Genomic DNA, 72,089 nt, shown 5'->3' with positions numbered 1-72,089 from the left:
ATAGCAATTGATACTCTCCTTTGAGAGCCTTTTTGTTGAAATGTTGTATGTTTAAGGCATCAAAGGCACCACACAGATACAAGAACCCAGTAGACCTTTTTTCTCTCTTTGTAAAACTAATTCCTACAGTTAGAACACTAAGGATTTCACAGAGTGTCTTTTCATCCAATCCTATAGCCACACCATTGATTTGAGAGGTTAGGTAAAGGCCATCATCAGAAATTTTCTAAGTTATGATAAAACATTCTCACTTCTTCCTCATACATGTAAGGCATACCAAAATCGAATAAGTGTTTCTAATTTTGAAATTTCACCATGTCAAGAAACTCTCTCATTTCAGGAGTATCAGCCGCAGCAGGGTCAAATACTCTTCCACCCAGGACTTCTTGATCCTTAAGAAACTCGTGCCTTACCTCTCTAAGTAACCTTGATCCTGAGCCCGATTCTTTGTCAGCAAATTGGTTTAATCTTTTCTTTTTACCAGTAATAGTGGACATTGGTTTCATGACTGACATCCCTTTTTCCTTCTTTAGAGATGCATCCCTTTATCTTCTCACGTTCTCTCTTGCATAAGCAGAGTATTTCTCATGATCAGATTCAAATGACTTATCTTCATAGTCACTTACTCCTTTAAACATCCTCTCAATCTCACTATCCTCACTATCGTTGGACATGCTCTCAGCGTCGTCTTTTAATTTGTCAATGCATATTTCCCTCCTGGCACCTAACTCAACTCAGACTATATTAATCTTTTATAGCATTCTCTTTCTTTCAGAGTTTTCCATGCTACCTATACTGTTACCTGATAGATTACAAACAGATGGAAGTATTGTATCATCATCAGTACTTTCAAAGGGGTCATTTTGCCTTCTTGTGGACAGGGTAGGTGAGGGAGGTTCCTATCTGGGATGTTTAGTACTTGAGGTTGTCTAGCTTGGAGCTTCTACTTTTTTACTCACGGTGAAATCAAACACCAAATCCCTCTTTTAGAATTAGAATGTATGAGAATGAAAAGAGGAGCAAGTCCTTGAACGGCTAGAGAACTAATGAGATTTTGGTGTGAGAGAGTTTTCAAGGGGAGAGAGAGATTAACCTAATTTTTGAACTTTATATATAGCATAAATAAATGGTTGAGATTGAAGAATGTGAAGCGTCTGATGGGATATATCTGATCAGATGGATGCGTCTGTTGAGTTTAAAGTACGAGTGGCAGCTTTTTAAAAAGGCGGGAAAGTGATGTGGCATAGTTGTTAAATGTTTAGAACGGTCATTATTTAGGAATACCAAGTGGTACTAACCTGATTAGGAACCTTGTCCCTAAGCAATGTTGATATCCAGTGACTTGTGTTGTCTCACCACTCCATTTACATCTTTTCTTTCTTGCCATGGGTGTATATCTGTAAAGATATGAGACTGAATTAGACATGTAATACATTATCCGACTTAAATACCTGCTTACCAATTCATAGCCATAGAAGGAGAATCATGAGAGTCTCTTGCATCCACACGATTTCACCAACTCTATCATTTCTTGAGTCACTTAATCAGTTCTCTATTGTCCTTCATCAGAGAAGTACCACAGAGAATTTTTTCATAACTTTAAATCACCAATTTTTAATTGATATGTAGTAGCATCAGCATCGAGCATACTTTTATTCTACAATTCCATCACCATAGAGACATCTCCCTTAAGGATAATTCAGCAAAGGGTGATCTTCAGATTTTCAATCAAGTGCTCTGAGCAACCACAGTTATCATCCTTGTACAGGTTGCTCCCCCTTGCCTTCTCTGCATCATCAATCACTTGTTGCCTTAGAAACCCATTTCAGTTTGGGTTCCCAAAAGAGTGACAGAAAAAATGAGCTTTGTCCTTGTCTAGGTTGGCAATCTTTGTTTCCTCTTTTTTTCCTAAAGTTGTGGTTTTGAAGGCACATATATCCTTGGAGTGACCATCCTTTCCATAATGGATACATGAAACATCACCTTTTCTCCTTACATGTCTAACTGAAGAGTTGGGCCCATCTTCTTGTCTGTTGTATCCCAAGCTTCTATTGCTACTGGATTCTTGGTTGATGAAGGCAGTTCAGTGTTTGTGAAGATGTAGTCCACTTGAGAGATTTCTCAAGTTTAGTCTTTACCTGAATTATTTCATTCTCAAGCACTGTGTTTTTATTAAGTGAGGCAATCGGGTCAACCTTGATATTGATCAGTTCTTCTTCCAGCTAAAAATGCATTCTACTCCTTTCACCTTTTCCTTTAGAATCGCGGTTGATAATTTCGTCTAGACTCTTATTCAGAAAGTTGTTCTCACAAGAGAGAGTCTTGCAGGTTGTGTGATGCTCACTTGCTTGCATACTCAGCTCCATTATTTCTTTTTCACACCTTGTCAGATCTTCTTCTAACTTTGTCTTCTCATTGGTGAGTTCAGCCATTTGAAAACCCAACTCGATCACTTCTTCTTCACATTTTTCAAAGGTTTTATTCAAATTCTCTCTATCCTTGACAAGGTCATCTAGAGAATCAATCAATATAGAAGCAAGAGATCTCATCTTACTTAGGGAGTAGTGCTTTATATTTTCTTTAATTTTAAGGAGAGTGACAGGTTTTTCTTCCTTATTATCACTGTCAACCATCAGAGAAAGCAATGAGTCAAAGGCTGAAAGTTCATCTTCTATTATTATTATAAAGGCATCTTTAACTTGTTCTGACTTATCTGACTCACTAGAAGAGTCACCCCAACAGGCTGCCAACACTTGATTGGCAATCTTGTCAGCTTCATTTTTCTTGTTGAACCTTATAGGGAACTAATCCTTCCCTTTTTCTTTGCCAGTAGCTTTCCTAGCATATTCCTTGTATTCTATCTTAAGCATAGGACAATCTCTAACATAGTGACCAGGCTTGCCACATTTGTGACATGTGTCACTTTCTTTTCCTTTCTAAGAGATCTTGCAAAACTCTCCTTCTTTAGGGATCTTGCTAAACTCTCCTTCTTTAGGCAAAGTTCCAGAGTTTTTTAAAGCTTTAAGAACCCTCTTTGCAATATAGGTTGTCTTCTCATCTTCAAAACTGGTAGTTTGTTTTGTGGCATTCAGGACTAAGTGATTTTCAGCCTTGGGCTCAATCTTTAACTTTTTTATTTTCTTCAGCTTCCCATAGGTTTTGAGATTACCTATGCGCTTATCCATGGCCATGTTCTCTAGATCCCCAGCTTCAGTGATGGCATCAATTTTATTTTCCCATCTTTTAGGTAAGATGCTTAAGAATTTCCTCACCTACTTGTGAATTGGGATAACTTCTCCCAGACAGTACAACTTATTTGTTATTGTAGTGAATCTTGTAGGCATCTCCTGAATGGATTCACTTTCTTGTATAGTAAAGATTTCATATTGATTGGTCAACATTTCCACTTTTGACTGTTTAACCTGAGTGGTTCCTTCATGGGTTGTTTAGAGACAGTTCCAAATTTCTTTGGCAGTTTGACAGGCATAGATACTATTGTACTCATCGGGACAAATACCATATACAAAGATCTTCTTAGCCTTGTAATTCTTTTCTATCTTCTTTCTATCAGCATTATCATACTTTTTCTTAGTTTTAGTAACCTGGGAGGTCACATCACTAATTTTAATTGCCCTTGTAGGAATGAAAGGGTCATCTTCTATAACATCCCATAGCTCAGAATCCTCAGCCATGATAAAGTCATGCATCCTGATTTTCCACCACCAATAGTATTCACCATTAAATCTTGGGGTCTGGTGGTAGACTGGCCTTTTTCTAGATTTGGAGGTTTTGTCATTTCTCTTCTCATGATCCTTCCAAGGTATTAGCCTTTTAATGGAAGACCCGTTCTGATACCAAATGAAAGGTTGGGAGGGGTTGCTCCCCAGCTCAAGGAACTATTCCCAGATATACTCACACGACAAGAACTAGGAGATATATATAAAACAAGAAGTACAGGAATAAAGTAAATGGAAGACATAATATTTTTTATGTGAAAACTCCTTGCTCAAGGAAAAAAATCACGACCTGCCTCCAGGATTTCTAAACTCCACTATATCCAAGAAAACTTCTTGAATATAGAGTCCAAGGATTAACCTCCTAATCCTTTGTTTCTTAGCAACAACTCTATTACAAGGAAACCTCAAGCAGTAACTCTACTGCTTCACACACCAACTACCTCTAGCTGACAACCCAAGCTAACTCTAGCTTGAACAAACACCTAACTATAGATGATTACAAAATGAAGGTTTGAACCTCAAAACTTACCGACAATCATAAGCAAATATAGGTAAGTGTTTAAGTACAAAATACAAGGATTCAACTGCAGCGAGGAAGTAAAAATACAATTCGATGAACAATCAGTATCCTGTTGTAGTATGTAGCCTTTGATTCACCACTTCAGAAAGATATTTAGTTGTAAGTATATGGAAGTGTTGGTTTTCAACACTTGTTGAGGAAGATGAGCAATATATATTATGACACAAGAAAACCTAGGAGAAATCACATTGGTTGAGGCAAAAAGGTGGCAGCAGCTTTTCACCAACTTTTGTACTATGTGTTAGCCGTGGTAGTTTGACTGTGATAGCGATAGGTGCTTGTTTCCTAAGTAGTAGTAGTTAAGTCATCACAAAAAGCTCCAAGGAATAGATCCTAAATTATGAATTTGTCAATCATCAAACTAAGGACTTAACTGAACTTTACCAGTTACTCCAAGGCTTCTATTCCCAATGACGATTATCTAATGCCGATAAAAAATTTAGCATTTTATGTTATCTATTATCTAAAATCCTTCTTTTATAGTGTTTGACGATATATTTCTTTTAAAATGGACTACTTTTTAAACATTTTATTACTATGTCTATAAGGGGTCGTTTGGTAGAGTGTATTAAAATGATAATGCATGCATTAGTTTAATGTGTATTAGTAGTACCTTATTTGGTATATCTTATTACCCTATGCATAACTAACGTAAGCATTAGTTATACACTCTATTGTGTATTAAGGTGTGTATTACTAATACCTCAAAATCCATGGCATTAGTAATGCAATGGATCTAATGCATGCATTAACATGCGTAAAGACCCTATTACCCCTCAAAAAAATTTCCGCATCCTTTCCAACATATATATTGAGGGTATTTTGTAAAAGAAATAAAAAAATTTTAGAAATTATGTAATTCGTGGTTTTTTTAATACACCGAACCAAACACTGCATAAGAAAAATATAAGTATAACTAATGCAAGCATAACTAACACAAGTATTATTAATACAAGCATTACTAATACATCATATTTTACATTATTCTTATACACTCTACCAAACGACTCCTAAATAAATTAGATGAACAAGTACGAAGCTGGACGCTAACCTTGCCCACTAAACAAATCTTATTGGAAGTACAGCTGCCCCCGAAAATGAGTTATATAATGTCCGCATCCAAGTTTGATACTTAATAGACACTATTATCTATAATCTATAATATATAAAAAGTGTGTAGGCCTTTAAAAAAGTGATTTAAATTTTTTATCTTTTATTAAAAGTCTCCACTTTAGATAAAATTGTCTTTGTCCTAATTTCTTTTAATAGATAAAACTTAAAATTCATTGAAATTTGGTTATTAAATCTTTCCTTATTTAAATTATATACCTTAATTATAGACTTTTAAAATCAATTAAAAATCTTTTAAAAGAAATATTAATTGAAAGCTTGGCACGTTAGTACATAAAAAGTACTACTATAAGCGTTATATGAACTTTTTGAATTAATTTTGTATGGAAATTGCTAAGTAACATCCAATTGTATTTTTAATTGACAAATTATTTTTCAAAAAAAAATAAAAATAAAAATTCTATGTTATGTATATTTAATATTTTTAAATGAATCTTTAATTACTTTTATAATATTTAAAATTAAGAAATTCTAAATATATGGTAAGAGACAAAATATATGTAGATTTTTGTAGAAGAATTAACAATTGATGATTTTTAAAATTTGTGGTGAGAAAAAAATATAGTTTAAAAATTAAAAAGTCCTAAATTTATGATAAGATTTTTAAATTTTCTCTATAAGAAAAGACATTAATGAAGAAAATATTAATTTTTATTTAATGTCACTCATAAAAGTGATAAAACCAAACTCAATGATACCCAATTTCCAATTAGAAAGTACGTACGTGATTCATCAAAATTTAAAAACAATATACATGTAATTACTGAAGTTATGGTTATAAAATTTAGGAGTCTGTACTGTATAATGGTTTACGTGCTTATATATGTCCCAATTATTTTGGTCTCAAAGCATTCATTCAGAATCTTTCTTCCCAGCAAGTCATATATCTATAACTATTCTATGTTATATGTCGTATTTACATTTAATTTATGTGCCTAATTTTTTTTTTGGTTTAAACCACCCAATGTCTAGTACCCTCTTTTTAGAAGTCCGATTATATCCGGATTCACCCCGCGTCGGGCTCCATTTGGGGGGGGGGGGGGGGGGGGGAGAGAGCTCCCAACAGAGTGTTTGTCCATACCCAGGGTCGAACCCTCGACCTCTGAGTAGGTTGGGGCAGCCCCTTTCCGCTGCGCCACCACTGCTATTGGTATGTGCCTAGGTTTTATTCCTTTACTTTTTATTTTCTTGCTGAAATTTTAAATTTTTTTTTATATGTGATTTGGTTTTGATTTGCAATGTATTTCTTTTTTTCACTTGAGTTTGTTTGAATGACTGTTAAGTATTGTTTCATAATGCAACGTACTGTATTTTATTATATTGTATCATACTGTATTGTTTTAGTAAATACAATGTTTGAATAGATTGTATCCTTTTTTTTTCATTACTAATATCATACATCAACAATTTTTTATAGCAATCGTAAACAGTTCAAGCTTCCAATGCAAAGATGAAAGCAGGACTAAGAAAGTTAGTCAATCCGATCAATGAGAAGCAAGATTAGCTCATCAAATTTTAAGGATATGGGTGATGGTCTAATGAAGATCCAGATATGCTTAAAATAGTGGCAAGACTACAAACTATGGTTATATATCAAAAGGAGAGAGATATCTTAACAAATAGTTTTGGGTTGAAGTAGAACTAATCAAATATGTATCTGTTGAGTGTCTTGAAATCATATAAAAATTGACTTTATCTTCTTTTTTTCCTTTGTTTAATGATGACTTCGATTTGATTATGTAATTTAAGTATATCCACTAGGTTTTCTCTTTTATAATTTCTTGTGTTTTCTTTCAGTTGAAAATCTTTTAATTGAAAAATTGAATGAAATAGGCAATGTTGTCATCGAATGAAGTAACTAAAAAAACCCAAAGGTTTCATCTCTTTCTTTCTTTTTCTTTATTTTAATTGTGATTTAATTTTAATTATGTTATTTAGCTATGTATATTTTAGTATATCATTCATTAATATTGTAGTTGAATTTTTAATTCAATTTATTTGTTAAATTTGAAATATAAGATTTTAATTAAGTGTTGAATCTTGATATGTAGAGTTTTTATTTGGATGATAAAGTTTAAGGTTATTATCGACTCTTTTAATTTAGAGCTTACTAATTTATCAAGTATATTATTTGTGTAATATGCTTAGCAATTGTTAAATTTATTTATTTTATAACTCAATTATATTACTTAGTAATATTTATGTAATTTTTTTAAAGTTATATACTCAATAATATAAGTCGCACATAATAATTTGCTCACTTTATATACATAATTTAATTATTAATATGGTACACAGGTGCAACACGTATCCTAAGCTAGCGAATATCAAATGCCCCCAGTAAAAAACAAAAGAAAATGATCTCAGAAGACCATTTGACATTCTCTGAAATATCCAAATGTTTCTAGCTTAATTAATTATTTCTCTAGTAATATATTTTCATTATGATCACATATTCACATCAAATGTACTTTCTCATATATATATATATATATATATATATATATATATATATATATATATATTGTTGAAACATTCTCCAAAATTTGCATAGTTAGTTGGGGGAATATTTTCTCAACTAAACAAAACAGTAGTATTACTGTATATCTATAATCTATATTTATATTTATAATATATTAAAGGTATGAAGATCATTAGAAAAATGATTTGAACTTTTTACTCTTTATTAAAAGATTTTTTTTAGTTAAAATTATTTTTTTACTATTTTTTTTAATTTATTATTTAATTATTTTTTATTACATTAAATAGATATCCCAAAATATGTAGGACTCCTAAAATATATAATAGAAGAAGTTAAACCAGCTATGGTACGAAGTTCAACAAAACAGTACAAAAATTTGAAACCTTAATAGTTTGGGACAATTCTCCCTTACAAAATTATATATTCCCTCCGTTTAAAAAAGAATGACCTACTTTAATTTGACATAAAGTTTTAAAAAAATAAAGAATATATTTGAATTTGTGGCCTTAAATTAAAGTTGTGTCAAATGTATCAAAATGTTCTTTAATCTTGTGGTCCTAAACATGCTATGTGAAAAGTTGAAATTAAAATATTGCCGAAAAAGGTAAGAAATCATTCTTTTTAAAACGGATTAAAAAGAAAAGTAAATCATTTTTTTTAAAACGGAGGAAATATATAATACCCAATCCTCTGCGTACGTATCATATGATATATGATAGATGCAGTCCGTCGAATTTTACAATCAAGCTTTTGAAGAAGCTTTATTGCTTGAATATGGCAGAATGAGAAGGAAGGAAGAGGAAAGAAGAAGGAAGGAAGAATGAAGAAAAAGACATAAACGGCGGAGTGCGGACCGACAAAGGCGAACTCAGGATTTAAGTTTGATGGATGCATTTCTATATTTAAATATAGTAATTAATAGTGTCAAAGTTTAATATACATTTCTTTGATAAAACTTATTAATCATAGTATTTTATAAGCAAAATTTTAATATCATTGAATATCATTAATTAGATTTAATATGACAAAAGTGTGTTATTCACTGTACTTAAATTCAACGTACTTTTATATTTTGAACAATAATAGAAAGTTTTTGAAAAATATGAAATTCGTGAGATTTGTTTGCTAGATAGTTGCAACGGGTAACGTTCGATTTAAGTCTATCTCAAATTTTAAATTGCTAATTTTTTAAATAAAAAATAACTCAATGATCAAAAAATTAAAAGAAAATAAATATTATACAGTATAAGTTAGGAAGAATATCTACCTTTTGAAGTTGGAGAGAAGCTTATATTTTGAAATAAAATAAAAAATAGTTCAATAATATTCACAGTACATAAAAGAAAAAAGAAAAAGTATGAAATAAATGACTACTAAGTAGAAGTCTTTTTTAATCAAAAGATAAATATATACATTTGCACAATAAGTGTAAAGAAACTTGAAAAATGAAAAAAGGAGCAGTAAAAAAACATTGTTGTTGGGGTTCGAATCAGAGCAATCACGCAATAGAAAATTGAAAATGATAAAAGGAGCAATAAAACATTGTTGCTAGGGCTCGAACCTGAGCAATCACACATTAAGAACAACTTTCAAGTGATATACCGAACTATTTCACCAGCCAATCTAATTGTTATTGTGAGTGCACAGCATATATTTAACACAATACTCTAATATATATATACAAACCATGCACCAGCTGGCCTCAATGTAAGTCCGCGTCTGCGGACCGACGAAGAAGAAGAAGAAGACCAAAATGGCCGAATGGCCAAAGTAAGAGTAGTAATTATTTCGGCGAACTGGCTATCTTGGGTAAACTTTTTGTCAGAATGACTATTTTAAGTAGTAAATGATTAAGTGAATTTTTTTTGTGTAAAAAATTAACTCAATGGCTATTTTGTATTATTTTTCCTATTTTAAAATGCCTTTAGGTGTATGGTTCAACCCAACCCTAAAAGGATTGAGGGCTGGGGTGGGCTAGCTCGGGTCTTCATTTTTATCATTTTTTGTTTTTGTTAATTTTTTTCTTTTCAATCTATATTTAAACGTATAGGTACGATAATTTGTTAACATTTCTAACATACGATTATATGAAAGTGCACAATTCAATGATAACTTATAATAAATTTAACATGAATACATCGTGAAGTATATTCAAATTTATTGATCGAGTCATCTTAATAAACACCATCCTCATCCAAATTCAACAAAATTTAATTACTTAAATATTATCAAGAAACAATATATCAAAAATTAATACCTGAGTAAAGTCGTGCAATTCGACTTTGGGTAGCTACAAGTGTTTGGGCATTTCATAATCAATGAACTTTTTATATTGGTGGTTAGATCCAACGCTAAATGAGTAATATTGTGTAAGATACTAGCTAGTTTATTTAGTAATCACTATTATAGTTTTTAATTCTTTTTGTTCACAATCTCTATTAAATTTTAAGTTTAAATTGAATAGCAATCATGAATGAAACACCTATATTTCGTAATTAGAATTTAATGCTAAATAATAAAGGGATTATTACGGGTAGGATATTAAGACTAATTCAGTATACTATTCTTAGTTTCTACACCTTTTTCCCTAATCTTCATTTAAAATTTTAATTTACATGAAAAATACTTTGATCCACGAGACAACCCAACCCCACCTTGGTCAAGCCTTAAGGGCCAGTGGGTTAAATTTGGATTGAGCTTGTAAGCCTCGATTTTAAATGAGCTTAAAAATTATAACCTAACTCAATCTTAATAGCAAGTTAGATTGGCTGGGCCCAAAGGCCCAACCAATTTTGATGGCTCTAACACTACTAAAAATGTATCGAAAATCAAGAAAGCCAAATCAATGTGTAATGTCAATCACCTTTTTTGGTACAATAATTAATGAACTGTGTCTAAACACATGATAAAATGTATTGCTATTAGACATTTTTTACTCAAAATTTTTAAAAAGTTTTTGGCATATTTTCAATCTCCCTTAACATAGATAAGTTAACCATTTAAAATATGTCACATATTTTTTAATTATATACATCGAACTCAATAAGTCAAAACCTCATACATATTCTAATTAACACCGATGTATATCTTATATGATTCACTTATTATGATTCATGCAATCAGCGTTCGTAAATCCACGTAGAAATGTTATCTTACTATGTGTCAAAAATATTTAATAATAATATTTTATTATTTATTCAAGTGCTTGATTGAAATAAACTAGTTTAATTTATGGGGTCGTGTTAAATGGCCAAAAAAATTTGATCATAATTATAAAAAGACTGCAATGACATTTTTCTTTCAAAATAAACTAATTTTTTTTTCTTTTAATTAAAAAAAATTAAAGTCTTTGTTATTCCCTAAACTTAAAAGTCCATTCCCACATTGGAAAATGATAATAAATAAATGACCATTCATTAAAATAATAGAATGTATTTATTTATTTTAAATAATTTATATTTTAATAGGATATGATACAACTTATAGGATATTACAACTCATTTTGAAATATTGGAGGGGGGCCGGGGGGGGGGGGGGGGGGAAATTAATGCAAGTAGTTAGATCGAGTAGGACAATTGGAATTTGAAACATTACAAAATGCAATTTCAAAAATGAGAAATTATATATATAATTCATGATATTTAATTTCAAATTTTCAATATATAAATAATTAGTATTCAACACTTTATAATATGAATATACTTTCTAAATTTTAAAATGAAATGCTTACACATGTACTTTGATAGTTTTACACTCACACCTCCTATGAAGTGTCTCTATAATTAAATATATAATATAATGTTGATAGTAAAGCAAGTAGTTAGATCGAGTAGGACAATTGGAATTTGAAACATTACAAAATGCAATTTCAAAAATGAGAAATTATATATATAATTCATGATATTTAATTTCAAATTTTCAATATATAAATAATTAGTATTCAACACTTTATAATATGAATATACTTTCTAAATTTTAAAATGAAATGCTTACACATGTACTTTGATAGTTTTACACTCACACCTCCTATGAAGTGTCTCTATAATTAAATATATAATATAATTTTTAAAAAATAAATTATAACCATAAATATAAAGAAAATATTTTTGCAAAGTTGTTCTAACGAATATTTAAAATAAGGGTATAAAAATTATTCATACATTTGATTAAAAAATAAATAAATATTTTTAAAATAGGATATGATACAACTTATTTAAAAGATATACCCACTATAAATTATAACTTTCTATGGCTTTAAGTACGTAAATTTTTTATAATTTTATTAACAATAATATTTATTATACATAATCTCTTTTTTATTGTAGTTTTTATTTATTTTTCCCTTGAAAACTATTTATATATAACTAGTTAAATAAAGTTTCAATTACATAGGATCTTCATTATATGAAAAGTTTAAATGTTTTTAGCAAAAATAGGATCAACGTTTTTGGGGATGTAACTGTAAGATCTTTATAGCATACAAGATGTAAGTGTTTAGTGTAATTAATTAGTGTCGATAATTATAAAGTGTTTTGAGCTTTGACTATCTTTATTGATATATTTTAAAATTATATATTTAAAAAATATTTAAATATGTAGTTTCTAAATTTATTTAAATATAAGAAATAATAGAATTACTTAATTAGAGGTTTTATTAATTATAAAATTAACTAATGATTCACAAGTTATCAAATCGGCTTAATATAGAGGAGCAAGAACATAACATTAGTGCGTGAGTATTCTCTTAGGTCAATGTTAACTAAGGTCATCATTAATTATTTGAATTTTTATTGTACTTTTTAAAAGATGATAACTAATAAATATGTAAAACATCAAAAAAAAAAAATTGGTAAATAAACGATTTTATTTAACCCAGTGAGCGTTTACAACACCAGGAAGCTATAAAACTTCAACATTAATACGTGACTCTCTTGAGTTGTTATAAAATAGGATTGACACTTATGGATCAATGATTTTATGATTTATATAGAGTGGCGATTTCTACCATGTCTAAAATGTTTTTAGTTTAATTTCTACTGTCGTTATTGTATTATTTTCAAATTATGTTTAAATATGTGTTATAAATTTATTTAAACATAATAATTCATAAAATTATTTAATTAGAAGTCATAATAATAACAAATATAAGTAATGATTCTCAAATTATCAAATCAATGTAATATGGGCGTAAGACTATTATATTAACGTGTGACTCTCTTGGGTTGTTGTTAACTAGAGTCGACGATAATGAATACTTTGATTTTTATAACTTGTCAATATCCACCAAATCTAAAGTGTTTAAGTCTTGACTGTCGTTATTACAATATTTTCAAATTATATTTAAAATATTGTTCAAATATGAAAAATTTTAGATTTAAAATTTAACAAATAAAATATGCTCAAATATAAGTAATGATTCACAAATTATCAAACCAGCATAACATAACGGTGCAAGACTACAATATTAATACACGACTTTCTTAGGTTGATATTAACTAAGATCGATACTTATGAACTATATATAATGTTTACGATTTTTATGATACATTAATGTCTATCATGTTTAAAGGTTTAGAGTTTTAACTTTCGTTATTAAAATATTTTCAAATTACATTTAAAAATTATTTAAATTATGTATTTTAATTTTTTTAAAACATAATAATTTTTTACATAATTTTTAAATAATATATGTTATACCCTTTTTAAATAATATATGTTATACCCTTTGTCTCAATTTATGTGGTATTGATACAATTTTGAGGGTGTACTAAATTTTTTTTATATATATTTTTAAATATTTTAATTTATTAATTATTGTAATTTATAGTACTTATTCTTTTGTCTCAATTTATGTAGCAGTAATAAATTTAGAGAGTCAATTAATTTTTTTACGTCTTTTTAATTATTTTAAGTTGGTAATTATTATGATTTATTATACTTTTACGTAATTCTCAAATATATAATAGATTAAAAAGAAAATTTAAATAAACAAATATAAAAGAAAATATCTAAGGAGGCAACACAAGCAAACATGTCGATCTGTTGTCTGTTTATCATCCTTTATAAGTGATATAAATAAATCACAAATACCCATTTAAGTGGCACAATGATTACTTATTTTTAATTATTATGTTAAAATAAAATTAAACTATATATTTGAATAATTTATAAAAATAATTTTTGAAATATTTTAATAACGACAACTCATCACAATTTAAAACTGATAAATGTCGACACATTATAAAAATCGTTCACATAGTCATATGTGTCGAACCAAAGAGAGTGATACATAAGTGTTTATGGTACAAGTCTTTCTCCCCTATGTTACACCGATTTGATAAATTGTGAATCATTACTTATATTTGTTACTAAAATGACTTCTAATTCTTTATTTTTTAAGTATATGGTTAAATAAAATTAAAATATATATTTAAACAATTCTCAGGCATAATTTATAAGATATCGCAATAACGAGAATTCAACATACCTTAAACCTGATTATCTAGGAAAATAATTCTAGAAAAAGTATAAATACCTAAGTATGAGAATTTCTTCTTAATAAATTAATATATATTTGTAAAAAGATAAAACTATTATTTTGGTTAAATGAGTTTGAGGAGTTAATATGTTTATTATTTTTTTTTAAAATGATGGTTTACTAACATGACATGCTAATTAGAAGAGGAGGAAACTTTCGAGGTACTTAGTGATTTTTTGAGAAAAATATTAATAACTGAGTGATATTATTGTCTAAGCAAAAATAAACTATGATTCTTATAAGCGACTCCAAAAATATTTATAACAATCCAAGAAAATAACTTTAGAAAAAAATTGAAAGTTTAAGTAATGATAAAAGATTTCTAAGCATGAAAATTTCTTCTTAATAAATTAATTTTTTTTAAATAAAAGAATAAGAATATAATTTTGACTAAATAAGTTTGATGATTTAAATAAGTCTATTATTAAAAAAATAATTTAATAACATGACCCGTCAATTAGAAGAGAAAGAGATATATAAGATACCTGTTTTTTTTGTTTCTTTTTTTGAGAATAATAGTGATAGTTGAGTCATATTATTATCTTTAAAAATAATTTTTGTAGGAAATTTAAAAAATATGAGTGGCCATTGAGAAACTAAAAATTTATGTCAAGCTTTAGTACCGATAAAGTTTTTCTAAGTATAATCTTTTTAAATAAACTAATGCATTTTTTCAAAGGAAAAAAGAATTATAGTCTGATTAAATGAGTTTGATGAGTTAAATAGGTCTAGTCCTTTTTTAAAAAAAAAAATTAGTGACATTCATGTCAATTAAGAGAGAAGAAGACTTTTGAGGTGTTTACTATTTGTTGAGAAAAAAAGTGATAGTTGAGTGATATTGTGATCCTAAATAAAATATAAGTGATATTTGAAGAAAAATTATAAAACTTAGCTCACTATTTAGGAAATTCACCCTTAAAACTCTATTTTCATAAAATTGAACTAGATAAAAAATAAATAAAATAATTTAATCAAATTTCTCAAAATATGTACAAAGTATAAACTATACTACATAATTAAAAGTCGAACAAAAATTAAACAACTACAAACGTAAAAAAGAAAAATATAACTAAAAATTAATAAATAAATTTGTACTAATTAATTTTTATTTTCGTAATTACACATTACTACATTTGGCAATTATTTAATTATGTAATTTTCAATTAAGAAAATAATTATAAATAGAATACATAAATTATTTTTTCCTATGTATTGGGATAGTTTTCATTGTATTGAAAAATGGTATAATAAATAAAGTAATGTTAGAAATTCAAATTTAGAATGAAAAGGGTAAAAATGTCATAAAACTAACTACTCCCTCCGTCCCATTTTACTTGTCCCAAATTGGGATGGCACAAAAATTAAGAAAAATAATAAATAACATGGCTAGTTTACCAAAGTACCCCTATTAAATGATGTTTATATTTTAATTTAAAGATAAGATAAATAATGCAAAGGGTAAAATATGGAAAGAAAAATTTGTCTTATCTTGATAAGTAAAATGGTACATCAACTTAGCCAATTTGGGATGGGTAAAATGAGACGGAAGGAGTAGTTTATAGTGTGGATATGATTTATTACTATTATGGTCAAATTTTATGGCCAAAAAGATTTTTCCTAATTTATGTATCTAAATAAAATTTGACAAGTTCAAAAGAATCATCAATATATTCACTACAATTAGAATTATAACTTTGTGGAGGTCAATTACCCTAGCAGTTCGAACATATAACTATACAATTCTTTTATTTTACTAACCAGATTTTAATTTTATTAAAGTAAAATATATATTTAAATCCGATTTCAACTATTAATATTATTTTTCTAATTTACAATTTTTATTTTTTAAAAATAAAATTCAACTAAATCTATGTCCAAAGAATTCCTTTGAATTGCAAAAAAATAATGCCTTTATATCGTGTGAAGAAGGCAAAGATAACATTCTAAATTTAGGATAAGAATAAGTATGCATTTTTCTTGTTTATTTTTCTGATAATATAATAGTGATAAAGTGATAAGCCAAATTTGTTTTCATTTTATTTTGTCGTTTATTGAAGCAGACAAGTGGGGCTGACACATACAGACAGAACTTCCTAGGATTTGTTCTGCCAATAATTATGTAAACATATGTCATTACAGCACGTGTTAATCCTTGTCAGTTTGAACTACACTTACTATAAACGTGACACCTGACAAACAACCAATATTTTCGGGAATTAAATGTATGTAGATTTTTGAGAAGTTATTTTCAATAGATTTTTATCTCAAAAAAAGTATTTTTGAAATAGAATTGAAAAACAACGTGACATCTGACAAACAACAGCTATTTTCAAGAATTGTAAGATGTAAGCAGATTTTTGAGGCATTGTTTTTAATAGATTTTCACATTAAAAAAATATGTTTGAAATAGAATTGCAAAATAATGTGACCTGACAAACAACAGCTATTTTCAAGGATTGTAAGATATACGTAAATTTTTGAGGAATTATTTTTGATAAATTTTCACATTAAAAGAAATATTTTTGATATAGAATTGCAAAACAATGGGACACCTGATAAACAACAACTATTTCGAGGATTGTAAGATGTATACAAATTTTTGAGGAACTGTTTTCAATAAATTCTCACCTCAAAAAAAGTGTTTTTGAAATAGAATTGCAAACTAGCGTGACACCTGACCAATTATGACAACAATTTCACAAATAAAGTATGAGAAGTGTAGGATATATGTAGACTTTATTCTTATAAAAATATTTTTGAAATAAAATAGCAAGAAAAATGTGATACAAGATACAAAGCAAATAAAACAACAGACAATGATGTTATACATGACAAATAATTTTAAAACAGAATTGCAATAAAAATGTGACAGCAAAACAGTAAAATAATAAATAAATAAATAAATAAATAGTAACAACTAGTAAAATAACATCGACAAACTACTTTTATTATTATTTGCTATTTGTTTTTGAGACCCTATTAAAAATTAACTTGTGTTGAAAAATCGTACCATTAAAGATGATTTACTATTAAAAAATTTTAGTTTGAAAATTTTAATCTATAATAAATCAAAATCAGCCAATTTCGCTCAATGACGGATCCAAGACTTTAGTTATGAGTTTTTAAAAATTCAATAATTCTTATTCATCTTTTATGTTCAAAAAATTAGTAAACATCTATAAACATTTAATTATGTAGAATTATATGATCTAAACGAAAGAATCTCATCAAGAGTACAAAGAATAACAATACTTCTCTTAGGAAGCAATAGAATCAGAAAGAAAGAAATGAAGAAAGAGAGAAAAATGAGAGAATTGATAGGAAGAAGAGTGTTATCAGATAGTTTGTAAACATGGATGAGATGAATCAATCTCTATCTTGATCATATGACTACATACACATGGGTGATCACTATATATAGACAAGTATAGAACCTTCTAGAGTTAACTAATTCTAACTACCTCTTAACTGTCATAACTGACTTTTCACAAAGTTAGTTATGAGTAGTGTTTCTTTTAACTTCAGCTACTTAGTTCCTACTTGAGCTGGAAACCTCAAGCCTTTCTTCTTATTCATCTCAACATTCCCCCTTAAGCTAGGTGGTGAGAATATGTTGAGCATACCTAGCTTGGAAGTCAGATGAACATGTTGGTCTCTAGATAGCCTTTTGGTTAATAGGTCTGCAGGTTGTTCCTTGGTGTTGATGTACTTTGTCTGCACAATCCTCTGTTGCAGCTTCTCTCTTATGAAGTGAAGATCTATCTTTATATGTTTGGTTCTTTCATGAAAAACAGGATTGGCTGCAATTTGTAATGCAGACTTAATTTCATAGTAAACTATGGCAGGATGTTTGAGTTCCACACCAATCTCTTTAAGCATTCCAATTAGCCAAATTAGTTCTGCAATAGTTGATGCTAGGCTTCTGTATTCTGACTATGCAGAGCTTCTTGAGATAGTGGTTTATTTCTTAGATTTCCAGGCTACCAGTGATTCTCCAATCTTTACTAAGAAACTAGTAACTAATCTTCTTATTTGTGGACATGTTGCCCAGTCAGCATCACAAAATGCAGTAATATGGTCTTGAGGCTTACTTGATAGGAGTAACCCTTTTCCAGGTTGTTCTTTGATGTATTTGACCATTCTTTAGGGTGTTTCCATGTGATATCTCTTTGGCTGCTGCAAGAACTGACTTAAAGTTTGCACACCATAAGCTATATCAGGTCTGGTGACAGTGAGATACATCATCTTTCCAATCAATCTCTGGTATTGACCTTGATCAGGTAGAACCTCATCTTTTTGTAGTGCTTCTCCTCCTATGTATTCATCATACTCCCTTGTTGTGAGTTTTTGACTAGTGTCTATAAGTGTCTTTGCAGGTTTGGTACCTGATAGTCCTAGTTCAGATATTAACTCAAGAGCATATTTTCTCTGATACATGAGTATGCCTTGTTCTGACCTTGGAAACTCAATTCCCAAGAAGTATTTCAGCTCACCGAGGTCCTTCATTTTGAATGCCTGTTGTAGATGTCTTTTGGTTTCTTTATCAGCATGTCATCCACATATATGAGTACAATAACCCTACCTTGACTTGTCTTCTTAGTGAAAAGGAGTGATCATATTGACTTTGTTGAAACTGGGACTTGATGAGAGCCTGAGTAAGCTTAGCATTCCACTGTCTTGGGGCTTATTTTAAGTCCATATAATGACTTTGTGAGTCTACACACCACGTTCTCCCCCTGGCTCACAAAACCTTGAGGCATGTCCATGTATATCTCATCAGTTAAGTCGCCTTGCAAGAAGGCATTGTATACATCCATTTGATATATATGCCAATGCTTAGATGGAGCCATAGATAACACAGATCTCACTGTGATCATCTTAACCATAGGTGAGAATGTCTCTTGATAATCAATCCCCTCCCTCTGGTTGTAACCCTTGGCAACTAATCTTGCTTTCAGCCTCTCCACTTCACCATTTGACTTGTATTTTATCTTGTAAATCCACTTGCAACCAATAGTGCTTCTTCCTGTTGGAAGTTGCACTATTTCCTATGTTTTATTGTCTTGAAGAGCTTCAATTTCAGCCTTCATTGCTTCTACCCATTGTGGATTTCTTGCAGCTTCAACATAAGTTTTTGGCTCTGTCATTGAAGAGAAAGCTGAAAGAAAAATATTATAGTTAGGTGAAATGTTACTATAAGAAACATAATCTGATAGAGAATATAGAGATTTGTCTTGCAGGCTTAAAGAGACAAAGTCCTTGAGCTATATAGGTGGTTGAGTGCCTCTTGTGGATTTTCTTGTTAGTACTGGATGTGGCCTCAATCTTGAGGTTGTAGGAGCTATAGATGATGTATTGTCAGTAGTTGGATGTGGGATGTGGACCAGGTCATTATCAGTAGTTTGATAAGAACTGGTGATTCTTCTTGACACAGTGTGATCTTCATCATGACCTTCTGCCAGATTTTTCACAAATAGAGGTGGTTCTAAGGTTATTTTTTAGAAGGGAAACTCAAATTTTTGAAAAGATGTATCTCTGCTAACAAAGAAAGATTTATTAGTAAAATCATATAGTATGTATCTTTTTTGAGTTTCTGAGTACCCCATTAATGCTGCAGTCCGAACTCTAGATTCTAACTTATCATTTTGAGTTAGAACTTTTGCATAGCACAGACATGCTAGTACTCTCAAGTGGTTTATGAAGGGTGGTCTATTGTATAGTTTTTGATATGGAGACATGGCTAGAGTTGTAGAATGCATTCTATTAATTAAATATACAACAGCTTGCACACAATGACCCCAAAATCTAAGAGAGATGTGAGATTGAATCCTGATGACCTCAAGTATATGTCTATGTTTCCTTTCAGCTAGTCTATTTTGTTGAGGAGTGTAACGACGTGATCTTTGGTGTATGATTCCTAGTCTATTGAATAAGGAGGTGCAAGAGTCATTAAAAAACTCAGATCCATTGTCAGATCTAATTATCTTTACTGTTTTATTAAATTGTGTTTGAACAAACTGTAGGAATAAAGGAATAACAATACAAATATCAGACTTTATTTTAAGCAAGGGAATCCAAGTCATTCTAGTGTAGTCATCAACTATAGTCAAAAAGTATTTATTTTCATCATATGTTGGTACTTTGTAGGGACCCCATACATCCATATGAATAAGATTGAAACTATCAGTAGAAAGGTTAGTATTAGAATGAAAAGGTTGTCTGCATTGTTTAGCACATGGGCATATATCACACTTTCTAATAATATCTTCTACACTATTCTGCTTTAGTTGAAGCATGGTGGTTAAGGTTTTACTAAAAGTGTGGACTAGTCTCTTATGCCACAAGCTTATATCAGCAGCACTAAAAGATGATGTCCTTTGAGCAGACAAGTTAACAATATTAGTTCTCAGGTATTCCTTAGTAGAGTTGAGCAACAAGTATAATCCATTGCATTTTTTACCAATCACTTTCACCTTCCCATTTGAGAGGTCTTGAAAAATACAAAAGTTAGGATAAAAAGAAGCAACGCAGTTTAAGTCTTTTGTTGCTTGTGACACAGACATCAGATTATACTTGAACTGTGGTAGCAAAAATACATTGTTAAGTGTGTCTTTCTTAGAAATGGAACTGGAGCCAATGTGAGTTACCAATGCTTTGTCCCCATTAGGTAACTGAACATGTTTTGACTTTGTTGGTTGTATTATTGATATACTATCATGCATATCAATGTTAGACACTATATGATTGGTGGCACCAGTGTAAATAATCCAATTTTGGAGGATCTTTGACACTGAGAAGGCTTTGTTGTTAGATATACCTGACCTGCTGGCAACATATACTGAGGGTCATTGTATATCATCATTGTTAGAATTCAGTTGTGTTTGGTTTAGCAACTGAACAATTTGATCAAGCTGATTCTGAGTGAATGCACAAGGTTCAGTTTGCACCATATTCTTGACTTGAGAGTTAGCACTTTGTGCTTCTGTATCTTGGTTTTCATTGTGTCTTTCTGAGTACATATTGTGGGCAGAGGGTAGGGTTCACCAGTGCTTGACCCTGACTTATAGATATTTGAAGATGCTCCCCCTCTCTTCTTGAACCTTGAATCATTAGGATAGCCAACTAGTTTGTAGCAGATATCTCTAGTATGTCCCTTTATCTTGCAAAACTCACAGAATATGTATTGATGCTTTCTGAACTTTAAGCCTGTAGTTCTTGAATACATTGCAGTAGGATCATGACCATGTACTGCAGGCATATCACCAAGAAGTTTTGCAGAGGAAGTCATTAATTTTTGGGATTCATTACTGATGATCATGGCATATGCCTAATTTACTGAAGGTAAAGGTGTCATCATGAGGATTTGGCTTCTTGCTTGAGCCCCATCAAGAACTGATAAAGTTTTTTCCTTTGCAAATATACCAAGAATTCCCTTGATTTTTCACAATTGCAACTAGGTGGAGGTACTAATGCCTCAAATTCTACCCACAGCTCTTTTATCTTTGTAAAGTATACAGCAACGCTCATAGTACCCTGCACTAATGTAACAATATCTTTGTGCAGGTTGAATGTTCTTGACCCATCAAACTTGTCAAATATTTCTTTGAAATCTTCCCATACTTCATATGTTGTAGTCGTATACACCATGCCTCCTAACAGGGAACTTGAGAGAGTGTTTATCAACCAAGACTGCACTATAGCATTACACCTTTCCCACTGATAACCTAACTTTGCACTAAAGCTTTCTTTCTTTCAAGACCCATCAACAAACCCTAATTTGTTTCTCCCTAACAATGCAATTCTCATGGATTTTCTCCAGATAGAGTAGTTTTCAGAACCAGTAAGTTGTAGGGAAATCAAAGAAATGCCACTCACATCTACAAAATGTAGGTAAAGTGGATGATTGTGATCCAGGGACTGAGTAGTGCTTGTGGTTGCAGGTGCAACAGCTTTAGTTTCCATTTTTCTTTTTCAGAAGCAATTGCTAACCACTTCCACTTCTTGAATTACTTTTCAGTTCTTGAAACTCAAGAACATATACTCTTCAACCTTGAGTAAGTTGTACTAGAACCAACAAGATAACTGCAGAAATCAAAGCAGTTTCCAACACCAGAAATAAGAACAGATTGCAGATAGCAAATTTCAACTTGCAGATTTAAAGAACTATGAGATTGCAGGATGACTTTGAAGTTAGCCAGATCGCATGGCGTTAAAATTGGTCTTGGTCCTAACTCACACCCCAAAAGCTAGCTCATGAGGAGAAGGATTGCCCAAGCCTTATAAAGAGACTACCCATCTTATTAACCACCAATGTGGGACTTTCTTTTCAATCTTTTAACACCCCACCTCACGCCCAGACTTCAACTGGGGCCCAGACCTCAACTGGGCGTGGACAGTCTCCCCGACATATTAATTTGGGGGCCCAACATTGGGTGAGAATGGGCCCTGCTCTGATACCATGTAGAATTATATGATCTAAACGAAAGAATCTCATCAAGAGTACAAAGAATAACAATGCTTCTCTCAGGAAGCTATAGAATCAGAAAGAAAGAAATGAAGAAAGAGAGAAAAATGAGAGAATTGATGGGAAGAAGAGAGTGTTATCAGATAGTTTGTAAACATGGATGAGATGAATCAATCTCTATCTTGATCATATGGCTACATACACATGAGTGATCACTATATATAGACAAGTATAGAACCTTCTAGAGTTAACTAATCCTAACTACCTCTTAACTGTCATAACTGACTTTTCACAAAGTTAGTTATGAGTAGTGTTTCTTTTAACTTCAACTACTTAGTTCCTACTTGAGCTGGAAATCTCAAGCCTTTCTTTTTGTTCATCTCAACAAATTATGAACTCACTTACCATTAAAATTAATTTAAAATTATGATAAGTATCCGTAAACTTCAAATTTAATTTAAAATTATGATAAGTATCCGTAAACTTCAAATTTTAAATTGTCTTGCTAACATAGGGACCAAAAAAGAAAAGAAGAAGAATATTGTACATATCAGATTCTCTATGTCGTACACAGCCAACAACCCTTGTGAACAACTCACGTCACACCTAAATATTATCTACTCTTTTTTATTTTTTTTTTGGTCAAAAATTAATTATGAGGTCATTTTATCTTTCATTTTTTGTATAGGAATTATAGCTACTAAATTATGATGTTTGAAAAAAGAAGATAAAAAGACTACAAACACTTGAATTAAATATTGCAATGTTATATAATTACAAGACTTAATTATAGTATTGTGATTTCAATTTTAGTGTTTTTACACGATAAAAATTGGAATGGAACAATAATTACTTTTTAGTAATAACTTTTTTTGGTTATTAATTATAGAATTGTGATTTCAAATTTAGTGTTTTTACACGATAAAAATTGGAATGGAACAATAATTAATTTTAGTAATAACTTCTTTTTTGTTACTAAGTTTAGTAATAACTTTTTTTGTTATTAATTATAGTGAGGGTTTCTACATGATAAAAATTGGAATGGAACAATAATTACTTTTTATCAATAACTTTTTTTTTGTTATTAATTCTAGTTTCCAAGCGAATTTCTGTATGATTTAAAAATTTCAAAAAAAAATATAGCATATTCGAGTTAGCATTATTATATTCTGGAGAATATATATGTATTTTTTATTAGATTCTCTTAGAAGTTGAGGAAAATGCATGTGATTCAGGTAATTCAAAGTCATGTTTCTAATGTGAGCTAATATCTCCGTTCAATGTGTGTCTTTTGGTGTGATTATATTCTCTCCTTCCCATGAATTATGTAGAATATTATTGAAATAGTCGTGATTAGGTGAGTACGAGTTAATTATAAAAATAATCCTAATAAAATGATGTGTCGATCATAAGAATAATATCGTAATTAGGTGAGTATATTAATTATAGAAATAATTCTAATAAAATGATGAGTTAACCATAAGAATAATCGTAATTAAATAAGACAGTCGATCGTAATAACAATTGTTATAAACTATGAAACATTCGATCATAAGAATGAGTGTGATTAAGTGAGACAGTCGTTTATAAAATAACCGTCACTAAATAATAAGACAGTCGATCATAAGAATAACCATAAGTAAATGTGATAGTCGATTATAAGAATCCGTTATAAATGATGAGATATCTGATCACAAGAATAACTGTAGTTAAACAAAAAAGAGACAATCGATCGCAATAATAACTGTTATAAATGATGAGGTAGTTGATCATAAGAATAATTATAGTTAAATGAAAAAAAGATAATCGATCGCAATAATAAACCAATAAATGATGAGACAGTTGATCATGAGAATAATTATAGTTAAACGAGACAATCAATTATTACATAACTGTAATTAAATGATGAGACAGTCGATCATAAGAACAGAGATAACTAAGAGAGATAATCAATCACAAATATAGCCATTATAAATGATGAAATAATTAATCATAAGCACAATTGTAATTAAATGAGACATTCGATTATAAAATAATCGTAATTAAATGAAGAGATGGTCGAATATTTATAAGAATAACTGCAACTAATGAGATCGTAGAAGAATAGTCATAATCAAATGATGAGACAATCAATTCTAAATATATCAGTAATTAAATGAAACGATAAATAATAAGAATAGTTGCAGTTAAATGATGAAACGATCGTTCTAAGCATAATTGCAACAAAATGAGATAGTGCTTTATAAGAATAACTGAAATTGAACAATGAGATGGTTGTTAATAAGATTAATCGTAATTAAAATATGACTGTCAGAGTGTCAATTGTAAATTTAATCTTAATTAAATGATATATGAATATACAAATAACTATAACTAAATGAGATAGTCGATTGTAGAATAATTGTAGTTAAACGAGACGGTTGATTATAAAAATAACCTTAATTAAATGAGAAAATTGATTATAAGTATAATTATAATTCAAATGAGATCGCCAATTATAAAAATAACCGTAATTAAATAAGGTCGCCAATTATAAAAATAACCCTAATTAAATGAAGCGGCAATTGATAATAAGTATAAGTGCAATTACATGAGATGGTTGATCATAAATATAACTATAATTAAATAATGTAATAGTCGATTATAAGTATAGCCGTGTCAAAATGTATAAAAAGCAGTTGTAATTAAATTAATTAGCCGATTAATAAATAAATAATCATAACTAAATGAAACATTGTATATATGTTTTCGCTTTTGCCGACGTGATTTTCTTTGATAACATGTTCAAAAAATCTTCTAGTGTTGAATTTTTCTAAACTATAAATAATTAGTAATTGAATGAAACATTTGATAACATTATGTTTTGCTTATGTCGACTTTTAGTTTCAATATATATTTAATTGGGGAAGAGAGAGGCATACATAATTTAATTTAGATCTTGCACATGACGATTTTTAATCTTTTGGTTGAACTACTTGAAAACCAAATTAGATAATTTCCTATTTTTATCTCATTGCATTATCACGATAATAATAATATATTTAGTATATTTTATATGTAAAATTTTAAAATGATAGTACATATATAGATTTTATCCTTATTTTGAGAGATAAAAATTAGGGCCATCAAGCTGTTTCCAGTAAAGCCTCAATTTAGCGCAAAGCAATTCCAAGGAGTTCGAAAAAAACACTAAAGTAAAGAAGAATGACAAAATACTAAAGAAAGCATGATAAATAAATTTGGTGACTTTGGTAGGAATTTTTGTTCTAATTTTAAGTTTTGATAAGAGTAATTAGTATTGTTAAAAAAGGCAAAATCTATATCTATATCTATATCTATAATCTATATCTATATATATATATTATGTATTAAAAGTGTGAATACCCTTAGAAAAGTGATTTGAACTTTTTACCCTTCATTAAAAGTTTCTGCAATAGATAAAATCATTTTTTTACTAATTTTTTAAATCTATAATTATACATAAACACTAATAATAAATATTTTTTGAAAAATAAAAAATACTTGTTATTTTAGGCAAACTAAATTGTAATAGGAATCTAAACAAAACTATTTGCATTTTAGACTCGTGAGAGTTCTAACAAAACTATCTATTGTTCTGGCAAAATAAAAAGCAGACATATTTTTAGAAAAACAAGAGGTTTCAATTAATATTTTTGATAAACAAAACATTCTTCTATGACTCAAATTTTTGGCTAACTTTTACAAAACAAAAACCATAGAAGGACTAAAAAGTTTCTTGGAAAAACAAAAAAAAAAACATCGTGAGTTTTCTTTCTAAACATCGTAATTTAAGGGGTTGTTAATTTATTCCACCTATATTATTTGTATCTTAGCTATCTATTAGTACTAATTAAATCTGTTCTCCATCTTTACATGTTCAAAAAATGTTGAATTTAATTATTGTATTTATATTTATTATTTAAACAAATAAAATATTTGTCTTAACGTTTGAACTTATTAAAATAAGGTACACACACGTACACCTCAACTAGTTAAGATAAGAAATATTCTTGAAATTAATCTAGGTGTTAAACAAGGTATTTAAGTGCAAAATTAAAACTCCTTACTAATGATTTGATCGTTAATGAATTTCATGCAACAAACAACTCCTGCATAAAATCTAATGGATTAGCCATGTAACCACTCCGCTCGATTATAAGAGCATAGAGTTATAGTAAGTCACAATCGCATTATTAAATGTAACATATTAATAGGTTGTCGTTAATTAATTTCGCATCATTAACAAATTAACCTTCCCACTTGATTATCAGATCACTGAGTTATAGTAATTAAATTACCATCACATTATCAAATATAACGTACTAATTCTTTTGTCGCTAACAAATTTCACGACATGAACCTTCTCGCGTAAAATCTAGGTGGTGAATCACGTAACTTTCGGTTTCATAATGAGAGTATTGAATAAGAATAAATTACCTCCTTCATCATTTTACGCAAGGAAAACTCACTTAATTCAAATTGATCTAATTCGTAAATGAACGAGTATTACTTAGTAAAAAAAAATCTTACCGTCAAATTATTACATATAGTGTATTCTCTTATTAATGAACTTCGCGCCATGAATACTTTCCGCGTAAAATCTTACTAGCGAGTCACGTAAGATCGTTAGGAAAAAAGAATTATAAATTCCATCACATCATTACACGTAAGAATAGCTCATTCAATTCATAAGATTAGCTCAATTCGTAATTCACTCTTGAACATACACACCTAATTATCTAAATAATATTTAGTAAAAAATAATACTTAAAATATTATAACCTCAGAAAATAAACTTTTGCAAGAAAATTATTTGTTACTATAATACTTTAAAATTTTAAATATATCCACTTTTTTTTTTTTAAAAAATAAAAAAAAAAAAAAAAAATTATCAAAACCAAATACCAAAAATCTGGAGAATAACAAGATTATGGACAGTATGATGATGATTCAATTATTATACCCAGATTTTTGAAAAAGTTCCTTTTTATGCTTACCTGTACATAATTTCATTTTCATATTTTTATTTTTTTCAACAACAAAAAAAATTGATCCAATATATATATAAGCCATTCATTTTGTGGACATAGTCACCGGAGCTTGTTCCTTCTCCGATCTCCTCCATCCTTCACAATTCATCATTGTTGTGAATTCATTGCATCGGTTGATCTTTTCCTCCTTCATTCATAATTTATTCATTTCTCATTTTTTCGAATTCTTTGATAATTTTATTTTTCGATTTTTGAAGTTGAATTTATGATTCTACTGTTTGCAAATTTTGTGTGAAGCATTTAGGTTTGGTGTCTGTTGTGTTTTTTTTTTTTTTTTTTAAAATTTATGTGCTCGTTTCTTCATTTCTGGTTAATCATTAGTTCATTTTTTCAATTTTTTGAAGTTGAATTTTTGATTCTACAGTTTGCGAATTTTGTGTTAAGCATTTAGTTTTGCTGTGCTTGAGTTGACTTGTGTTTTGTTTTTTAAAGTTTTATGTGTTCATCAGTCTGTTTTCGATTTTTTTTTTTAAAAAATGGATTTTTTAAGTTGAATTTGTGATTCTACTGTTTGCAATTTTTTTCTGAAGAGTTTAGTTTTGCTATGCGTTAGTTGGATTGTGATTTTTTTTTTTAAAAAAAAAGTTTTATGTGTTCATTTCTGATTTTTATCAGTCATTTTTCCTTTTTTTTTTTTTTTTTTTTTTTTTCAGATTTTGGACTTGAGTTTATGATTCTTCAGTTTGTGAATTTCGTGAAGCATTTAGGTTTTCTGTCTGTGAGTTGATATTTGATTTTTCTTAAAATTTTAATGTGTTCATTTCTGATTTTATCAGACATTTTTTTTTTTCAGTTTTTGAAGTTGAATTTATGATTCTACTGTTTTCGGATTTCGTGAAGCATTTGGTTTTGGTGTGCTTGAATTGGCTTGTGTTTTTTTTGTTAAAAAAAAATTTATGTGTTCATTTCTGATTGTCATCAGTCATTTTTCCAATTTTTAAAATTATTTTTCTCAATCTTTGAATTTGAATTTATGATTCTACAGTAAGCTAATTTTGGAAGCATTTAATTTTGCTGTGTGTGAGTTGACTGATTTTTTCTTAAAAAGTTTTATGTGTTCATTTCCTCATTTCTGATTTTCATCAGTCATTTTTCCAATTTTTTTTTTTTTTCATTTTTTGAACTTGTGTTTATGATTTTACTGTTTGCGAATGTTGTTAAGCATTTAGTTTTATGTTTCTGAGCTGATTTGCATTTTTTTTGTTTAGAGGTTTTGGAGTTAGGAAGCATGGGAACAGACAGCAAGCCGCAGCAACGGCATGTAATTAATTTACAGCCGAACAGCGACAACAATGGCTTCTATATGCAGAAGTTTCGGCTTTATGAGACTCGTTCGGTATATGCTCTGACTATTTTATTTATTTGATGTCATTTTTGATCTGTGTACTTAGAAATGGAATTTATAGTTCTGCTAAAAATGTTCTGTACTTCTTTGAGAATTTGATGAAGTTTGGATAACACTTTGAAATGTAAGTTTTCATTTTTTTGATATATGGAAGAATTGGAACTAAGAATAATTTTTGCACTGTGTTTGAGTATCTGAAGTTTAGTTGAAATTAGTTTTAGTCCAATTTAAAAGCCGTGGAAACTGCATCGTGCAGCAATGCAGTGTAAGGCTGCATAGAATAGACCCTTGCGGTCCGGTCCTTCCCTGGACCCCGTGTATAGTGGGAACTTTAGAGCACCAGGCTGCCCTTTTTGTTAGTCCGATTAGCCTCTATAAGTTAGTCAGTTAAACTCTGCAAGCTAGATAAATTGAGAAGGAGAGACTAGAGAGTAATTGTTTTTGTTAAATGTAGACTTGTACTCTTTCATATGTTTATATGCAGCTCTTGTTTTAGATTGTTGGAGTTTTATGGTTTCAAATGTATAGCCATATTAACTTTTCAATATCAAGAGATATATTGATCTCACTTTTTGGGTAAACTTTAGTTTGATTTTCCTTAGTTTTGTTCAAGCTCCTGTTTGACACCATTTCCCTAGCTTGAATCTCGTTCAATCCATAAACACGTGCAATCCCATCTGCCCAGCTTGATAGGTGCATTTGACCTGCGCAAGCTTCCCGCCTTTTTTTTTCCTTTCTACTTTTCTTGTTTCTGCGTTATTGAATGCATCAACAATGAGCAATAAATACTACGGAGTACAGATTTAGGTACCAAGTTACATGCTTTTTACCTGTATAGATTTCAGTATATCTGCTTTCCGACATTCTAAGGCTGTAGTTTTGAAATAATATGCCGTTTACTTATTTTTCCCATTTTGGTAGGTCAGATTTTCTACAATGCTGAACTTACTGACTTAGACCTAAACATGTCATTATGCGCAGTCGTATAGTCATTAAATATGTCTTGTTATACTAAATGCTTGATTATATTTAACTTATTTCTATATGGGACAGAACTTCTACATGATAGGATGGGATAAGACCAAAACTTTTTGGAAAGTATTAAAGATTGATCGATTGGAATCTTCAGAGCTAATCATTCATGAAGATCCTACCACATATTCAGAATCTGAATGCATAGACCTCCTAAATAGAATACATGAAGGAAACAAGTCTACTGGAGGGCTTAAATTTGTTTCCCGCTGCTATGGAATTATTGGTATATTTTGCTTTCAAAGTGTCACCCATTAATATATGTGTGATAGTGTTTCATGCAACTAATGTTTCCTTTTTTGTTCTAGGTTTTATAAAGTTCTTGGGACCTTATTACATTTTGGTCATCACGGAAAGAAGGAAAATAGGAAAAATATGCGGTCATCCTATTTACGCTATCACTAAGAGCGAGATGTTCCCAGTTCCAAATTCTACTGTGCTTTCCGATCTGGCTTATTCTAAGGATGAAAACAGGTCTTTAGTCAATTCTTCATGCCAGTGTAAATTGTCCATAGTTCTTTTTAGGAAAGCATTATAATGCAACGAAAACACTTCTGATTTCTTTGTATCTTTGTATATTTATGCAACCTGTTATCTATTTGGTTTTATTTTTTGTTTTAATATTCTTGTATTTGTGTGACAATTGAATTTTGCATTCTATAAGAAGTCCTATGTTGTTGAGGTAGTTGATACTATTTTACCAATACACCTTGTAACGTATTCGCTGTCCAGTGAATTTCATGTTGATCGAGTCACTCAGATGCTCATGGGACGAGTATACTTAGAATGTTTATAGTTGAGCCTTTTGTAGCTAAGTTGTTCATAGAGCCCATTGCCAGTTCATTTCCTGAAAGTATACAGTGGGCAAATTACAGTGGTGTTCTGATGTTATTTTTTACATGTTGAATGAGACGAGGTATCTTCAGGATTCCAGCTACACATATATTATGTTTCCTATTTCAATATTTTTGTCCTCTACCCTCTATTTATTTGTTGCATCAAATTAATATTACTCACTTTTTTTCTTTTGGTTCCTTTTTTGGAAAAATAGATACAAAAAGCTCCTGCGCAGCATGGATCTTACCAAGGATTACTTTTTCAGCTACTCCTATCATATTATGCTTAGTTTTCAGAAGAACCTGAGCAACTCAAAGACAGGACTTGCCCTTTATGAGACAATGTTTGTGTGGAATGAATTCTTAACTCGAGAAATTCACAGTCAACTCCAGAATACTCTCTGGACTGTTGCACTAGTCTATGGGTTCTTTAAACAGGTATTTTCTGTCTGAAAATGTTCTTTTAGATTTGTACGTGTAACCTAGAGGAAATCTAATTCTTAGCTCAATGTAACTGGGTAGGATGGTTTTTTGATATGATGATATCACATTGCTATAAGCTTAGTTTGTGTACTCACTTGGATGCAAACAGTTTGTGATTTTATCTGAGAGTATATCTTTGTGTTCGTTTATGTTTGATCTACTTATTAAATGCCACCATGATCTTTGATTTACTTATTAAATGTCGCCATAAGTAAGATCATACTTTCAACAGCATATGATTTTCTTGTGTTTTATGGAACAGGCAACACTTACTATTTCTGCGCAGGACTTCATCTTAACCCTTATTGCTAGACGTTCTCGCCATTATGCTGGTACCAGGTTCGTATAATTAAAGCATACGCCATCTTTGTTTGCTATTTTAAGTTCTGGCAAGTGGCCTGGAACAAGGTAACAGCAAATTATGAAGAAAGTTCTCTTCTCTCTTAGGTGTTTTAAATTACTTTTCATGTGAACGCTTAATGTGATACTCATGAAATACATAGTGACCTCAACATCAGTAAGTACGTAACCATTTATGTTGTGTTGAGTTTTTATTTCTTTTATTTCATGCAGATATTTAAAAAGAGGAGTAAATGCAAAGGGTTGTGTAGCAAATGATGTTGAGACAGAACAGATTGTGTCCGAAGATGAACCTGAAGGGTCCCCTTTTGGAGTAAGCGCAGTTGTGCAAAACCGTGGTTCAATACCTCTTTTTTGGTCACAAGAAACTTCGCGCTTGAATATGAAACCTGACATCATATGTATGTCCCAAATACTCTTTAAGATTTTTGGGAATATCCATATGCTCAATTTCCATTGACTCTCTTACCCTTTAGTGTCTAGGAAGGACTTTAAGTTTGAAGCCACCAAACTTCACTTTGAAGATCTTGTTCAAAGATATGGAAATCCAATTATTATATTAAACTTGATTAAGGTAATATATTTCATGATTCAGTCCATATTTTCATTACGAGCAGTACTCTTTGACATTTTCCCCTTAGTTTGTAATTTTTATGTTAAGCAGACTCATGAGAAGAGGCCCAGAGAAACGATTCTTCGTGCAGAATTTGCAGATGCGATTGAGTTCATAAATAAAGATCTTCCTGTGGATGACCGCTTGAGATTTCTTCACTGGGATATAAACAAACACCCGAGAATGTACATTGTTGCTGTCTCTCCTATTCGTTTTTCCTTTGTAATTGTTTTTACTTTTTTTTTTTAAAACTATATTACTGATCTATGGGTTTGATGACAATCTGGCATCTCTCTTCCAGGAAAGCTACAAAGGCCTTGACACGTCTAGGCGAGGTGGCTACTAATGCTTTGGAGTTAACTGGCTTTCTCCAGTGTCAGCTTATCCCTACTTCAAGAACTGATGAGTTGCTAAAACTTTCATCCATCAGGTGAGTTGCCAATCAAAATAATTCTTTGAAGATTTTAGTTTATTAGTTCGTTAGAGTTGATTGTTCTCAAATTGTTATTTTACTTAGAAGGATCCTTGCAAAACTGTTTGTGCTACAAAGCTTAGATGTTTGTTTAGCTTTTCGTGGTATTTTTGCATACAACATGTGTTGGTTGGGGTATATGTTGAGGAATTAGTTGGTGCATTTACTTACATATAGTTCTGTTGCAATCTGGTTAATATTTTTCTTTCACTTCAATGCATAAAAGATAAATAGATTGACAGTCAATAAATAGATTGGATCAATTCATGTAAGACACACAGAGAGATAGAGAGAGAGCCTAAAGCTAAAGCACTTGATGTTCACATGATTTCTTGCGTATTTTTCAGTAGTTGAAAAAGTTTCTACTGTATATTACTTTTCACCAGGGGTAGGTTCAATTTGTCCCAGAGCCCACTAGTGGGACTACACTGGTTATGGTGTTTATGTTCAATTTATGTGTGTTGCCTTCTCTAGAGGATCAAAGCTCCTTTTTTTTCTGCACGTTGATCTTATTTGCAGCTGTGGAAACAGAGAAGGCCGTGCTAGAAAGGACCTTTACGAAATGGACGTTGAAATGAACAATGTGTGTGATGATCTTTGTGGAGCTTACTATGTCAAACTTCTATCAGTCCAAAAGGGAGTCTTAAGAACGAATTGTGTAGACTGTTTGGATCGGACAAATGTTGGCCAGTATGCATATGGGCGGGTTGCTCTGGCCCATCAGCTGCATGCCTTAGGCTTTGTAGATGTGGACAACATCAACATTGATTCACATTCTCCTATAGCACATGACCTAATGCAGATCTACGAAGAAATGGGAGACACTCTTGCAATACAATATGGTGGATCTGCTGCACATAATAAGGTAATCTATCGTTGTTATTTATGAGAAATTCTGCAACTTTCTTGTTCTATCTTCTAATGTTAACTATAGTAATGGGTTGGTTTTGTGGAATGGATTCTTTCAGTCCATTGAATTTCTGATGCCCTATTTAGAAGGTATCTTCATTTAAGTGGACGGGATGATGGACAATATATTTTGTTGATAACCAAGAATCCCCGAGGGCTAGTGGCTCACGGTTTGAAATTCAGTGCATAATGGGCAGGGCTTGTGGGGATAGAGGACAACAGTTGGTTGCCATAATCCGGAAATTGATTATTTAGACATACTTTTAATGATATTTAATCGAAATTGTTTGTTTTTTGCAAATTTAATTTCATGTAACGAGACTTCACTGCACCACATGGAACAATATGTTTAAGTGCATGTCATTTTGTTACTTGAAATCTATGATTTAGCTTGCTGAAACCCTGCACAATAGTACCTTCTTTTTGTTGCTTTATGTGAGAGTGATTAAGATGAATAAAAGTATTCTATATATGGTGCAAAATTTGAGTTTCCAATAAAAAATACGATTTCTTGTTGCTCCCTGTTCCAGTTCTTCGTTTGTGACCAAACATTAGCATACTGTTTGTTACTGAAGTTGTGGCTTATGCATTAATAATATGCTCGCTATTACCATCTGCTGTACTGATGAATATGGAACACAAGCAGATATTTTCAGAAATACGAGGCCAATGGAAAGCAACAACAAGGTCTCAAGAGCTCTTTCGGACGCTTCAGCGCTTCTACAGTAATGCGTACATGGACCCTGAGAAACAAGATGCCATTAATGTGTAAGTGAATTATTTCCTTAACAATAAGTTCCATATGGCTCTTATTCAAAAAGATAAGGGCATCTTAAAAATTAACTATGAGTAATGACTAATGTGGTGTCATTTCCAGGTTCTTGGGCCACTTCCAGCCAGAAGAGGGTGGGCCAGCTCTGTGGGAATTGAATCCAGATCAGCATTATGATGTTACGAGGCATGGATCAAGTCCAGCTGCAGAAAGATCTAGGTATGAATGATCCATTACAAGGCAGACTTATTGATCGCTTGTTTCTCTCTTCCAGATTGTTTTTTACTGTTTAAAGGTCTACATGCTCTCTTCCAGATTGTTTTCTACTGTTTGAATGTCTGAATTCTCTCTTACAAAATGTTTTTTACTGTTTAGAGGTCATTCTGTAGAATCACTATTTGTCTGGTATAATATTATGCTAATCCATGAGATTCACTCATTTTGCTCATCTTCACTGTGAGCCTGACTTGTAACCACCTAACTGATAAAAAGGTTAGAGATGATTCTGATTTTCACTGTAAGCCTGACTGCTAACCATCTAACTGATATGAAGGTTAAAGATGATTCTGATATATGTGTCCACCGCGAAATGAAAAAATTGGAGAATGTACTTCTCAAAGCTGATTAATTTTTCAAGTTAATCTTCTTTTCTGGTCAAGTATCCAAAACAGAAAGGAACTTTTTCTGTTTGCCAGACAATTGTATCAAAGCTGTTAGCGAAGCAGTTTGTTAATACGCAGGTCATTTATTAAAAGATCGCTATCAGAAGGAAACATAAGTTGCGGTAGCAGCTCTCATGGTAAAGAAACTGATATAGATCAGACTGAAGACACTTATCAGCCTTTCACTGACAGTGGAAAAGGTTGTAAGGGTATTTCGGAGTCCACACCAGAAATTTCTGCCTGTGACAGTGATATTCCGTTTACCAGGTAGCTTGGTTTAGATTTTCTGTGCTTCATAAATTCATTTGGAGCAGTAACATATTCAGGTGATTCATGATGTCATTGGATATTTCATCGAATGGGTGCTGACTGCTACTTGCGGTAGAAAAACATCTCACTCATGGTTCCTTCATGCTTCCATGGACCAATGCACTTGAAGGTTGAATGATTTCGAATGCTTCATGCATTGTTGCATGTATCTTTTAACAAAGATCAATGTATGATATCTTACCAAAATGTATCTTTTAACAAAGATTAATGTATTGTATCTTACCAAAATGTATCTTTTAACAAAGATTAATGTGTGATATCTTACCAAAACTGCACTTACCTTATCACACTTAACCTCATGGCTGTATGTGAAGTTAAGGTATCGCCATGTTGCAACTTGAAAAATTCTGTTTGCTAAAGACTTATTTTCTAACCGAGGTTTAACCAGTGATGTTTTTAAAATTTTATTCTTCATCTTTTACTGGAGCTGAGGTGATGCTATTTGGAAAAAAAAATCCTACTTTGAAATAACTCATCGCTTACTGGTGCTTGTTTTTCTTGTTATAGGTACAACCCCTCACTGTCAAGCAAACAGTTTTTCAATGATATGCAGTTAGAGCAAGCTCTCGGAAGTGATTGCTTTAAATTTCAAGAAGGTGCTTTGTTTGATTCCTCAAATTTTCTAGATGTTGATTGGCTCTCTTCATCGGGAAATTCAGGTGCAGAAGAAACATATGACAGGTATACTTTCTGTTCGATGACCAATACATAAAGAAAAGTTGATGAAGAAACATATTAGAGGTGTCCTCATAGTCTAACCAATGCTTAAGGTGAAGCACAGGATTGGGAAGGAATAGAATACTTATCCTGAAACAAGAGAGGGGGAGGGAAAGAAAGAATATATTAAATACCTTAAATGTTGATTGTTTGATATGTTATACTTGATTTGAGGGTCTATCGGAGACAACCTCTCTACCTTCTCAAGGTAGGGTTAAGGCTGCTTACACACCCACTGGTGGGGTTACATTGGTTATGTTGTTGTAGTTCTACCTTAAATGCTGATTGTGGTAACTTCATCAATTCTCTTGCTGATTCTTTGTCCCAAAAAAAATGTCATTCGCTTGCTGATGTTACTGCAACAGCAAGGAGCCAAACTTCAAGATTCATGCAGCTAAGTGTTTTTAGTGGCTTGTAATAAAATGTTTTTGAGTGCTCAGGCTTGATAGGTTAGCAACGTCATTTATTAATGACAAAAATGGTGCAAAAACGAAACAGGAAAATAATGGTCTTTCTAGCGCATGGTAGTGAGAAGGGATTGTCTGTTTTGTGGGTTAGTGTTGTATATTTTGACTGGCTTAAAGTTGATGTAATACAAAATTTGAAAACAAGACTCTTTAGTATCAATCATCATTTACTCAAGTTAATTCTGCTGTCAGATTTGTCATCATTTGGAAATGCACCACCTTTATACACGTCAGACTGATCGTTTTAGGAAAACAAGGCCTTAATGGCCTAGTTTGTATATATAGTTCTACTTTTGCTGTCAAATCTTAAGCTTATTCCGTCTGTGCAGATCTTCAATCATGGCTTCTCCATCTCGGGACTTGTCATCAGATAGTGTAACAAATGAGCTTAAAGCAGAAACAGACCTCTCCGCTAGTGATTCCGTGCCAGGCTTGAAGGTCAGTTCACTCAGAGTTTAGAATATTTAAATGTTGTGGTTAAATCTAAATAACAGCAGCCTTATTAGGTAGTGCTTTCACCTTAAATAATGAAATAATGAATTATCCTTTTACTGTTATTCTGATTTTCTCTATAAATATGCATGACTAATTCTTTTTACTTTCCAAATTTCTTATTATAGAAGGAGCAGACTAGCAGAAATATCGTTGTTGATGCTAAAGAGAAGAAGAAGACACACCGGCAATACTCTGAGAAGTTTGTGCGTTGGGTTAACGAAGGAGATGTGCTTTTCCCTTGACATCCAGTTCTGGACTCTTTTTGGAGCTAGCTATATATTATTTTGGATAGTTACATTGGATAGACGGCATCCTAAGGATGTTGATACATAGAGAGAAAATAGAAACAGCAAATGACCAACATTGCTTGAGGAAGATTAGCCTATACAAAGCTATTGAGATTGTAAACTTCCAGCAGCATAGAAGTTTATATTAGGAAGTTTAGGGGTAGATTGAAAAGGAAATGTTCTTTTCAGTTGTTTTTGAATCTTCTTTTCTCAGACCAATAACTTTTGTAGGTTTCAGTTTCTGTAAATAATTTTATTTATTTAGAAATTGGAGCTGAATTTTTTCGTTTTGAGACATTCACAAGAGCCTTCACTATTTTGAATGCTTTCAATCTTGAAATTCCCAGATTATAGTTACCATCTGATCGTAGTGGTAATTGTGAGTCTGTGATTGTTTAGGTGTGTCCTTCCTGATCCTCTCGTACTAAGGGAAGGTCCTCTCTACGCTTAATACACGAGCTTCTTGGAGGAGGAGCATCCTGGGTATATTTCGTGTGTATTGGTATAGTTTACTGTAAATGATTGGTTTTCTTTGTGTCTGCTGTCCTGTTTGTTTCAGTTATTGTATTATTTGTTGATACTGTTGTTTTCTCTAGTATATTTTCTTTAATGTGCTTTGATAGGCTCTACTTTAGCCGAGGATTTATTGGAAACAATCTCACTACCTTCACAACATAGGGGTAAGGTCTGTGTACATACCACGCTCAGATTCCACTTGTGGAATTGCACCGTGTATGTTATTGTTTTTGTAACTGGTTTTTCTTTTTCTTCCATTTTTTCGTGGTATTTGTTGATACTGATCATTAAATTTGTTGTTCATTCTGAAAGTGAAAGACTAGTATCCTTGACCAAGTTGTGTTGAGAACTCAACTAGCTGTTTCACCTGCATCAGAATCCTAAACTGGTTAAAGTTAAAGCTAGTAATTGATAACATTGCATTTATCACTTTGGGATAGTGGTGGTGCAAAAGACAGTATACCATTGCTTCATTTTCTATGTTCTTTCTTGCTTTTTCCGATTTCCAGTTCCGTCCATTTTAGTGCTTGTTTTTCTCTCTGGTTTGTAGTATAGTTGCTTGCTATTTTGCCTTTCAGATTATACGCTAGATCCAGTTTCTTTAAGAATATTCATGTGTAGTTTACCTCTCTGAGATAGTGGTAAAGGTCTGTGTACACTTCACCATTCTCAAACCTCACTTGTGGGTTTTACTGGGTATGTTGTTGATGTGTGTAGTTCACTCCTTTTTAGTGGCTTTGGTGAATGATGGTGTACTATGGTCATGTCTTAGGTCAAGGCGGGGGAGGGGGGCGGGGGGCAGGGTAGAAGTGGTAAGGGGGTGAAGTGTTCTCCTAGACTAAGAATACGGTCTTAGAACATAGGGTCATTGACGGGGAAAGCCATAGAGCTGGTGAAGATCTTTAAGAAGAGGAAGATTAATATAGCTTGTGTCCAGGAAACTAGATAGGTAGGCACCAAAGAATAGGACGTAGACGGATTTAAGTTGTGGTACTGAGAAGGCTCAAGGGATAAGAACGACATAGGCATTTCAGTACACACGTACCTTAGGAAGCAAGTGCTAGAGGTTAGAAGGATCAATGATAGGATGAAGACGGTTAAGCCAGTCATTGGGGGGGCTTACTTTGAACATTACTAGTGCTTACCCTCAAGTGGGCCTAGATGAGGAGATCAAGAAGCACTCTAGGGAAGATTTGGATAAAGTTGTGAGAGGTAAACAACACACTAAGAAGATTTTGATTGGTGGAGATTTCATGGCCATATTGGAACAACTTCTAGTGACTTTGATGATGTTAATGGAAGCTTTGGTTTTGGGAATAAAAAGGGAGGTGGAGCCTTGCTTTTGGATTTTGCTAGAGCTTTAGAATTGGTGATTGCTAACTCGTGTTTTTTAAAGAAGGAGAACTATTTGGTTACCTTTGTAGCATGGTAACTAAGACTTAGATAGATTACTTACTCTTTAAGAGGTGATGAAGGCCTTTGTAAGGACTGCAAGGCTATCCTAAGTGAGCATCTTACTTCCCAACACAAGCTTTTGGTGATATATTTGGAGATTAATAGGGATAGGCTAAAGAGACCTTTATGATCGATCAAGGATTAAATAGGGTGGCCTACCCTTGCCCTTTCTCGGGAGATGGAGAAAAGTTTATTCTTGTGTGGGCCTAGAGTAGCAGCGGGGATGTGAACAACACATGGGATAGGACAACTGGTTCCATCAGGGAAGCAACTAGAGAGGTGCTAGGGTATATATTGGGGGTCATCGAAGGGATTGGTAGTAGAGTGGAGAAGTCCAACGCAAAGTGGAAGCAAAGAAGGTTGCGTATGCAAAGTGGGTGGAGTGCATGGATGAGGAGGAGAAATGGATGCTTAAGGAAGTTTATAGAGCCGCGAAAACGAAAGATAAGTTAGCAGTCACGATGGCTAAGACGACAATTTCTGAGCGATTGTACATAGAGCTAAAGAAAAAAGGCGAGGATAAAAAAATATATAGGCTTTCAAAAGCGAGAGAGAGGAAGGATCTCGACTTGGATCAATTGAACTACGTCAAGGATAAGGAAGGCAAGGTATTGGTTAAAGAGACCTTCATTAAGCAAAGATAACAAGCATTTTCAACAAACTCTTTAATAGAGAAGAGGACAGAGACATTGTATTTGGTAATTTGGAGCACTTCTAGAGACTAAGGGACTTTGGGTGTTATAAGTATATTAAGATTGATGAGGTTAAACGTGATATTAGTAGGATGAATAAGGGAGCAACGATAGGTACAGATGATATTTTGGTGAAATCTTAAAAAAGCACAGACAAGGCCAGCATGGAGTGGATGACTGAGTTGTTTAATATTATTTTTAAGATGGCAAAGATGCCCAACGAATGTAGGTGAAGTATAATAATCCCACTTTACAAAAAAAGGTGATATCCAAAACTGTAGCAATTATAGGGATCAAGTTGCAAAGCCACGCTGTAAAGGTTTTGGAAAGAGTGATGGAGATGAGGGTGAGAAGAAAAATATCCATTTCTGAGAACCAATTTCAATTCACTCAGGGAAGATCAACTACTGGATCCATCAATATTATGAGGTGACTGGCAAAGAAATATAGGAAAAGAAAGAGATACTTACATATAGTGTATATTGACCCTGAAAAGGCTTACAACAAAGTCTCGAGAGATGTCCTTTGGAGGTGCTAGAGTCTGAGATGTACTGATGGCATACATTAGGGCGATAAAGGACATGCACAATAGGGCCAAGACTCAGGTTAGAATGGTGGGAGGAGACTCGGAGCACTTTTCAGTTGAGATGGGGTTACACCAAGGAGTTAGTTCTTAGATCTTTCCCACTTGCCTTAGTAATGGATGAGTAGACGCGGTTTATTCAGGATAAGGTGCAATGGTGTATGTTATTTATCGATGACATAGTATTGATTGATGAGACTTACAACAAAGTTAATTCTAGGTAGAAGTTTGGAGACATATGTTGGAGTCTAAAGGTTTCAGGTTGAGCAGGACCAAAATAAAAACATTGAAGTGCAATTCTGTGATGCGATACACGAGACAAATGTAAAATTAAGGCTTAATACTAAACTTTTCCCAAGAGAGAGAGTTTTAACTAACTTAGGCCTGTAATTCAGGGAAGTGGGGACATAATGTTGATAGCATACATCGTATTGTCACGATATGGATGAAATGAAGGCTTGCCATGGAGTCTTGTGTGACAAAAAGGTACCACCTAAGCTTAAGGTAAGTTCTATAGAGTGGTGGTTAGATCGATTTTATTGTATGAGGTGGAATACTCTCCAGTTAAAAACTCCCATGCTCAGAAGGTACACGTTGTGGAGATGAGGATGTGAGATGGATGTGTGGGCATAGTAAAAGCGAAAGGATCATGACTGAGGTTATCTAGAAAAAAGTGGGAGTGGTCTCTATGGTAGACAAGATAAGAGAAAAGAGATTGAGATGATTTGAGATTATGAAGTGGAGGAGCACAGACACCCTGATAAGGAGGTTCAAGAGACTAGTTATAGGGGTACTTGTTGACACCTAATTTTTGCCTTTCACGACTAAGTTTAATCTTGAGTTTCTTTGATTCCAAATAAAATCAAAATATTTATTTATCCGGAAAAATGTTTTTGAAAATTCTCATTTGGATAAGTTTTGTCGTTTAGGTGACAAATTATACATTTCTACAGTCACGTATACAAGGTTGTAAAAATTTGATTGCTTAAATAATTATTTTTATCAAAAATTAATTTTTTAATAGAAGGATACCTTGAAAATTTATTCAAACGGGTAAAATTTTGATTTAAACGTATAAGTTGTTCTTCAAATTAATTATTCGAAAAGTATTTATTCGATATTATTAAGTCAAGAGACTCGGAATTAAATCTATTATTAACTTGTTTCGAATTTTGATTCAGATTTAGTCATAATTGAAATCTATTTGGCCACAGTTGCTATACAATTGGTCAATGGATTTATTAACTTGGCTGGATTTTAATAAATTGATTAAAATTTCAATTCATTTAGGCTATCTCTTAAATGGTTTAATCCCCAATACCAATTAGGGGAAAGAACAAAAATAACACCTAAAACTAAAATAATTCAACAAAACTAACACCTAAATTTAAAAATCCGAAAAATAACACTCGATCATGGTGATTGGTTACCCCAAAATCTCCACTATCACGACTATATACTTAGACGACTACACGTACTTCACTAGTGCATGGATCTATCAACCAGCACTCACAAAGAATTGTAATAAGTTTGGTATGGCTCCTTTTTTTTTTTTTTTAAGATTCTACTATTTTTTATTCTTTTTAAACAATTGAGTAATTGCTTTTTTTTTTTAAGATTATTTTGCATTCACCAATATTATTAAAATAACATACTATTTGTTTAGTTTAGTTTTACTTATTTATAAATAAAATACAATACTATATACTTTTAATATAATACAATTGTTAAAGATATATATTTATATATAATAATGAAACAGTTTCTATATATATACATATATTCTATATAATAATTATAGTATTTTTATATACATTCTATGCATTTTTTAACTACAATTATTATTTAGATACATATTTTATACGACTCTAGATAATTTCTAAATGCATTCTAAAAATGTATCAATCTAGTATAAGAGAGTATCAATTGAGTATATGGACACTGAAAGTGCATCAATATAGTATAAAAGTATATTAATGTGGTATAAAAGAGTATCAATTGGGTATAGGGACTGCATGTGCTTGCATAGAATTTTCTTTCTCTTTTTTAAAAAGTGTATCAATATAGTATAAAAGTGTATCAATTGAGTATAGAGATTGCATGTGCCCAATTGGGCCAAAAGGCTAAAAAGGAGAATTAATTTAGCCGACTGGCTACAACATGTCCACCTTTTCATATGAGAGTCATTTTTTTTTAAAATGGTCATGCCATGTCCTTTTCCCTACCAATTAAATGTGTTAATCCATCCCAAGCCCAAATCTTAGCTGATCTAGACGGCCCAACAACAATTAAAACCCCCCACCTTAATTCTAATTGGAAGAAATACATAAAGTAGCATACTTAAGTATTAAATTACAAAAAATAACAACACTTTTATCAAATTACATTTTTTAGCATATGTATTTGTATGTATTTTTATCTTTGTAGCAACAATTTGCAAAAATACAAAATACATATCAATCATAAGAGCAGTAAAAATCATATGTATTTGTATTTTTGTAACAACAGTTTGCAAAAATACAAAATATAACTTGTTATATTATGTAATTATGAAACTGTTGCTATGAAACTCATAATTAAGGGGATAAGTATGCTATTTTAACCTGCCAGCCCAACAACTTTAACAAACAACAACAGCAGCCCAACAGCTTCAAAATCAACCCCAAATCGGCCCAACAGCCCACAAGCTGACCCGACCCAACTCTATCTTCCCTTTTGCCCTTTACAGCGAACAACAACTTCCACAATATCAACAAACATACGCACACAACAACAACACAGCAAAAACCGAATCCCAACCAAGGGCGGATCTACATTGAAGTGAGGGAGTTCACTCGAACCCTCTCAACCGAAAAATTACATTGTATATACATAAGTCAAATTTTGAATTATACGGCTATAATGGCTTTAATGAACCCCCTCAACATACTGTAAGGCGTAGCTCAATGGTTAAGGAGGTTCAATTTAATGCTAAAGTCGCAGGTTTGATTCCCCGTTAGAGCTATTGTTTTAGTTTTGTGAAAGTTTTTCCCCCTCCTCACACCTAGCTTGGGCCCTTTTCACTCTAATTGACAATTGGGCCTGATTAACACAAATTAGTTAGCCCATTTAATTCATTTGTGTGCATTTAATATTTTAAAACTTATTTATTTTCTTTTTTTAAGGATAAATATTGGGTCTAAAATATTTTGTATAAAATTTTTACTTAGTTGGAACGAAAAGTATTTCAATATAATATGTTTTGATGCTCTCAGTACTAGTTTAAAATTATAGCTAGATTTATATAATTTTCAATTCCCCCTTCAAAAATAAAAAAACATACTATGCATATCTCTTTTATACATTTTATGCCACATTTTTTCAAAATAATTTCATCTATTTGACTAGTTTTATATAGTATACAAAAAATTTGGATTTCTTAATTTTTTCAGATTATTTTATCAAATTACATAGTTAGTTTTTTTGAATTATAATTTACATTCAACATATTAATATTAAAGTTGTTCAATAATTTTTATTTTTATTTTGAAGTACTAAATATATATTATAATATAATAATTCAATGCTTACACATTTTTAAGAACCTTATTTTTTTTGTAGAAGTTTAATTTGAAAAAGAAAAATTAAAAATAAAATAAAACTGTAAAATGAAATAAAACTGTAATTTGAGATTTTTTGTGTCACTAGGCACTATGATTTTCATTTAGTCATAAGGGCATAAGTTCTTGAGGATCTCTTGTGTTCATTGACTGAATACACAACCAATGAGGGAGGAAAAAATATATTCCAATAAACACAAGAACTCCGAGATCAGCCTCTTCACCGACAGCTGGCCGACGAGGACGAACCAAGTATATTTGGGTTGCACACCATAAGCAGTATAAGGAAGAAATTAACAACATCATCCTGTCAGAGTTGATAATGTTGGGTTTATAGTATATAAATGAAGTGTGAATGAAAAAATAGAGAAGAAGGAGACAACAATTTAGAAGGTGTACTCCCAAATTGGAAAGTTCACTAATTCTCCCACATTGGTGGGAGAATGGAACTTTGGAGTGTTTATAATGATGAACACTTACTCCACATGGCAAGTGAGGCAAGAAATAAATGATGTCTCGCGCCATCGTTGTCGTCGCTTACTCGATTGCACAGTTTTAGAGAGTTGCAACTCTTTAACGAAAATACACACTATTTCAGTGAACCAGTGCACTGTTTTAGCAAATTAATGCAGACTGTAAATACTGCACCCATGCATTTTTTCGTAACAGACACACCTCTAAGTTGAACCGTTGCCACCTTTTCAAAGGGGCATCTTATGGCTATAAAAGTCTGGTTTCATCCACAGGTTTTGGGGACAGAAATTTTCAGATTACAAACTTCTTCTTCTTGTCTTAAAAATACTCTATGTGTGATCACTCAAACCATGAGTGTGTTCGAAGAATCCTCCTATTTGAGGTACTGCTATAGTCGGATTGAATGCCATTTTATCCTGGGAGGAAGATTTCATAACCTCGGATACAGTGAGGGGAATTATTCCTTAAGGAAAGTCCGTGAATTCGGACGACTTGGCCTTAATCATTTCTGTTTCATCTTTATTTTCTGAAAAATAAATATACCTCTTGGAAATGTCATTTTGATCTTGTGTTGAGGGTATTTAATACTTCATTGTGTTCTTGTTCATACTTGAACTCGAGTTAAAGTTGTTGTTGCAATATACAGATTCTGCATACTCGAATATATTGTGAAAATAACAATCTTAAAGAATAACCTTACAGAACCTGTATTGCTTGTTTTTGGAGATTAAAGCTTAGGATTTCTACTCCGCTTGAATTTAACTAGTGATTAGAAGACATAAAATCTTCATCACAAGTTAAGGTTCACTCAGTTGACGATTCGAAGTAATAAAAACTTCATTGTTAACTAGAAACAAGAAGAAGAGTTTCAAGTTATTTAACTTTATAAATACTATTCTGAAAAATACTAAGTTTTCTGTCTTATGGTGACAGGAAAAATGACAACTGAAAGTCAAATGATGTATGCGACAACGTCTGTGGGGGCAATAATATTGCCACATCAAGTCGCACAAATGCTCCGCCAACGATGGCACCGGCGGAGAAGCCCGAAAAATTTTCTGGCATTGACTTCAAGCGGTGGCAACAAAAGATGTTCTTTTACCTCACCACTTTATGTCTACAACGGTTCACTAGTGAAGACGCTCCTGAGGTGCCCGAGGGAACCTCGAACAAAGACCGCTTTGTTATTGTAGAAGATTGGAAACATTCGGATTTTCTTTGCAGGAACTATGTTCTGAGTGGTCTCCAAGACGAACTCTATAATGTCTATAGTGGAACCAAGACATCAAAGGAACTGTGGGGGGCACTTGAACGGAATTATAAAACGGAGGATGCAGGAATAAATAAATTCCTTGTTGCATGGTTCCTGGACTTCAAAATAATTGATAGCAAATCTGTTGTCTCTCAAGTACAGGAGTTGCAAGTCATCATACATGATCTCTTAGCAGAAGGTATATTTTTGAAAAATACCGTAGTTGAACATATTAAAAATGTTCTTAATACTCACATAAACTGTTTTGTAGGTTTAATTGTGAATGATGCTTTCCAAATAGCAGCGATAGTTGAGAAGCTACCACCTTTATGGAAAGACTTCAAAAACTACTTAAAGCATAAACGCAAGGAGATGACCGTTGAAGATCTTATTGTTCGACATCATATTGAAGATGATAATAAAGCTGCCGAAAGAAGGTCAAAGGAAAATTCTACAATTAATGGAGCACATATTGTAGAAGATGACCAAAACAACTCGAAGAAAAGAAAGAAAGCTGAACATGTAAGCAATCAACCCAAGAAAAAGTTCAAGGGAAAATGCTTCAATTGTTGAAAAATTGGCCACAAGTCCACAAACTGTCGAGCCCCGAATAAAGGCAAAAAAAAGGACCAAGCGAATATGATTGAGTCCAACAAAGAATATGATGATTTGTGTGCTATGTTCACGAAATGCAACTTGGTGGGGAATCCACGCGAATGGTGGATGGATTCTAGTGCCACACGTCATGTTTGTGCCAACAGAGAGTTATTTTCGTCATTTGCTCTGGCTCAAGTAGAAGAAATGCTCTACATGGCCAACTCCGCTACTGTTAAGGTGGAGGGAACGGAAAAAATTTGCTTAAAGATGACTACTGACAAGGTCTTGACACTGAATAATGTGTTATATGTTCTGGAGTTACGTAGGAATTTAATTTCTATTTCACTCCCAGATAAGAACGGATTCAAATGTGTAACCGTTTCTGGAAAAATTGTAATTAGCAAAGGAGAAATGTATGTAGGAAAAGGCTATCTGACCGAAGGCCTTTATAAGATGAATATAATGACTGTTGAAATAAATAAAAGTTTGAATTCGTCTTATTTGATTGAGTCTTATGATTTATGGCATGGACGTTTGGGCCATGTTAATTACAAAACGTTATGAAAACTGATTAACTTAGAAGTCTTGCCAAACTTTGAGTGTAAATCAAAGTATCAAACGTGTGTGGAATCGAAGTATGCAAAGCTTCCTTATAAGTCCGTTGAAAGGGATTCCAATCCCTTAGACTTAATACACACTGATATTTGTGATATAAAGTCAACACCATCTCATGGTGGGAAAAAGTATTTCATAACTTTTATTGGCGATTATGCTAGATATAGTTATGTTTACTTGCTAAATAGTAAGGATGAAGCAATAGATGTGTTTAGGAAATATAAAACTGAAGTTGAAAATTAGTTAGACAAAAAGATCAAAATGATAAGAAGTGATAGGGGCGGAGAATATGAATCTCCCTTTGCGCAAATATGTGTAGAGAATGGAATCATCCATCAAACTACGGCCCTGTATTCACCTCAATCTAATGGAATTGCGGAAAGAAAAAATTAAACTTTGAAGGAAATGATGAATGCCTTACTTATAAGTTCCAATTTACCACAAAACTTATGGGGGAGGCTATCCTTACGACCAATCGTATACTCAACATAGTTCCCCATAGTAAGACACAATCAATTCCTTATGAAAAATGGAAAGGAAGGAAACCTAACTTGAAATATTTCGAAGTGTGGGGGTGTCTAGCAAAGGTTCAAGTTCCTATACCTAAAAGGGTTAAGATAGGACCTAAAATGGTAGACTACGTGTTCATAGGATATGCTAAAAGTAGTAAAGCATGTCGATTTTTGGTTCATAAATCCAAACATCCGGATATTAGTGAAAATACGGTAATTGAATCAGACAATGCCGAATTCTTTGAAAACATTTACCCGTATAAAATTAGACATGAACAGTCTAGTAGAGAATCTAAACGACCTCGAGATGAACCAAGTGAGAATGTACATAATGAAGAAAATCCAAGACGTAGTACACGTCAAAGAACGTCAACTTTGTTTGGATTGGATTTTGTAACATTTCTCTTAGAAAATGAGCCTCAATTATTTAAAAAAAGCGATGTAGTCGTCAGACTAATCCTTTTAGAAAGAGGCAGTCAATAGTGAGATAGATTCAATCTTAAGCAACCATACATGGGAATTGGTTGATCTTTCTCCCGAAAATAAACCTTCAGGTTCTAAATGGATCTTCAAAAGGAAAATGAAGGCGGATGGTACTATTGACAAATACAAGGCAAGACTTGTAGTAAAAGATTTCAAACAGAAGAAAGGCCTTGATTACTTTGATACATACTTGCCAGTAACAAGGATAACCTCGATTCGAATGTTAATTGCCTTGGCGGCGGTATATGATCTTTAAATCCATCTAATGAATATGAAAATCGCATTCCTAAATGGAGATTTGGAGGAAAAAATTTGCATGGAACAACCTGAGGGTTTTGTGGTTCCAGGAAAGGAAAACAAGGTGTGTAAACTTATCAAGTCTTTATATGAACTAAAGCAAACACCAAAATAATGGCATGCGAAGTTTGACCAAACTATGTTGGCAAACGGATTCAAAATAAATGAATGTGATAAATGTGTTTATATTAAAGACACTCCAAATCACCAAGTCATTGTATGTTTATATGTGGATGATACGTTGATAATCAGTAGAGATATTTCTGACACAAATGGAAAAAAACGAATGCTCGAGAGCAAGTTTGATATGAAGGACCTTAGAGTTGCAGATGTGATCTTAGGTATAAGAATCCATCGAACTCCACAAGGGTTGACATTGTCACAGTCTCATTATATCGAAAAGGTACTTGACAAGTTCAAGTATATAGAATTCGGTATTGGCAAAACTCCATTGGATGCGAGCTTTGCACTTTGAAAGAATGAAGGTGAAAGTGACTCGCAATTGGAGTACGCAAGAGTATTAGGATGTTTAATGTATATAATGAACTGTACATGACCAGACATAGCTTGTACAATTAGTAAATTAAGTCGATACATGAGTAATCCCAACAAAACTCATTGGATGACAATGAAAAGAGTTTTGGGGTATCTTAAATACACTCAAAATTATGCTTTGCATTATAGTAAATATCCTGCGGTACTTAAAGGATATAGTGATGCAAATTGGATCACCGGATCGAACGAAGTAAAATCCACAAGCGGATATGTATTCACTATCGGTAGAGGAGCAGTCTCTTGGAAATCATCCAAACAGACTTGTATTGCTTGTTCTATAATGGAATCTGAATTTATCGCATTGGATAAAGCCGGTGAAGAAGTAGAATGACTACGGAATTTCTTAGAGGATATTCCTTATTGGCCCAAGCCAGTGGCACGAGTATGTATACACTGTGATAGCCAAGCGGCAATAGGTAGGGTAGAAAACATGATGTATAACGGTAAATCTCGTCATATAAGACAAAGATATAATACCGTTAGAGAACTTCTCTCTAGTGGAATTATCACTGTAGACTATGTAAATTCGAAGGATAATGTGTCGGATCCACTTACAAAAGGCCTATCTAGAGAAAGAGTTGAAAGGACATCCAAGGAAATGGTTTTAAGGCCTAGGATAAGTCAGCATGGCGGTAAATCTACCTAGCAGACTGAAGATCCCAAGAGCTATGTTCTAGGAGGTCAAACAAAGTTATGTTTGACAGGTTCAACATTGTCAATTACCCAACCCATTCTTATGATGTAGATAATGGTTAGTAAACAAGGATAAGACTTAAGGTGAAAAGTCTTTTAATGATTATCTAAATTTGGCAAATTTGACCAAATAGTTTAATCTATAGGATTGAACTTTTAGAAATCACCTGTGTGTGGGCGAAATGGAAGCCGCTTCAAAGAGAATGTTAGTAAAGGCCTATTCTCTAAGCCCTCATGAAAATCGGGACGTGTTCATGGCTGAAAAGAACAAAATTATAAGAACCATAAACGGTAAAAAGCTAGTTGTGTGACATGTGTTGTCTAGGTGTACATTAAAGCTCGATGGTTCAAAGATATCAAATCTACCGATTGACTGAGTGCATCCGATGCATGTTCACCACGGAAAGTTCAAAGGGAAACCCACTTATCCAGATGCAATCAGTCTTTGCTTGATGATCACATACTTGTCCGTAAAAGTTTTTTGAAAAATAGCCATTTCCCATTCACGTGGGGGATTGTTGGGTTCGTAGTATATAAATGAAGTGTGAATGGAAAAATGGAGAAGAAGGAGACACCAATTTAGAAGGAGTACTCCCAAATTGGAAAGTTCACTAATTCTCCCACATTGGTGGGAGAATGAAACTTTGGAGTATTTATAATGATGAAAACTTACTCCATATGGCAAGTGAGGAAAGAAATAAATGATGCCTCGTGCCGTCGTCGTCATCGCTCACTCGGCTTGACTTCGACTTCGGATTCAGATTTGGATTTGGATTTGGATTTGGATTTGAATTTGGAAAATGATCGATCGATGAGATCTATTTTTTGAACAAAATTTATTTGAATTCCTAAGATTGCCAAGGAAAAATGCAGTAAAATTTTTCTGCACTGTTTTGGCCTCCGTTTATATATATACACGCAGTAACGCATTTGTTTGAAATGATGTTACAGAAGGTTGCACTGTTTCACATTATTGCTTCTGTTACAAAAGGTTGCACTATTTCAGATTATTGTTTCTGTTACAGAAGATTTCATAGTTTTAGAAAGTTGCTACTCTTTAACGAAAATACACACTATTTCAGTGAACCAGTGCACTATTTTAGCAAATTAATGCAGACTGTAAATACTGCAGCCATGCATTTTTTCAGAACAGACACACCTCTAAGTTGAACCGTTGCCACCTTTTCAAAGGGGCATCTTATGGCTATAAAAGTCTTGTTTCATCCACAGGTTTTGGGGACAGAAATTTTCAGATTACAAACTTCTTCTTCTTGTCTTAAAAATACTCTAAGTATGATCACACAAACCATGAGTGTGTTCGAAGAATCCACCTATTTGAGGTACCGCTATAGTCGGATTGAATGTCATTTTATCCTAGGAGGAAGATTTCATAACCTCGGATACAGTGAGGGGAATTATTCCTTAAGAAAAATCCGTGAATTCGGATAACTTGGCCTTAATCATTTCTGTTTCATCTTTATTTTCTGAAAAATAAATATACCTCTTGGAAATGTCATTTTGATCTTGTGTTGAGGGTATTTAATACTTCATTGTGTTCTTGTTCATACTTGAACTCAATTTGAAGTTGTTGTTGTAATATACAGATTCTGCATACCTAAATATATTGTGGAAATAACAGATAACTTGTAATTTGAGCAGTTTCAGTGGCTTCACTCTGCAAGATAGTTGCGACCCAAAAATGACATATTAAAGATAGAGCAAGCAACTGAAACGAAAGTAAAATCTCATTGACTAATCCATCAGTAAACACCTGTTGATGTAAATAAAGTCAGCTATCAAGCAACAACATAAAACGCCAACCACAACAACAACATCTGGATTTATTGATGCGCGACCTACCCACAACCTGTGCTCAATATCTAAGTGTATTGAGGGAACATCTTTTGATTTATACATGTCCTGACTTCTGTTATTCTCTATTCCTAGACCTTTCACTCTTCATTCTGTCAAACGCTCTCATTTTTAGAAACGAGTTCTTTTGTTCTTCATTCTGTCAAACGTCTTTGCATATCCGGTATGTATTTTGATCCATTCGACTTGATTCCATCTGCTCTTTGCCTGATAAGAAGCTCCCTAAATTTGTTGTATATGGATATTCAAGTTCTTAGTGATTTGACTCTTTTCTTTCTCTATGTGAAAGTTATTTGTAGTTTTCTTGGTGGAGACAAGAAAATGCTCAGACTAAATTGCAACTTTGTGTTAGTATAATGCTTATTGTTTAGGCATAGGAGGTCATCACTGTTTTCTTGTTAGAAAAATATTCTGTGAAGTTAATTAGTGGACTTTGTATGTTTTACTCATTTTTATACTTAATAAAATCGAAAAGTTGTGCTTTGTTAATGTTTTAGGTGGCAACCTTTTTTGATGATTTTCCTATTCCAGAATCTCTTCAAGTGGAATGTTTCACAAATGTGACATTTAATCACCTCAAAGAAGTTAACTCGGAAGGTTTTGTAATCTACGAGCCTGAGTTGCAGCGTATAAAGCTTTTCTTAGCCAAAATCTTCGATGCTGATGAAAATTCTAACCAACCTCGACTGACCTGCTGGAGAATCTGGCATCACCTAACGTAGAAGTTAACGTCATCTTTGATCTTCATGAGTCTTATCAGACCATGAAATTAATAGATTGAAACAATTGTTGATGCAGTGATACAGAAAAGTCTGAATTGTTGAGGCAGCGTCTATGCCTCAAGGCTTATTTGATGTGTTTTTGCATTGATTCCCTTTGTCTAATGGTGCTATATTTACCTGATATGAAGGTGAATGTGAGAAGGCTTTTGTTAAAAAATTAAAGGTGTTAGGATTGTGTCTAAAAATGTACTATTTTTTAAACAAACAGGACTAATAATGCACCAGTTGAAATAATATGTATTATTTTGTGTCTAAAGCAAAAGATAATGTATGATTTGGACCTTTACTCGAGAAATTGGGCAATACTTAAATCTTTTATTTCACTCTTTGATTCCCTGCATTCTCTCTCTTTTTTTTTTCTTCGATTTACTTTCACTGCCCTCGCTATTACCTTTCCTCGGTCAACAAGTGTCGAAGTCAGTGGTGGAATTGCTCGTCGGCTTGGCTTCCTGGTTCGCTGCCATAAAAAGGGTTAGTAACTTGTCTATTTTATTTCGCTAATTTTATTATTTGTGTTGTTGGTGGAATTGTTGGACTACGTGTTTGGCCGAGGACCCATGTGTTTAGTTTGTGTTTTTTTCCTTTTCCTTCTTTACGCTTTGTTTTTGTATCGATATGCTGAGGGGTCATTTGGTAGAGTGTATTGAAATTTAATGCATGCATTAGTTTAATGCGTATTAGTAGTGTCTTGTTTGGTATATTTTTTTGCCTTATGTATAACTAATGCAAGCATTAGTTATACACTTTATTGTGTATTGAGATGTGTATCACTAATACCTCAAAATCATGGCATTAGTAATGCAATGAATCTAATGCATGCACTAACACGCTTAAAAACCCTATTACCCCTCAAAAAAAGTTTCGCATCTTTTCCAACATATATATTTGACGGTATTATGTAAAAATTTTTTTTTTTTTTAGAAATTATGTAATTCATGTTTTTTTTAATACATCGAACCAAACACTGCATAAGAAAAATACAAGCATAACTAATGCAAGCATAACTAATACAAGCATTACTAATATACCATATTTTGCATTATTCTTATACACTCTACCAAACGACCCCTCACTGTTTAGTTGAGATCATTGTGGAACAGTTCTTTATGGCTGACACTGTTTCCGATTAGTTTGGTTAACTTCATTTGAGTAAATAGGGCTAAATGTTATACCTTCTTGCTCACTACTTGTTGGCTGGCTGTTTAATTTCGATAGAGTGGGGGATGTTCTTGTGAACACTGTAAAGCGAAACGATGAACATTTTATTGGTGTTCATCGCTTTACACCTACCTTTCATCCATTAAGTGCTCCTTAAATTTTTCATGTTTATAGATTCTATTTGGAATTAGTTTTATCTAATGATAAAAAAATAATTTTCCCGACTTGTAATTAATTAATTTAAGAATAGTATCTGTCAGAGGTTTATGCATATTTGTTATTGTTGTAAAGTTTTTTTCTTCTTTCTGTCTTAGTTTAAAATCTCTCTTCAATTAATTTTGTCTCATTCTTATTTGCATCCTGTAAACAACAGCTTAGAGCTGAAATTTTTTCCATTTTGAGCCCAACCCACATTCTGTAAGCTCCCATTTTAGCATAAAATCACAAAAGTCGGTACTCTTTTTTTCACTAAAAACAAGTCCCCTTTTGTTCCATTTGCAATTCCTAATTAGCTTAAAGATTGTTGCTTTATTGCAAGTAGTACTAAATGTGGGCACTAAATGGGAACCCTGTTGCCTCTTCTCTGCCACCACCAAGAATTGAAATTTTCATGTGAACGTTTTGTTTATTCATAATTAAATACTATAGTAATAATAATGGATTTTTTAATTTTATCTTCTTTTTTTTTGTTGTTGTATTATGAGCAAGAAGATTAATGAAACAAAAATTGAAACTTTTACCCATTTTACTTTTATTCTTTAGTGGTGTCTGATATAATGGTAATATGCATACTATCCTCTTTCTTTAACATGTATTTTTATCATATCATACATGGTTTTGGTACCACGTAATCACATAATAAAGTCCTGTTCATATGAAATTGACATTTTATGAATTTTGTCTATTCTTTTTGAATAATTCTCAAACTAATCTTATGCTCTAAAATGGAGGTAAATTAAAGCAAGTAGTATATCGGCTTGAAATATGGGGTTACTATAGTATTACTCTTGTGGTTGCTTGCTTTTATGTGTTTTTGTTTGTTATATTGTTATTTATCCGTTTCTTTTAAGCATGACACTAATTTTCTTTACTTTATCACTAATGTTTATCCTTTTTTTTTTATGCATGAACTCCCTTATTGGGTCCATCGGACTCTTATATTTTGCATTCGGTTGGGTTAAACCCAACCTCCATCGAGTCGAGCCTTATCAAAACCAAAAAATGAGCGGGTATACAATGGTATACAGATGATATACACTTGGAGGCAGCAGCTGCACGCTATACCATGTTTTTATGATGAAAGATGGGAGTCAAAATGCATAGGTATCCACACTGGTATACACCGTATACATGGTGCTATACAGAAAAACGCAGCAAAGGAGTTTCTGATATACAGCAGATATACAGGGGCAGAATAATGGGTTAGTCCATGAAATTGGTCCAAAATTGGACAGATTTTTAATGGGCCAAAAGGGAACCAATTTTCAGTCTTCTCTCTTTAATTATCCACTCTAATTTATTTATATTTGTTTGAACACTTTAACTAATTAATCTAGGTAAATTCCTCAAGGTTTTGCCATCTTTGTTTTATCTTTATCTTTTTCCCTTCCCTACTTCATTTAGATTTTCCTTTTTTAAAAAAAAAAAAAATTATTATCTTGATTAAATAAAAGAATAAAATTGAATTTTATGTCAATCTTTTCGAAAACAAATTTTTCACATTAAAAAGACTTTTTGTTTTGTCCAAGTAATAATTAATCGCGTTGAGGTTAAAAAGAATTTACTCAAGCATGAAAAAAAATAGGTTTAAATTGAAGAGTTTAAAACACTCCCATAAATAATTAAATATTTCTTACTTAACAATTTCTCTCAAAACCCATCATTGTTAAAATAGAAATTTTAAATTAGCATTGACCATAAAAAATAGATTTTCCTTAAAAATAATAATTTCCCTTAAAACTAAATAAACTAGTATTTTCACTAAAATTACATTGTTAACAAAAAAAAATCATCTTTTGTTTTAAAATTTTCTTTAGCTTAAAACTTGACGAAATAAAATAATTTTTAAAATAGCTTGATTCAAGTTTGATATTTTATATAAAAATTGACATTTTCACAAGCTTTTTAAGTTAGTCGAAATATTTTGGTCAACTGTTTTAAAACGGACGTTCTTAAGTTCCTTAAAATCTTTCTTAGGACGTTAATTGAATCTTATCCATTTTCTCTAATTTAAAGGTTTATTTCTGTTTTCGAACCTTTAGAATTCATTTAAATTTTCTTGATTTTTTCTATAAAAATTAAGTGGCGATTTTGTGATTTTTCTTAAATTATTTTGACATTTTTCTAAATTTTGAAATAATTTGAGAAGTCGAAAATCATTTTCTTACAAATAATTTGTCTTCCCTTTGATAAATCCAAAGAGGGATAAAACATTACTGTCACGATCTGAGGCTACTCCCTAGTCGCATAACGATGCTTAGAACCATAAGTGATTTCAAGCTAACCATGGTACTGGTATAGTGCATGAGCAACTGAATATAAACATGTATAAGAGCTAAAATGACTGAGCTGAATCTTGATCATGAAATAAACTAGTTCAATACATCACAAATAAAAAGTTTACAATAATTGTAATCTGAAAGAAAGAGAAACGGGAACTAAATACAATAATACTAACCAACTATCTTTGAAACCTCTACTGATACTGACTATAGGTTGTCGGGACGTGACCCCAGCTATCTCTAATCAACAGATGAATTGAAATAAAATGTTGTGACTACTAAAGTCTGACTCGAGTTTCCGAATGAGGAGAACTCATCACCTGCTGACTGAAAACTATAGTTTGCCTGACTATGATCCTGATAATGAGTACCTAAATCTACATTATATGAAAAATATAGATAGAAAAAGTATGCAACCAGTACTTTAAATGTACTGAGCATGTGAAATATGCACTAATCATGAAAAACATTTAAAATGTGTTTTATAACTGAGGACATAGACCATTTACTAAAATATGCATTTAAATCATGTCGTACTGAAAAGCTATGAGACATAATGAAATCTTTGAATCATGAAATAAAATATTTTTAAAAACTAAAAAGTTATAGAAGCGCATATATCTCATATAATTTAAATCTATTATTGAACATGATATAATTGAATGCAAAGAGCTGAATTGTAGTACAATAACCTTATATGAAATACATATATACTGAGATGAAATGATAATATGAAAAGTCATAGTATAAAAGCAAGTAAAACTGAACTGAGGGTTGTGTACAAATATTAAGTCTGAAACTGTGGGAGCTACTATTAATCGATATACCCCATATGAGCTAAATGGAGCCCACGTTATAACCTTAGCTGAAAGGGAGCTTTATAGCTTGCCAAGGGTGTGAACACTGACTGATGTGGATCCACTAAATAGATGTCTAAAAGGACTAATGTGCTAGCCTAATTTGGCAGGTGACCCTTTAGAACCTACGGTGAAAATGTAGTTTGGGATTTAGAAGCTTCTACTAAAGATCTTAGTTTAACTGACGGGTGAGCCTTCATCCCTGCGTTCGCTCGATGTTAAGTATTGTTCCTAACTGAAACAAATTGATACACTGAATAACTCAATAATGTTGATGTTGTAAGACTAAAAAACAAATGCTTTGTCTGAAAGCATTCTAAAATCTGTGGAGTTAAAGAACTGAATTCTGAACTAACAATGTATGAAATACTAAGTCATCGGGTGTTCATAACCCGCAATTTTTGAAGAATATAATTATTCATGAAAGTTTCTATATTCTTGATAGGGTAAGAATTCATAAAATCACAAGTCTCAAAACACTGAATGTCAATACACTGAGGAGCCACAAAATGACAAGTTTGTAAAAGTACCGAATTTCATGAAAAAACATGTCATGTCAAATTAATATAGACTGAGATCCATCAATTCATGCATAATTCATTTTAAAAGAGGCCAAAGTCTATAAAACGTGCATAATCCTTCAAGGACTAAAATAACTGAGTTAAAATCATGAATATCATGCATAACAATTTTGAATGGGATCCATAATATAAAATAACACAAGGGAACTGAAATTTAAGAATTTAGCATAATAAGGTGTGAACCCTAGCCGTGAGCTCATAAAATTGTAACTACAATCTATATCTTTAAACTATGTTTTAGACACAAGGGTGAAAGAAATCCTTTATTGAATACTCACATACCTGATTACTGAAGAATGTTGAACTAAAGTTTGGAGGATTTGAACTTAAAGATGAACCCTAGGTTCTTGCTTAAGAGAGAGACCTGAATTACTTCTTTTCTGACTTAGAATAAACTTGGGAAAAATAATGAGGGACTTGGGGTGATTAAATCAACTTATCCCTCTTGTAAAAAATGAAACGACATAGTTTTTGCACTAAAAGAGTAGAACAAAACCAAACAACTGCTTTTAACTCGTTTTAAAAGTTTCTGGTAGCAGTCCTAACGACCCTGGTGATGATTTGTAGAGTCTGGGGATGAGTTGCGACTTGAATCATTATCTCATAATCTTTTTGGAACTTTTATAAATAGTAGTGATAAGTCTCAAGAAGACTCATAGGGTCTAGCTATGAGTCGTAGGGCCTTGGCGACAAGTTTGCCACTGACAACTTTGATAGTACCTCACTACATAACTTTTTACTTTGATATTGAATTTATGAACGATCAGTGGCATTGGAAAGATAATTCAAATACCTTTAATTTGGTGGGTATTAGGACATATAACTCTTTATATACTAAGAGAAATAATAGATTGAAGTTGACCCAAAAAAATCTTGATTGGAAGAGGAGTATTCAATCCAACTAGGTGTTAGGGACTTCATATGACCTCAAATAACATATAATAATATTATCATACTTATGTATATAAATTCTTGGTAGTTGACATATTATGGGATTGAGAAAGAACTATTTTAAATGATTGCTAAACTGGATAGACACCCTACGAGTCATATGACGACTCGTAGGTGGATACCACGATTTACGGACTCCACTCGTTGACATTAGGAGAAATTTTCATCCTTCTAGACTCATTGTAAGTCATTGGCACTGACGACGACTCATTGCTTTAGTCGCTACGTGAAGAGTCTTTTGGTTTAAAATTGGGTTTCCTTGTTAAGTCTGAAATAGAATATTAAGAGTTTTTGGGGTGTTACAGGTACACAGAGAGGTAGATGTAGGCTTAAAAGATATTGATAAGAGTTGATAAAACAAGATATGACACAATTTTATACTATAAGGGACATGACTTTAGATAAGAAGGTATATATATCACATATTAGGGTAGAAGGTTAGAAGAGAGTAAAGTGTTGTCTTATTTTTTGAAGGTTTAGGATTGCTGGTGTCTGTCGTAGTATCAATTGCATTCTTGTAGTTCTTGCTTTTATTGCTATTGTCATGTGTTGTCTAATGTGTTTCGATTACCACAGTATTTTGCTCTTGTTATTGTTTCTTTCATGTAGGCTCGGTACTACTTTTCTTATTATCTTTTATGTTTTCCTCATTATTTTCATCTTCTTATACTTGGATTTGCTGTGCTTGGATTGAATCTCTCTTGGAAATAACCTCTCAGCTGTCTCCACGTGTTAGTGATAAGGTCTGCGTACACTCTACCCTTTTCAAACCCCATATGTGAAAACTCACTAACACTCTTTTTGGATGGTGGTTTGTGATTGTTTCATAAGGTACGATACTGTATGATATGGTATTGTACTGTATAGTATAACACAATACCATGTTTGTATAGATTGTATTATTTATTGTTGTTTAAATATAGTTTTAATCTTTGGTTTGATAGTATGGTACCGTATTGTAACTCGTAAGTTTACTAAAATACCCTTAATTATTATAAATGTTAAATTTATCAATAATTATTAACAAAATAATTTTCTTCCTACTAATTTGTCATGAATTATGTCATGTACATATATTAAGTTGTTAAATTCATGTAAATTCTAACAAAGCCAATAAAAGAGTAGATCAAAATCAATATAACTGAATTCATTTTTTGTAGTAACAAATTTTATTTCTTTTTGGTGTTTTGAGACATGATACCAATGACAAGTACAAAGTTTGAATGCATCTTTTGTGTATGCTACGAGTATGTTCGATATTGAATTCAAAAAAATATTTTCTAAGAAAATAAATTATTTCTTACTTATTTTCTTGTGTTCGTTATGCAAGTAGAAAAATATTTTCTGAAAACATTGTATATATTTAACAAAAAATAATAAAAACGAATATGACAAAGAAGGCGAGGTAAGAAAAAATTTATTTTTTTGAAAAAAATATCTGGGAGGAGGTGGGATAAGCAAAAGTTTGAAATTTAAAGAAAAAAAGATTAAAAAAATGAGGGGGAGGGGTGAAGGGGGCATGGGGCGGGAGTGGGGGTCAGAGTAGGAGGTAGAGTTAAATAATATAAGATGAAGGATAAAATATGATTATATAATATTAAGTAAGGGCCTATTTTGAAGAAAATTAAAAAAACAAACCATGGAATATTAAATCGGTGGTTACATAAAGTGAGATTTCTATGGTTATCAAACCATGAAATTAAATCATACCATATCATATATTTTAAGAAATAATCAAAACAAACATGGTTCTCCTAGTAACTATACCATACCATAGAACGCGAAACCACCATCCAAACACAGTGTAAATATGTTTTTGTTGTTGTTGTGAATAGTGATATTGCTGTTGATAGTAGAAAGCATCCTCGTATTTAGCATTAACATTAGGGATAATTAAAGTTTAAATTTGCTTAGCCAAGAAAGTTAATTTTGAAATTTCACTTCACGAGAATGATACAATAATAAAATATCCATCCAGTGACATTTTATAATTGAGGTTTGGTGTGCAGAGGTGTTTCCAATTGTCTTTTGGTTCAAGTAGGAGACATTTAAATCAGTAATAAAATGAAATACAGCAGTAAAAGTAATACTTAGAAAAACAAACATCCATCTCGTTCGTCCTTTGGATATCCGTATATTTATCAAAGGCTATTGAAGTAACTAATTCCTATAAATTAGGAGGTGTTAAAAATAAAGAAATTGTTAGAGTTATCTTATCATTTCTATCTAGTCCCAATAGGCTTGATCTTAAGAAGAATCTCTTGCAGGAAAGTTGGCTAGAGATTTCTTGTAAAAACACTAGTCATGCTGAGTTCATAATGAGAATATTTTCATCATTAAATCCTTTTTTTTTTTTTCTGATTTTATGTATTATTCTCATTATGCACATAAGGGAGGAGTTGTATGAGTTGAAATTCTCACGTACGGTTCTGGAACGGAAATTCTTTCAATTGAACGACGACCGTACGTGCCTCGCGCGTGTACCTCACTTTATTGAGTTCAACGTTACACTAAATAGGATATTTATTTAAATAATAAAGATGTGGAGAATGTATTTAATTAAACGTAACCTTTACCAAATTTTTTTTTCAAAGTCGATCGACATTCATCTACCACCTTTAAATTGCAACAAAATAATACGATGATAGAGACATTAAAACAATGTAATTAAATCTAACCTTTACACAAAAATTTTCTCAAAGTCGTCTGATACTCATCTACCACCTGTAAACTATAACAAAATAATATGACAATAGAGATATCAAAATAATATAACTAAACTTTACCTTTACACAAAAAAAAAATCTCAAAACAGGGATATAAAAACAACTCAATTAAACCTCTAATCTTTGCCTAAAAAAATTTCTCAAAGTCGACCGACATTCATCTACTACCTGTAAATTCATCTACGACACGTAAACTACAATAAAATAATAAAATAGTGATCACAAAGCTTCAATTTTGATGAAAATAATTCTTGTCTGAGCAAAAATTTTGACATTAATGAATGACTTGAGAAAACAAAGAAGATATATATATACACACACGTTGAATTTTATTATGTTTACAAAAATAGTGAAGAAGTTGAGAGTTAAAAAATTAAGCATCTATCAATCTAGACATGCAACCGAATCAAATTAGATGAGCATCAATCTATTTTCACAATAAGTAAACCAGTTTCTTTTCTACTTTAACATGCATCTCAATATTTATAGAAGTATTCTTTTAATAGATTCCTAGTTTAGGAGTATTTTTCTATCATATTTTAGGACTATTTTCTAATTGATCACTACAAAGAAAAATATTAATTGATTCTCCTTCCATATATTTTAGGAGTCCCATATATTTTAGGAGTCTAGTTAATATAATAAAAATAATTAAATAATAAATTAAAGAAAATAGTGAAAAGACAATTTTATTTAAAAGAGAATCTTTTAGTGAAGGACATAAAGTTCAAATCACTTTTCTGAGGATCATCACACTTTTAATATGTTATTGATTGTAGATAAATGAGATCCTCTTTGACAAAGCATTAAGTTTAAAAGAAAAAAAAGTATTTTAAATATCCATAATATATATCTATAATCTATAATATATTAAAAGTGTGAAAACCTTAGAAAAGTGATTTGAACTTTTTGCCCTTCATTAAAAGACTCTGCAATAGACAAACTTGTCTTTTCACTTATTTTCTTTAATTATTATTTATTTTTATAATATTTAAAATTAGGGAGTCCTAAAATATTTTGGTAAGAGAGTAATATATTTTAAAAATTGAAGAGTCCTAAATTATTTGGTAAGAAAAAATATATGGTAATAAATATTAGGAGAATTAATATTTAAGGAGTTCTAAAATATATGGTAAGAAGAAGAACTATTTTCTCAAATTAAAAATTCAAACCAAATAATATTCTTTTTACAAGACTTTTCTATTCAACATTAAAAACTAGATTTACAAGTGATTACTATCCAATACTCATCATATTATAAGAAGAGAAATAATCATTCCATCGATTAATGAACACTTGTTATTGTAGCTTTAAGAAAATATGTCAAAACCACAATAATTTGTTCTTTTAATATTCAAAGATTATAATTAACGTGATATACACGTGCAAAGTACGTACACTTAACTAGTGTTATGATATATGTATGGCTATAAAAATAAAGTGATATGTTTAAAGTTAAAAAAAAAATATAAAAGTGTATTTTTTAATAGATTAAAAAACGAAATAGTATTGCATAAAAATTAAGAAACTTCGGGGTCGTCTGATAGATTGTTTGAAGTGAGTTATCAAGGTATTAAATTCTATAAGTAATATCTTTAGAAACTCGCATAACAACATGTTTAAATTATGCGAGAAGCTATATATTATTTTATGCAGGATAGAAGGTGGAATAAATAATACACATGTATAATTAATACATAAATTCTCTCATAACTAACCTGTACATTGTTAATACTTACATAATTCTAACCAGCTACTGAAGAACCTGTAATTATCTTTTCCCTATCTCCCACACACTTATCCTCTACTCTTATTTCATAGTGTTTGCCTAAATTAAATAAAAAAAACTTTTGTATACCCATCACCCTATCGTGTTTGCCTAAATTAAATAAAAAAATCTTTTGTATACCCATCACCCTATTGTGTTTGCCTAAATTAAATAAAAATTTTGTTTACTTATCAAACATTAGAAAACATTCTGAAAAATATTTTCTTGATTATCTTTTGTGGAAGACATTTTCCTTCATACAAAACACAACTTAGGTTGTTTGGTTGCTAGTTTGGAGGTGAATTATGCAGGTAATAAATCCTATATAAGCAATACCATATTTGGTAGCTAATTAGAAGGTAAAATTATTCATGTATAAAATTAATAAGATGTATAATTTGCAATTTTGAAAACCCACATATATAACTAATATATGTATAAGTTATAAGAAAATTTATATATTAAACCCTGAATAAATTGCTGGTGATGATAAGACAAAGAAAGGTGAGAATGACTTCAAGTCATCATGCCCCTTATGCGTTGGCCGAGAAATGTGCTACAACTTGGGATAAGGGTCGCAATCCCACAAGGGTGAGCTAGCCCCGAGAACCCGTCATTTTATGTAGGATAAAAGATGGCACAATTAATACATGAATAACTAATGTCTACATAAAATATATAAGTCTTGCATAAGTAATATCACGTTAAGTATTGCATAAGTAATATCACGTCTTGTAGTTAGTTCAGAGGTCAATTATTCATGTATAAAATTAATATGATGTACGGCTTGCAATTTAATTAGAAAACCACATAACTAATACATGTATAAGTTATGAAGAAATCTATATATTAAATCCTGAACAAACTATCGAAGATAAGCCGAAGAAAGGTGATGATGATGTCAAGTCATCATACCGCGAGCCCCTTATGCCCTGGGCGATACACGTGCTACAATTCGGAACAAAGGGTCGTGAACTCACGAGGGTTAGCTAACCCCCAACCCATCATTTATGTAGGATAAAAGGTGGCATAATTAATACGTACATGAATAACTAATTTCTACATAATATAATACATAAATTTCCTCGAAACTAATTTTTACATTATTTGATTGCTTGCATAACTAGCTACAAAACGATCCCCAAAGGTTCAATATAAAAATGATAACAAAGATTTTTATATAGGTGAAATCATATGGTGAATGAGCAAAGTGGGGATGTGGCTCAAATGGTAGAGCGCTCGCTTTGCATGCGAGAGGCACGGGGTTTGATCCCCCGCATTGCCAACTGAAATTTTTCTTAAGGAAATTTGTGAACTTTTTTGGGAGCAGATCTAAATGGATTGAGCTAATTAATGAGCGGGTTTTGATCCATATAAAAGTTATTTAGATTGAAATGGAGTAAGGCACGAGGTTCGATCACCCACATCTCCACTGAATTTCTTCTTGAGGAAATTAGTGATTCTTTTTTTTTTTGGGGAGTGGATCATAATGGATTGAGTTAATTAATGAGCGAGTTTTGATCCATACAAAAGTTATTTAGATTGAAATGGAGTAAGGCATGGGGTTCGATCACCCGCATCTCCACTGAATTTTTTCTTGAGGAAATTAGTGATTTTTTTTAGGGGGAGCGGATCTAAATAGATTGAGTTAATTAATGAGCGGATTGTGATCCATACAGAAGTAATTTAGATGGAGTGAAGTACGGATTATAACCGAACCTGTCTAGTTCTTACTGAAATAGAGTAAAATGCGAATCATAACTTGTCCCATCCAATTCTAACTAAATTTTGATCGATCCATTTAATTCTTACTAAATTTTTATTATTTTATTTGTTTGTGTAGAATATTTGAGTACCTAACAAAGCCATTATTTTTCTTTATTATGGCTATATGTAACGTATAGCATAAGCAAGTATATATTTAAAAGTATTTTGACAAAAAAAATTTCATGGGTTAACTTAGACTATATTGAGCTAAGCTAATAAATGAGTGAATTAATAACTCGCTCAACCTTGTGTAGAAATATAAAATAAGACGAAATAATAGTCTGTGGACAATTTATAAAGCTCTTTCCAGGTGGCGGTCTCTAACAAGTGACTGCCATATTTCAACTGTTGAACAAACTATCCCTTTTGAATCAAATCATGGGGATATCAAGCTTCTCAATCCTAGGACTATCGAAAGATGTAAGTGTAAGTACGATTACCTCCATTTCCGCTTAGTCCAAATAGCAGCTAAATCTCTTTCACGAGAAGGTTTGGATACTCTCTACTCCTTTGTATTAGGGACTCCAGGTTCCTAGACTTCAATGATTCCTTACTAGAAATGATTGAAATCGGTCTTTGTAATGGTCCAATTTATTTTGACTATTTTCTGGATTTTGCCGTATCCTTGAAGGATCTAAACATATTAGATTCTTTAACACTCAATGTTAAGAGATCCAATTACAAGATCAAATCTGGGTCTCTCCCAGTAGAAATCATTTATAGAGTTCAGTATAAAGCCATGAATATTACCTTTGGCTCTGGTGCTATGAAAAATAGCTATAAAGGAGAAATTGGCCTCTTTCAAACTGACCTTCAACGGTCTCACTTGTCAGTTCCTAAGCCAATATCCTGGAATCAAGTATCCTTGTCCCAAAGTTGGACGTTGCAGGAGGCAACTCCAGCAGAAAAACCTGAGAATACTATAGTTTCTCAGATCCGACAATTCTCTATAGGAACTATTTCTATCTCCTTCCAGATATCTTTTAGCCAAAGGATCTATAGCTCCTCGTCAGTTCTTCCAGAGATACAGACAGCTAGGTGTTGTCACAAAATTTTTTCTCTCCATGCCTAAAACTAACGTCTTCAGGCTTCCTGATCGTTGAAGGGCACAAAATATAATTTTTACATCTTTTTACAATTATTTGACAACAACAACAACAAAAAACCCAGTGAATTCCCACCAAGTGGGGTCTGGGGAGGGTAAAATGTACGCAGTCCATACCGCTACTTCCAAAAAAGTAGTGAGGTTGTTTCCGATAAACCCCCGGTTTCTTCAATTTTTATCAAATAAAATTTATATATTTGAAATTACATTAAAAAATACTATAAATCATAATAATTAATAGAGTAAAACGTCTAGTACCCTGAACTATGACCAAATTACATTCCAACTTCACATGGGTATTATCCACAACAACAACAGCAAACCCAGTATATTCCCACATAGTGGGGTCTGGGGGTAAGATGTACGCAGTCCATACTACTACCTCCGAAAAAATAGAAAGGTTATTTCCGATAGACCCCCGACTCAAGACACGAAATAATACACAAATCCTTAATAAAGCATGGAACAAGATGACGGTACATACCTACTCCTCCCACAAGGAATAATAATCAAAGAGCAGTAAACAAACTCTTAATAAAGCATGCAACAAGGTGTCATAACAAGAATAATACCCTACCAAGTAATGCCCTACCCCAGCGACCCAAAATGGCACTAGCCTTCTATCCTAATCCGCATCCTCCAGATCTTCCTATCTAGGGTCATGTCCTCTGTGAGCTGTAACTGCTTCATGTCCCGCCTGATAACCTCTCTCCGGTATTTCTTCAGCCTACCCCTACCCCGCTTGAAACCATCCAAAGCAAGCTTCTCACACCTATGAACTGGGGTATTCGTGTCCCTCCTCTTCACATGTCCGAACCATCTCAAACGAACCTCTCGCATCTTGTCCTCCACCGAAGCCACTTTAACCTTTTCCCGAATAATCTCATTTTGAACTCTGTCACCCCTAGTTAGCCCACACATCCAACGCAACATCCGTATTTCTGTCACCTTCAATTTTTGAATGTGAGAGTTCTTGACTGACCAACATTCCGCTCCATACAACATGGCCGGATGGACTGCCACCCTGTAGAATTTGATAAATTATTGATAATCATCCTTACTTTAGGATTTTAACCAAGTTATTGTCACATTTTTACCTTTCATAATTTATTAATAATTTTTCTTATTTTAGGATTCTATCAGTACATTATCGTTTTTAACATTTTACAATCAAACACACACATGCACGACATATTTTTTTACAGTGTTTTCTTATTAATTATATTTCAATAATTTCAATATTCTTTACATTTTTTCAAAATTACAAATCAATACAATACCTATATTTTTGTACATTTTACAGTCCGCAAATGTTGAATCGGATCAGTTATTTTAATACATATAATAACAAATCAGTCAAGTCAAGGTTTCGTCATATTTATGACACTTGACTTTTTCTCACATACTATCCATAATTTAAGGGATGTATTTGGGAAGAGTTAGATTTGATATTTTATTTTATTATTATTTTTTCTTTTTAAAAATACCCAACATACATACACACAATAAATACACAAAATTCACACTTACACGACATCACATCATATTTTTATAATATTTTTAAATTTATTATATTTTTTAAATATTTTTAACATTCTTTTCATTTTTTTCATAATTACAAATCAATTTTTACATTTTACAGCCCGTAAACGTTGAGTCGGAATAATCATTTTTGTATAGTATAATAATTTGATGTTTTGTCACATCTGATAAAGATCGCATAATAATGTCTTATCACATCCGACAAGCTATCGATAGTTGTCATTATTTTAGATTTTTTTTTATAAATTTATTGTCATATTTTAGTTTTACATAATTATCATTAAATTTGTAAATTTTAGAATTTTTATCAGTTTATTATCATTTTAATATTTTTGCACAGTCATTTGCATACGTACACAGCACATCACTGTAAATTTTTTATTGCAATGTATAATTTTAATTATTTAGAGTATAATATATTTTTTCAAGATAGTTATATTTTTTATTTGTTATTTATATTTTTTTGTAATTATACATCGTCCTTCATTAATTTGTACGTTATTTAATACGACCTACAAATATGAGTCGATTTACTTATTTTAATACACAGTATAAAAATTAATCAAATCAAAATCATGTCAACTTTGTAAAGATGATAATTTTTTCTTTGATTAATAGTAACATACTATTGATTAATAGTAGTATACTATTTAATGGTTAAAAAGATAATTTTTTAATTAATTAATTTATTTATTTTGATTAAAGTATGAATTTCTTTTTATTATACAGGGGAGGGGGTTATATTTTTTCCACAACACAAAACAACACTTGCACACTATACACACACACAAATAAAGGCATCAAATCTCCAACGAACTGCACCCCTTTTGTTCTGCTTTGTCCGGCGATACCCGCCACCGGTCAGACGCCAAGATCGGCAGCCACCAGATCCACTCAACCGTCGCTATCCGCCAGCCGGAAACATCCATCAAACTGAAACTAGCCTCTACCACGCGCCATCTCTCTTTCCCCCTCTTTTTCCGGCCGTCGTTCACCCCTTTTTGAGTTCTGGCGTGGAGCTCCATGCTCCGATGAACTGGAGCAGTTCTTGCTCCCCTTTTTTTCTCCCATTTCTACTTATATTTGATTATTTTAATCATTGTTACACCATTAAATTTGATATTTGGTATTGTATGGAAAATGTTTGGATGATTTGTTAATTTTTGGTGACTTTATTTTTGTTAATATAATGTTTTGTACAGATCTGGCCACATCTGATTTTTCAATAATTCTTTGACTGTTCGAGCTCATTTTCTGCCACTCTCGTCCTTTCCGACGAACTATGTCGGCTTGCAGTTTATTCATCATCTATGCTACTAATTGCTACTGTTTTATGTTGATCATCTATGCTACTAATTGCTACTGTTTTATGTTGATCACTGTGATGCAGTTTGATGACCTTGTTGGAATTTTTTGACGCTCTTTTATTATCTGAATTTGTTCAGTGTTGATCCTATTTTGAGACTATTTTTGATAATTTTGTAATTACAACTTTTTTTACTAATAATGAATAAAATGAAATACTGGTCAATGAAATTATCTTCCCGTTTGGATATTTGAGTTCACCCCATTACAAAAAACACGAATTTTATTTTATCAAAGTTATTAATACTTGACCAATGAAATTATCTTTCCGTTAGATATTTGAGGTCATTCCATTTTTCTCAAAATTATTAGTTTATATCAAAAATTGACACTTGGCCAATCAAATTTTTAAAGTCATCCCATATAAAGACGGGCTTTACTTTCTAAAATATTATTTTACATCCATTACAAAAATGAACTTTACTTTTCTAAAATATTATTTTATATCAAGGATCGTCTCATGGCCAATGAAGAAACCCCCATTAGTTTTCGAGGCCTTACCAAATAAAAGATGGACATTACGAATATAAATGCGTAACAAAAAATAAATATTTTTGAGCAATGACGAAATCTTTATAATATTTCAAAACTTTATCGGAGCTCATATTTTAACAAAAATTATATTTTTAAATACGTATATGCACACATATTTTTAATTTGTTTTGATTATTATTTATTTATTATTAATATTTTTATTATAAGTATTTATACAGGTTATTAAGAATGGTTATTGAAAATGACATTCAAAGAAGACTTTATATTATGTGTTTATATTTTTTATATTTTACACTTGTACAAATGTTAATCATAGTGAAAACTTTTTTTTTTAAGGAGTTGGACGGAATATTCTTTATTTATGCAATCTTCATCACGCGTTTAGGCAAATTTAGGCTGATAATATTTCTATAAAAATATTATATTGACTTAGATTATTTAATCAAATAATTTATACTTTCTACATTAAAAAATATTATGTAGTCTTTTTTCTTTTGAATAAGTCTTATTTATTCAATTTTATCTTTCTTTATATACATATACTAATATACTTTTGTTTCATATTTTTTTTTTTTACGACAAAACATCTATATTATTTTAATACCCTTACATAAAAGAATCAAGTTAATCAAGTAATTCACATATTATGTAGTCTTTTCTTTTTAAATAAATTTTACTTTTCTTCGTAATTTTAATTAGATAAAAAATATTACTTGTAAATACTTTTTCTTTTCATGGCACATCAAAATAAGTTTCTTTTCACACATCATAAAATATTTTTCTTTTCAAATGTATTTATACACTTTATATACATATCTTTTATATGTTTTTATAACAATATGTTTCATTTATATATTTAAGAGATTATACCCAATTATTCTCCTGAATTATACTCAAAAAGGTTATGACACACCTAAACTTAAACGGGGTTCTATTACCCCCTGAACTAATTAAAAGTATAATTTTGACACCTTTAGTGCCTACATGGCACATACGTGACACAACACACTGAAATATCCACATAGGCACACGTGTGTGCCACGTAGGCACTAAGGGTGTCAAAATTATACTTTTAATTAGTTCAGGAGGGTAATAGGACCCCCTTTAAGTTGAGGTGTGTCATAGCTTTTTTTCATATAGTTTAGGGGGGTAATTGGGTATTTTCTCTATATTTAATATACATATACCTTTACATAGTTTTAAAGCATTTGTATTTTTTTGAAAGAATTATTTTATACTTAATACACACATTTTTTTATATTATTTTAAATATACCTCCTCCTTCTTTGATAAATTTAGTCTACTCGGGTACCACAGTTGTGGATCTCGAAGGGTGCCTAATCTCTTCCCTTCGGGATAGTTTGAACCCTTACCTAGAATCTAAACTGGTTCGCAGATTAAAACACAAGTCATACATGTTAGTAAATAAATAGATTTCCTTATTTTCCTTAAAACTTAGGTGGTGACTCTGTACAAATTTCAATTCATTTAGAGTCCATAAGTCATGCTTGTTTTAACCTTGACAAAAACAGGACATGACACTAGAACTTTAGTTTCTTCATTTTCTTCTGGAATCGAAACCAGGGGCGGATCTATTCATTGCCATGGGGATGGCACGCCACCCGCAAACTTCGACGAAAACTCTCTATTTATAGCTCTCTATATATACTGATATATTCAAATATTAAATCTACCACCCATAAAACCAAAGCAATATCTAGTGAAAGTGGCAAAACATCACTTTTGTCGCCCCTAGGTCGCGGGTTCGATCCCAGATTGAAGCAATTAAATTTTTAGATGTTAAAACATTATTTTTATTGATAAAAGAGAAAATGGTCAAATGCCCCCCAACCTTTACCCCAAATCCCAACTACACACTCAACCTTTTAAAGGGTCCTATTACCCCCTGAACTTATTTTTACCGAATTTATTACCCCCCGAACTATTTTAAAGTGGAATATATACACCCCCGAAATAGGACAACCAGTCATTTCTGATGCGGTGTGATGCACGCGCTGAACAGTAATGCCACATCATTTTTTTAATCTAAAAGTTAATTAATTTCCCTTATATATTTTTCTTCTCTCTTTTATTCTCTCATCTTTTCCATTTTCATTTTTTTCTTTTCTCTTCTCTCTCAATTACAAACTATCAAAAATCTCTCACTTTTTCAGCCGCTAATCCCTGCCATGGCCGTTGCTGATTTCAGTTTTTTTTTTTTTGACGACAACAACTTGATAGAAAGGAAGAAAATTATTTCGTATTTATGTTGAAGTAACTATTAATTGAGTTGTCTTTTATGGAATTGAAGATACCCATTTTGTGATTTCAGTTTTTTTTTATTTGACGACAACAACTCCATAGAACGGAAGAAGACAATTTCATGTTTGTGTTGAAGTAAATGTTAATTGAGTTGTTTTTGATGGAATTGGAGATATCCATTTTTGTTTTTTAAAAATGGAAATGGGTTCAGTATTTGGGACTTGGAATTCATGAATATCAATAGAATGAA

General features: G+C 31.8%; 1 protein-coding gene and 1 non-coding gene across 6 annotated transcripts; both read left to right on the top strand.

Annotated features, from left to right (window-relative positions):
- Positions 1–27,829: 27,829 nt before the first annotated feature.
- LOC107851208 (phosphoinositide phosphatase SAC2) lies at positions 27,830–38,081 on the top strand. 5 transcript variants are annotated; one of them, XM_016696146.2, is made up of 17 exons: positions 27,830–28,116; positions 29,213–29,340; positions 30,403–30,607; positions 30,690–30,855; positions 31,433–31,655; positions 31,963–32,039; positions 32,274–32,461; positions 32,537–32,634; positions 32,725–32,858; positions 32,975–33,103; positions 33,677–34,010; positions 34,701–34,822; positions 34,932–35,045; positions 35,567–35,755; positions 36,326–36,499; positions 37,332–37,440; positions 37,623–38,081. In XM_016696146.2, exons 2-17 carry the CDS (start codon positions 29,233–29,235, stop codon positions 37,737–37,739), a joined length of 2,487 nt encoding a protein of 828 aa, XP_016551632.1. In that variant the 5' UTR covers positions 27,830–28,116; positions 29,213–29,232; the 3' UTR covers positions 37,740–38,081. The 5 variants fall into 5 exon arrangements, 3 of the variants coding, with proteins under 3 accessions (XP_016551632.1, XP_047256897.1, XP_047256898.1); XM_047400941.1 differs by having other exon boundaries at positions 27,831–28,116; positions 29,215–29,340; positions 33,665–34,010; XM_047400942.1 differs by lacking the exon at positions 35,567–35,755 and having other exon boundaries at positions 27,831–28,116; positions 33,665–34,010.
- Positions 38,082–64,515: 26,434 nt separating this feature from the next.
- On the top strand, positions 64,516–64,588 carry TRNAA-UGC. Its single transcript has one exon. It is a non-coding gene; the product is annotated as a tRNA-Ala (tRNA).
- Positions 64,589–72,089: the final 7,501 nt, after the last annotated feature.

Source organism: Capsicum annuum, chromosome 12, assembly GCF_002878395.1.
Source record: "Capsicum annuum cultivar UCD-10X-F1 chromosome 12, UCD10Xv1.1, whole genome shotgun sequence".
NCBI lineage: Eukaryota > Viridiplantae > Streptophyta > Magnoliopsida > Solanales > Solanaceae > Capsicum > Capsicum annuum.
The sequence above is the reverse complement of the archived record's forward strand: the minus strand, read 5'-3'. Positions and strand labels throughout refer to the sequence as shown.

What these genes read in the sequence shown, in the direction of transcription:
- LOC107851208 (XM_047400941.1), top strand. Translation starts at nt 29,233, where the DNA reads ATGGGAACAGACAGCAAGCCGCAGCAACGGCATGTAATTAATTTACAG. An exon ending in CGCCATTATGCTGGTACCAG is followed by an intron (nt 32,040 to 32,273) that starts GTTCGTATAATT and finishes TATTTCATGCAG; the next exon opens with ATATTTAAAAAGAGGAGTAA. An exon ending in TATGAAACCTGACATCATAT is followed by an intron (nt 32,462 to 32,536) that starts GTATGTCCCAAA and finishes CTTACCCTTTAG; the next exon opens with TGTCTAGGAAGGACTTTAAG.